Source organism: Juglans microcarpa x Juglans regia, chromosome 3D (assembly GCF_004785595.1).
Source record: "Juglans microcarpa x Juglans regia isolate MS1-56 chromosome 3D, Jm3101_v1.0, whole genome shotgun sequence".
NCBI classification, from domain to species: Eukaryota; Viridiplantae; Streptophyta; class Magnoliopsida; order Fagales; family Juglandaceae; genus Juglans; species Juglans microcarpa x Juglans regia.
The window spans coordinates 39231629-39292576 of NC_054598.1; the positions used below are offsets into that span (position 1 = coordinate 39231629).

The 60948-nt window shown below is 34.9% G+C and overlaps 4 protein-coding genes across 6 annotated transcripts; 2 read left to right on the forward strand and 2 right to left on the reverse strand.

The window, feature by feature from the left end:
• Window positions 1-27391: 27391 nt before the first annotated feature.
• On the reverse strand, window positions 27392-31423 carry LOC121255659 (G-type lectin S-receptor-like serine/threonine-protein kinase At5g24080). The gene is made up of 5 exons (XM_041156100.1): window positions 31136-31423; window positions 29133-30484; window positions 28827-29007; window positions 28078-28531; window positions 27392-27867 (listed from the first exon to the last, which is right to left on the reverse strand). Exons 1-5 carry the CDS (start codon window positions 31381-31383, stop codon window positions 27523-27525), a joined length of 2580 nt encoding a protein of 859 aa, XP_041012034.1. The 5' UTR covers window positions 31384-31423; the 3' UTR covers window positions 27392-27522.
• Window positions 31424-37080: 5657 nt separating this feature from the next.
• On the forward strand, window positions 37081-42658 carry LOC121255661. 2 transcript variants are annotated; one of them, XM_041156102.1, is made up of 4 exons: window positions 37081-37459; window positions 38688-38837; window positions 40778-40843; window positions 41966-42658. In XM_041156102.1, the coding sequence occupies exons 1-4, from the start codon at window positions 37304-37306 to the stop codon at window positions 42632-42634; spliced, it is 1041 nt and encodes a 346-aa protein (XP_041012036.1). In that variant the 5' UTR covers window positions 37081-37303; the 3' UTR covers window positions 42635-42658. The 2 variants fall into 2 exon arrangements, with proteins under 2 accessions (XP_041012036.1, XP_041012035.1); XM_041156101.1 differs by having other exon boundaries at window positions 38696-38837.
• A 2850-nt stretch (window positions 42659-45508) lies between these two features.
• Window positions 45509-46798, forward strand: LOC121255662 (probable membrane-associated kinase regulator 6). The gene is made up of 2 exons (XM_041156103.1): window positions 45509-46303; window positions 46401-46798. Exons 1-2 carry the CDS (start codon window positions 45556-45558, stop codon window positions 46406-46408), a joined length of 756 nt encoding a protein of 251 aa, XP_041012037.1. The 5' UTR covers window positions 45509-45555; the 3' UTR covers window positions 46409-46798.
• An 8065-nt stretch (window positions 46799-54863) lies between these two features.
• Window positions 54864-60446, reverse strand: LOC121256747 (S-type anion channel SLAH2-like). 2 transcript variants are annotated; one of them, XM_041157631.1, is made up of 5 exons: window positions 60166-60446; window positions 57097-57776; window positions 55793-56563; window positions 55656-55687; window positions 54864-55550 (listed from the first exon to the last, which is right to left on the reverse strand). In XM_041157631.1, exons 2-5 carry the CDS (start codon window positions 57760-57762, stop codon window positions 55190-55192), a joined length of 1830 nt encoding a protein of 609 aa, XP_041013565.1. In that variant the 5' UTR covers window positions 57763-57776; window positions 60166-60446; the 3' UTR covers window positions 54864-55189. The 2 variants fall into 2 exon arrangements, with proteins under 2 accessions (XP_041013565.1, XP_041013566.1); XM_041157632.1 differs by lacking the exon at window positions 60166-60446 and adding an exon at window positions 58600-58711.
• Window positions 60447-60948: the final 502 nt, after the last annotated feature.

The following is a 60948-nucleotide window of genomic DNA, read 5'->3' on the forward strand; positions in this document are numbered from 1 at the left end:
ATTTAACGAAGCGACGTACATTATTACATTGACTTGACGTGAATTAATTATAAAATAGTTATGTCCATATCTTATTAAAAGATGAGCCCTTCTACTTACCATCTCTGTATATTGCACATGGATTTTATTTTCTAAAACTAAAAAAATTATTATATTCATCATTTATATACTATATATTTAGTATAAAAAATAAATAAAAATATTATATATAACGTGTGATGTAAAATTAATGAAAAAGATTTTTTCTTAAATGATTGTTAAGATGTTAAAATGCTTAGTTTGGTTAAGCGTATCTACCTGTTTAATTAGCTCATTTGCGAGGAAGGAATCTCATGGCAGATAACTACGTAGAGAAAATATATTTATAGCTATAAATTATCTAATCGTCGTGTAATTATTTTAAAAAAAATAAATAAAATATAAAATTTATATGAAAAAAATTAATATTTTAATAATAAATTTTACTCTTTTTTAAAACGATTACGCTGTGTTTACGCACTTCACAATTATACATAGAATTACACTTTTTGTATAGTGTTGCTTTTAATTATTAGGATTCATTCTCTTTAATTTGAAGAATAAAATCATGTCTAGCTAAAAGATGATATTTGGAAAAAATAAAAAAGAAATATCAGTCTTGAAAATTTTCTTAAATATGATATTAATTTGTTCTCATGTTGATGTTTTAGCCCCGTTTGAATTGAGAAATTATCTTAATTTGACTCATTTTATCATTATAATTTTTTAAAATTTTTAAATAAAATATAATAAACAATTCAAATTTCAATTCAATTTTTTCAAATTTTAAAATAATAATAATATTAAAAATTAATATTCTCATAATATTTTATTCAATTTTTAATTTTCATCTAAAATCATCTCATCTCATCTCATCTTACTATCTAAAAGGGGCTTAAAGTTATTTTCAAACCCAAAATGTATATCTAACCATTTCTTTTTTTTTTTGGAAAATGAATCCTCTATATTCATTCATTGACTATAACCTCATTACAAGATTTCTCCTTACACATGATACTCCTAATACAATTAGGAATTTCTTCAATCCAAACTATTTCAAGATGTAAAAATAAAGCATCTTGAGCTAAAACATGAGCTGCTTCATTTGCTTCCCTATAAACAAAATTAACACTCCAGTTCTCTATAAGTTTTAACAACCTTTTTACAACTTCGACTACTCCCCCATAGGAGGAAAAATCCTCTTCTCCTTTATTGATAGCATTCACTATGACTTGAGCATCACCTTCGAATAAAACTCTGTTGAAATTGAGCTCTCTACACACTTCCATGACTTTCCAAAGTGCAAGACTTTCAGCTGTTGCAGAATCTGTCAAGAAATTCTTTTGTTCTCTTGCAGCAACCAAAATCTCCCCTTCCTCATCTCTAATAACCACCCCGAGCCCCACCTTTCTATCTTTTATGGACACTGCTGCATCCCAATTTGCTTTAACAAATGACTCTCTTGGTCTACTCCACTGAACAGCCCCCCTTTCTGATCTCGGAATTGGGATATGTCTTGCATTTTGTTGGACCAGTTGGAACGTTCTTAACTCATCTCTAGCTGCTTTTATCACTTGGCTTGGACTTTTAAAAACTCCATCAAAGATGAACTTGTTTCTTCTTAGCCAAATGTTCCTCATAACCAGGGCTATCTCCTCTAAAACATCTTTACTTACCTTCTCCACCTATCTGTCCCATAATTCTAATACATCAGTTTCATTTGAACTCCACTTCTGCATAACATTGGTTGATTCTGACCAAACATCTGCTGCTGCTGGACAAGACCAAATTGCATGCATCACTGATTCATCATCATTCTTGCAAATTGGGCATTTTGAGCTTTCTGTTATTTTCCTCAAAAACAAGTTATTTCTAGATGCTAATAACTCCTTTGTAGCTCTCCACATAAAAAGTTTGACCTTCCCTGGAATATTTAATCCCCATATTTCCTTCCAACAAGTATCCCCTTCTCTGCCATTTGAACTTTCACCCTTCATAGTTTCTTTCCTATTTATTTCCATCTGGTATGCACTGCTGACAGAAAATTGTCCCTTCTTGGTACCTCCCCAGATCATTTTATCTTCTGAAGTTAGCTTGCTAATTGGGATACTACAGATCTGCTCCACTTCTTCTTGGTTGAATATCCTTTCTATCAACTGCACATCTCATTTTCCTTCAGAGATCAACTCACTGACTTTTGCTTCTTCATCTAGTATCGAGCAAGGAGATTGCACACAGTAAGATGAGGGTGTTTGAAGCCATTTCTGCCCCCATATCCTTATGCTACTCCCATTCCAAACTCTCCACCTTAAACCTTCTTTTAACAACTTCAAAGCTCCCCATACACTCTTCCATATAAATGAGGGTCTATATCCCAACTTAGCTTCAAGCAAAGAGATTGAATTGAAGTATTTTTCCTTGAAAATCTTGGCTGCCATACTCCTTAGATTCTGTAAGAACCTTCATCCTTGTTTGGCCAACAAAGCCACATTGAACCTCTCAAGATCTCTGAATCCCAAACCTCCCCTCCCTTTTGATTTTCCAAGTTTTTCCCAACTGTACCAGTGAATTATGCTACTGTTAGACTAGTTGCCCCACCAGAAATTTGCCATTAGTGAGTTTAATTCCTTGCACAGATTCTTTGGAAATTTAAACACACTCATAGTATATGTTGGGATAGCTTGTAATACTGCTTTAGTCAAAACCTCCTTGCTTGCTCAAGACAGAAATGAGTTCTTCCAATTACTAATATTTTTCCACACCCTTTCTTTTATACCTCTAAATGTATTGTACTTGGATTTCCCCACTACAGGGGGCAAACCCAAATATTTTTCATAGCTGCCTTTCATAACCGAGCCTCCTAACTCTAAGATCTTCCTTTTTTCTTCAACCCTTGAGTTAGAACTGAAAAAAACTGTTGTTTTCTCCTTGTTAAAAAATAGCCCAGATGCTTTTTCATATTTCAGTAATAATTCTTGGATTTTTACCCACTCACCTACTAAAGCTCTTCCAAACAAAATGCAGTCATCTGTAAAAATTAAATAGTTTACACGAGTTCCACTTCTTGCTACAGTTACTCCTCTTGTGTTACCCTTCATGTCTGACTGATTTAGCACTGCACTGAGTCCTTCAGCACATAAAATAAAAAGGTATGGAGACAATGGATCACCCTGTCTCAAGCCTCTCATAGGATAGAACCTTGACCCAGGGCTTCCATTGATTAAAACAGAATAGCTCACAGTTGAAACACATTTCATAATGAGTTCAATCCATTTTCTGCAAAAACCCAACTTCTCTATACAGCTTCTAGACAACACCATTCAATCCGATCATAAGCTTTAGACATATCTAATTTGATAGCCATATTTCCTACTTTGCCTTTTTTCCTTGCTTTCATAGAATGAAGCACCTCATATGCCACCATTATATTATCAGTAATCAATCTTCCAAGAGCAAAGGCACTTTGGTTGGATGAAATTACTGCATTTAGAAAATTTTTTCAACCTATTTGCCAAGATTTTTGACATGATCTTATAAGCAACATTACAAAGGCTTATAGGCCTATAGTCACTGGCCGTTTTTGGATCTTTAACCTTAGGAATGAGTGCAATAAAAATATAATTCATAGAGGGAATCAGAGCATTACCATTGAGCCATGACAGGACTGCTTTGCACACTTCATCACCTACTACATGCCAATGCTTTCGATAGAAACATGGTCCAAATCCATCTGGACCAGGTGATTTCAATGGAGCCATTTGCTTAAGAGCTTTCTCGACCTCTCCTCTAGTAAAGGTTTTAGTCAGGCAATTGTTCATATCTTCTGTCACACAAGATACCACCTCCTTCAAACAATCTTCAATATCCTCAACACTCGGGTCTGAGGATGTGAAAAGATTCAGAAAATAATTGTTGAAAACCATTTCAACCTTCTCAGGATTGGTCTGCCTCATATTATACTCATAAAAAATCTGCTTAATCATATTCTTTTTCCTCTTTTGGTTTGCACAACTATGAAAGAACTTAGTATTTCGATCCCCATGATTGTACCAATCCATCTTTGCCATTTGCCTCCACTTCAAATCCTCCATCTCAAGATAGGTCCATATCTCCTCTTGAATTTTCTTTATCTCCACCATATTGTGACACCCTTCATCTTCTTGTAATTTTTTAAGCATTTCTGTTTTTTCCTTTAGAGCTCTCCCCTTATCTTGAACAATCTGCCTACTCCATCTTTGAAAAGCTCCTCTACTATCTTCTAGTAGCGTTTGCAATGCCATGTCTGTGTCTCTCCATGTTGTTCTCACTTGCCAAGCTCCTTTTATAACTTCCTCACAATCTTCCTCCAAAGACCATCTGGCCTCATATCTGAACAGCCTCTTCCTCCTCTTCCACACATTGGTATTTTTCTGGTTCATACATAATAAGATGGGTCTATGATCTGAGCACCTAGCTGCAAGAACCTCCATCTACCCTTCCTTAAACATCATTTTCCACCTTAGATTAGCTACTGCTCTATCAAGCCTCTCCTTAGTAAAGGTCTCATCCCCATGCTTATTGCATCAGGTAAATTTATCACCCCTCCAGCCCAAGTCAAACAAACCTCTCCTCTCCAATGCTTCTCTGAAACTGCCCATTTGTTTCTCTTGTCTTGGTTTACCCCCATTTTTTTCATCATGTGTCAGAACTTCATTGAAATCCCCCACCACGCACCAACCAACCTCATCTATTGGTCTTAAAGATACCAACAACTGCCAAGCTTCTGCCCTCAGTCTGGTTTCAGGCTGCCCATAGAAGCCTGTCAACAGCCATCTCTCATTCCCTTCTTCATTTGTAATCCAAGCATTAATGTGTCTATTGGAATAGTTTTGAATTTCCACTTTCGTGGACTGATCCCATAGTAACATTAATCCTCCTTTCCTTCCCTCAGGTTCCACCACAAAGCAGCCCTCACTCCTCACTCTTCTTTTAATTTTATCACATTTCCCACTCCTCAACTTCGTCTCCATGAGGAATATCACATTTGGCCTCTTTCCTTTACCATTTGGTAAAGGTCTTGAATTGACTGAGGGTTGCCAAGCCCTCGACAGTTTCAACTAAGAGTTTTCATAATGATTGGTGGGGCTGTCCACCAGCCTCCACCAATGTTTGTGATTCTTCATGCACCTCACAGCAGGCACTTATTAACCTCTTCCTCCCCCTATCCTCCTTGTTCCCTTCACCAACAGGGCTAAATAGTCTCTTAGAAAGGCTTGACACATTATAGGAAGTAGTTATGCCACCTTGTTTTCTTGCTTTTCTCTTCCAGGTTCCTTTAGAGTTTCCCTCCCCCCTCATCAAAACCTCCTCTCTCAGTAAACTCCTCTTTTCCTTCCCTTCTTCACTTAAAAGTTCTTGACTCTCTTTTATGTTTTCCTTCACTCCCTTATTTGCTGGTGGACAAACCAACAAACTACCCTCCCTTTCAATTTCCCTTGCCTCTTGACATACCTCCCTTCCTACCTCGATTCCTGACTTTAACTCTACCTCTCCCTGAACTTCATTCTACTCTTGCAGTCCCTCATTCACCTTCATTATTACAGCTGGTTCACCTTTCTCATTGCTAACTCCATTTCTAATCGGACTTATTCTACTCTTTCCTTGTTTTGGGAACTTTGCTCTCTCCCCCGCCCTCATCTAGGGACCAAACTGAACCTCCGCCTCACCATTCCCCTTGCAACCTGTCTCCTCGTGGATAATGCACCCACATTTGAAGCAGAAATGTGGAAGTTTCTCGTTTTTAACAGGTATCCAGAGAACCTGCCCTTTTATAGTAATGGTTCTTCCCCTAGCCAATGGTATTTTCAAGTCTATTTCTGTTAGGACTCTTAGATAGGACCCCCAACCACTTCCATCAACCAGAGTCTCCACTTCCAAAACCCTGCCAATAGTCTCTCCCATCACCTCTCCTCTATCCTTATTCATACATGCTAAGGGTAGATCGTGTAGTTGAATCCATATCCTTTCTTTGCTAAAATCCATCTTCTGTGGAGGGATAGACCCATCTAGCTGCATTATAACAAAGATCTGGTTATTAAATAACCAAGGTCTGCCTTGAAGAATACGTTGCTTATCAGCTTGGTTAGCAAAAGTTATAACAAATATATTTGTTCCCACCTCCTGGATCTGAGCTTTTCTACTAATTCTCCACACTTTTGCCATTGTATTTTCTATCACTATCCTGCTGATGCTTCTCTCCACCCAAACTTTTCCTACCAGACTGCAATCTTCCTTATTTTTCAATTCCTCTGGTATCTCATCATCCAAATCGATGCATTTGTTTCCTCCTCCATTAGTTTCAAACTTTCCCACCTCTTCTCTAGCTCATTCATGTTTTACCCTGCCTTCACCACCTTACTGACCACCGTCTCTATCAGGAAACTATGGAAATCCGGCGTCACCTCCTCTAACCACTACCTTTCTACCACCTTCAGTACTCCCACTCAGCCGTAACAAATCCGTTCTGCACGTCCCTAACCTCTCTGCCACCTCCAATTCTATTAGAATATTTTATGGACCCCACTTCACCTCACTCCCCTTGCCGAGAGAAAAAGAGAGAGAGAAGACTTGAAGTTTTGACTTTTGTTAGATTACTGATCTTGGAGAATGGTATCTCTAACCATTTCTTGATCAAGTGGTTTGTTGGAAAAGTTATTACTCAAAATATCTCTCACTCGTAGCATGTGTAAGGAATACTCTCAATGAATTTTTTATCTTATTCTTTAAAATATATCACCAAAATTTACTTTTTTCTATTTTATATACTGACTTTTATAATATACTATATATCAGCTTATTTATTTATATTTCATATCATTTAAATATCATACTTTTTAATATTTTTTATTCATTTCAAATATTTTTTTTAACTACTAATGATATCCTCATATCTTTGGATATTTGCAATATCTTCTCATATATAATGTCATATAATTATGTTCTATTTTAAATTAATCCAAATTTATAAGCTAAACTAAAATATAAATTAATTTAAAAAATAAAAAGAATATATTAAATAATGAAAATATAATCAAAGTATCGAGATTGTAAACTTTTCAAAGAGATTAATCAAGCACTGCGGCTTTGGATGATTCAAAGAACAGAATTATCCAACAACCGGAAGAAAAATTACTTGATTTCAATTGTAAAAACTCAGACAGAACAAGAATCACGTTTCCTGGTAGGTAATACTCAAAGACAATATATCAACAGAAGAAATGGGGAAAATAGCAACAAAGGAGAGAGAAATTAATTTAAAATATTTATAGTCATGAACGATTACCTTCACATGTAGCAGGAGTACTGTAGCAAAATGTAAAATAAAGATAAAATACAAGATTCATTGGAGGGTTCTTTTGACAAATTTCTTTATATTTTAAATAAAACTGTATTTTACAGCATTCATTGGGAGTGCTCTAAGTAAAAATAAGTAAAGGGTTGAGAAATTACCTCCACAACTTGAATAACCTATCTCCATTAATGTGCACTTTAAGAGCATGCATTAGCAATGGTATATGTAAATGTAAATGCAAAATCACATGTTTTGAAGATTGCATTTGTCATTCATAAAAAACTATCGTATTGAATTATGCATTTTTTAGCCAGAATAATAATAAAATATTATTTTCTTATTATTATTAATTTTTTTCTTAAAATAAATTTTAATTATATATTTTGCAATTAGCACCCACTACATAAGATATACAAATATACACTAATTGTGTTGTCTTAAAATTGAACATTAACAAATATACACCAATTTTATCAACAAATATTAACTTGTGCTGCCAACACTCTGTATTATCAACTTAATAAAAATTTCATGTATCAAAATCAACTTAACACAAATTTCAAAAGGTTGATTTTGATACTAATTCATCAACTTAATACAAATTCCAGAAAATTGTCTACAATACAAACTTCATGTATCAAAATCAATGTCATTCCATTGCAGTACATGAGTAGACATGTGATAAAAAAAAAAAAAAAATCGATCGATTGGTCAAAGAGCAAACAACCACCAGCAACCAACTTCGAAGCAGCAACCAATCGGAAACAGTAAAACTCCTCTAGCAACCAACCAACAACCACCAGTCCCACTAGCAACTTCAACAAGTCCAGGACAATAAAAAACAATAAGTGCAGTACAAAAAATAATACCCAGCCAACCCACAAGCTAGTAAAAGACAATTACAAAATCACTCACATTACATGAATGTACTAGCAAGTCCACCACTAATAAAAAAAAAACCAAAATCAAGCATACAACTATGAACGAGATATGGCCTTATTCCTTTGCTCCTCAATGATTTCCATTTGAGAATTATGGAAATACTCTTGCTACACAGAATTCATGGAATCAATATCTAATTTCATAATTTTTATATCAGTTTTCCTTTACTTAAAAGCTATTAAGCCAAATTTATCATTCTCAGCTGTAATTTCCATATCAAGTTTTCTCTTCCTAAGAAGTACTAACTCAGATCTATTATTGTCAGCCTTGATTATTGCTTATTTTTTCTTTATTATATAAGTCTTTCTATCATCACTCATATACCTTAAGGCCTCATTAAACTCACTAACTTGTCTTTACTTACATTTTTTTTATTTCTCTCTTTCTTTTTCAGCCTTCTTACCTAGAGGTTTCTCACCATCTACAAGCACATTTTCCATGTCTTCTCCTAATCATATTGAGTTTGAAGTAATACCTAAACATGACACATTGTCTTTTCTTCTTATGAGTTCCATGTGCGCTTGCCATTTCTATTGGTGCCTCAAAATATTTCAACAGTGTTTCATGTTGAAGTTAGTTTTTTGGGTCTCTCGGTACAAAATTTTCATCTTATCAATTTACAAAATAGTTCCAAAATCAATATGCTCTATCATTACAAATACTTAATAATTACAACACTAAAACATTGCAAAAGCCATTATACCTTGTCTAGCTTGGTTGCACCGCTTGGATGCATTCCTTCAACTTGAGCTATGGAACCACAAAATTTTTTGACACATTTTTTAGTGTTTGACCACCAATTGGTCAAAGAGGGTACAAACCGTTTTGGATTATTAGGTTTTTTATAGGTGTTGTAGTAATCATAAATTTTACTTTACAATTGTGTGGAGGTTTGGTCGGTCCCTCGTATAGAGTCTATGCTAATGTTAAGCCAAGCTAAACGATGAGAGTATCTTCATCTGCAGTAAATAACACACCCCATTGAAATTTTTGTTTAGGTGTTCTTGTTTCTCTCATTGGGGTTGTGTCATTTGGACATCAACATTTGCATTATCCATAGGGGTTGTTATTACCACCTTTACCACTTTCCAATAGTATGGTAAAGAATTGATTCTCATCAATTAAAGTGTTCATACTTCAACAAAAAATTGAAGGACAAAATGTTACTAAACAAATCAGAAATATATGCTGCCTTATTATCAAGATGAAACATATAAAATCATAAAATCACATGCTTACTCATAGTCCCATATTGTTTGTACTATTGCATCATTCATAGTCACATTGCCAATTAAAACAACAAATTATAACAGAGGATTAGTAAAACAAACAACAAATTACAACCAAACAACTTCCAAATAGCAAATGAAAAACCCCAATTCAAAACAGAGGACCAATTAAATCAGAAGATTAAAAATAGCCACACAACTCCAAGCCAATTAAAACAGGCCAAACAGTTTCCTAACAGCAGAGGACCTAAAATCAATGGCACATAGCAAATCCAAGTCTTAGTCCAAGTCCAAACCGATTAAAAACAGACACACATCAAATCCAAGCCAATTAAAACAACTGAGGATCCAAAATCAATGGTACACAGCAAGTCCAAGTCCAAACCAATTAAAAACAGCTACACAACAAGTCCATGCCAATTAAAACAGGCCAAACAGCTTCCTATTGAGGCATGTACACATGACTTCAATTGTTTTATAATGATTATTTTTGTTAGATTAATTCTTCATAAGTCAAATACACCTAATCCAAGCTTTAGATGCATCAAGTCCTAAAGGGATGTTTTAAATTTAACTAACCCTCAAAGCATAAAACATTATAGATAGGAAGTCTAAGTGCACATTATAAGTAATTCAGGACCAATTAAGGAGACAACTAGCTCATTAGAGTACATCAATATTCATATCCCAAGTTGTTAAGAAAAGGCTAAAAAGCAGGTAAGCCACAAGAAGTGATAATGTAATATAATTAAAGTTGGAATACTCAATAACCTATTCGTCCTTGAATTCAAATTTTTTATGGGGTTGTTCCTTATGATTCTATTCCCAATGGTGGAACATGACACCTTTAGAGAGAGATTATACAAATTTCAAGTCTTATCAAAATGTTGTGATATTCAATCAAAGGTGTCAATTAGATCACTTTTAAGTGATATTTGGGTTAGTGACTATAACAAGGGGATATTGAAAAGCAAGACTGAAGTTTATACAACAATAATACATTTAATATGCATATCTCAAGCATCCAACAATTCAAATTATACACCTAACAATGATTGAAGTTTTTATTGATTATTCAATTTAATATACAAACCTAATCTAAAAGGAATAACAAAAAATCGAAACCTAATCTAGATTAAGCAAAAGCAGAGGACAAAGAAATAAAATACCACCCTCTTGCTCCTACATGTTTACAAAAATTAGAGGACCCATTTACAAAAATCAGAAAATCGAAACCCTAAATTCATCCTTAAAATCAATTTAAAAATCAAAACCATAATCTAGATTAATCAAAGCATCCAAACAACAATTACAAAAAGCTGAAATCTATGAAAGAAAAGTCCCTCGGCAAAATAGAGAGAGTTTCATTTACCCTAGCTAGTCGATAGAGAAAACATCAAGCAAGTGTTGCGGCAGTGTTGATGAATAGCAACGTGATCGAGGAAGTGTACCGTCCTCGTGGGAGGCTAAACCCCTGAAAATAATTATATGATCAAGAGTTTTGGGAGGGAGAAATAGGAAACCTTCACTCGGTCATAGAGAGAGAATGAAGAAATAGATAATATAGGGAGAAAATCATACATGAACCGTCGCGAGATTCATCAAGAGCCGGTGTTGTTCCATCGAGAGTCGTTGATAGAGAGAGAGATAGCTATGTGGGTTTTTTTAGAGAGAAAGTGTTATGTTGAGTGTTGAGGGAGAAGAGGAAAAATAATCTCATTGTGGAGAGAGAGAGAGTGGGAGGAGAGATATGAAAAAGTAATAAAATAAAATTTCAAGAGTGAACAGTCTATCTGCAAAGATGTAGTAATACTGTTAATAACAAGGAAAATATTTACATATGCATAATCCAATGTAGTAAATTTAATGGTCTAGCTAGCTAAATATGTGTTTGCATTTGTATGCAGATACATCAATGCCAATGCTCTAAGTTAGCTGATTTTGAGAGAGGAAAAACTTCATTCTAACCCTAACAAGTAAGAAATATTAGAATCTAATAAGCTAACTCTATTATATCTTGGATGAAAGAATGGACTTCCACGTGTTAATATTTTTGGTCCATCCCATTATGAGCCCAAGACCAATAGAGAAAAACTACTTATCATCTTCATACCACACACTAACATGTGATTTGTCATTTTTGTTATTCTATTTAAATAAAATAGAATGACAAAAGTAACAAATCACATGTGAGTGTGTAGTGTAAGGGACGATAAGTAGAATTTTTCTTTTGGTATATCACTTGTCAATGCATTTTTCTTCCTTTACTTGTAAGAAATTATGGTAAGAATTTCTCACCTTGATTGATGAATATGGCCGATGCCATTGGAGATCAAGTGCCGGCAAGGCTAGTAAGAGTAAAGTTAGGGATTAATCCCAAATGCACAAGTCTTGTACAAGTCTTTTATAAAAAAAAATGGACCCTACCAAGAAAAAGTAAGTTTGTCACACATTTTCATAATAGGCTCTATTTTTTTTTTTTTTTTTATAAAAAGCCTGCATGAGGTTGTACATTTGGACCTTGTATATATAATTATTTCTTAAGTTTCCTAGTGTATATTTGTATATATCATTATTCGTTAGGTTTCCTTGTGCATACTGAAACCTATTGACAGACGTTTAAGACCGTGTATGCACATTACTACTTTTGTAGTTGAGAATAGGGTGGTAATTCGTATTTGCGGGTTGTGTTTGTATTGTGTCAAATCAAGGACATTCGACTATATAGGTCAATCTGAATTCGACTTTTAAACTAAATGAACCAGACCTTTAAACTCTAACACGATCTATTTAAATAACGGGTCGTGTCGTGTCGTGCCACCCGTTTTGACCTATTTAATAATAAATTATAAATGGGTTAACATGACATGACTCATTTCAAGCCACAATGTCTAAAAAATGAACAAAAAGACCACTTACTAAAAGAAAATATTAATAGTTTTTAGATTCTAATCTATAATAAAATCAATATTACAATCCAACAATAACAAATATGAGCATAGGTTTATAATTACAATCCCAACAATACAAATATAAGTATATTGAGAAATACTAATATTACAATCTAAAAAACTAAAATTGTAATTTTAAAATAAAATTTAAGCGAGTTATTGTAGGTTGATTTCGGGTTAAGTGGGCTAAGCCATTTATTAATCATCTCTTAACAAGTTAATCCATTTTGACTCGAACCCATTTATATAAAATTCAAACCCGTTAATTTCGTGTCGTGTTCATATTGAGTTCACAGATTTTATTACATATTGTGAGCCCCAGTTGAAAAGTCCTACAACCACAAAGAGATTACATGATAAAAGTAAACTCATAAATTGATATGAATTTATATGATACATTAGATCTACATTATAATTCAAATAGTTTTACAATCTAACGTACTACGTCAAACTATATTATTTTGTGAGTTTACTTTTGCGAAATCTATTTGTAACTAAACCATTTTTTTTTTTTTTTTTTAGATTTCATGTACGTTTAGGATATATAACATTGTAGTTTGAGTGTGAAAATTGGTAAATATATATTAGAAAATCTGGTTTTAATTGCAATGGGTCATACTTTGATGCTATATTTATAATATACTACAAACTTTATCATACGACAAGACAAAGGCTAATAAAGTATGGTGCATTCCCTGTCGATCTAAAATTTGCGTACGTGCCGACAACTCTTCGTAGTAAACACCAATTGATCTGCATCCTGAGAAAAGAGGGGCGCTACGGACCATAATGTTCTAGACCAATGAGCATATATATAAGCACAACGATGCCAAATTAAAGCACAAGCTGCCATCAAGGTGGCAACTGATTACCAACTCGAAGGATACATATTAATCCTCTTCCACTTTGAGGATGCTATTTTGTATGGAATTGACCAAGATATTTGAAAATGCAAAGTACAAGATTTTGGTTAGGACTAGGTGACTAAGATGATAGACATCATCTTGTGTTAAAATTTATATTTTAGATGAATGTAAAATACTTTGAATTTATCTAAAACTTGTTTTGATTTTATCTAGAAATTGTTAATAAGTATTCTAGATAAGTCAAAACAATTGAACTCAAGTTTCAAAAAATTAATCTTATTCAAAGAAGAATTTGAATGTGAAACTACTATTACTGAGAATATAAGTGTTAGGTGTCAGTAAACTGTCAACATAATTTGTTGTAACATAATCATTCCGTTAGTATAATTCTATTGTCTTACAAACTGATTCCAAATAAGATATTGAAGCTATCCTATTAATTTGTATATGGAGTGATCCAACTTTGGAGATATTGGAGAGTATTTTTTGAGTGGTTATGTGTGAGAATCTAATTATTTTTTTTCTCGTTGAGTGTGATTGTGGTCCATGTTAGAGATAGAATGATTGTGTTTCAGCCACTAGAGTTTCAGGAAAAAAAGTAAATTTATGAAGATCAACAGAGGTTCTAGTTGCTACAGCGATAGAGACAAATGGATCGTTTGTCGTGTTAAATAAGAGAATTAACTGACAAAGGTTTTGTAATTAAACTTGTAACAAAATTTCAAATAATAAAATTGACTTTTATGAGTTTGGCTACCCTGTAGAGTTTTACTTTTAAAGAGTTTTTTAAATGGTTTCCCTTCATTACCAATATTGGTATTATTTAATTAATTTATTTTATGTTGGTGTATTCTTATTATCTAATTGCGTGAATATCGATTAACCAATTTATTGAGTGAAATAGTAGATTTTTGTGTTACAATACATAGATATTTAGATAATTTCAATTGGCATCAGAGCATGGTTCACTTATTCAAGTGTGATTTGTATCCTTGTAGATCATGTCGTCCTCGTTATCAGCCCCACCACAATTTGATGAGAAAAAACTATGTTTATTGAAAAGTTCGTATAAGAAATTTTCTCAAGTCTCTAAATGAACGTGTATGGTATGCAATTGAAAAATGATGGACTAAGCTCGAGACAACTCTGGATGCTTAGATTAGAAATGAGATCAACAACTGCAACTATAATAGCAAAGGAATTAATGTTATTTTCTTAATTGTATCTCCCGAAAAATTTAAAAGAATCTCTGTGTGAGATTGCCAAAAAAATTTGGAATATTTTGGCGGTTACGCATGAAGGCATAAGAATTGTAAAACATTTAAACTTATAGATGTTAACCTCAAAATTTAAGGATATTAAAATGCTGGAAGATGAGAATTAATATTTTTATGCTAAACTTAAAGATATTGTGAGTTCTAGGTTTAATCTTGACAATAAGGTAAAAGATTCAAGGGTTGTGAGAACGATTTTAAGGCCCTTATTGGAAAGATTTTGCCCAAAAGTCATCGCCATTAAGGAAAGTAAAGATTTCGATGTTATTAAAGTCGAAGAATTGGTCGACTTTTTGCAAACATATGAGCCCTCGTTTCCTCAAATAAGAAAAGGAAAGTCCATTACATTAAAGGCTATGAAAGAAAATCAAGATGATTTTTTCGATGAAACAAATCTGAACGATGAAGATATAACTCATTACAAGGAAATTCAGAATTTTTTTTTTTTTAACAAGAAAGCTCGTGGAAAACAAAAAGTGAGGTAAGTTTGAAAATAAGTTTGTACCTATTTGTCATCATTGTGGTATTTCTGGCCATATAAGGTTATATTGCTTTAATTTGAGTAAAGGGCAGAAAAATAGAAGTGTAAGAAAATTAAAAAAGAAGGCAAAGACTCTTGAAAATCAAGTTCAAAAGTTTAATCATCAAATAACCTCCATAAGCCTAAAACTAGGTGAACTATCTGAGTTTTATTTTCACAACAAAGAAAAGATCATGCAAAGTGGTGATGATGAAAAGAATTACTCAAAACTTAAAGCAAAATGGATGGTCAAAGAAGATGTATGTTTAGTTGCTCACACAACCCTTAAGTCGATGGACAATTGCCCTTGGTACCAGGACAATGCATGCTCGAGACATATGTTCGGTGACAAGACTTTGTTCAAGAAGATCGAGTTGAGTAATTGAGGCACCGTCACCTTTGGAGACGGTAGCAAGTCCATTGTTGAAGGAAAAGAGAGTGTTCAAATACCTAGACTACCTATTCTTCATAATGTTTTATGTGTTGATAGCCTTAAAGCGAACTTGGTAAGCATTAATCAATTTTGTGATATGTTCTATCTGTGCACTTCTAAAAAGATGAGTCTAACGTTTACAACAAAGCTGGAGAATGGATCTTGAAGGGCACTAGAATATTCGACAATTGCTATGCAGTCTACTTAACATCCCAATTGTGTTGCCATCGAGTTCTATTAGATGAAGCCGAGCTGTGACACCAAAGACTTGATTTCATCAATTTTATAGACTTATAAAAAATCTCAAAAAGGGAAACTGGTTTCCCTAAGTCTCTTAAAGTAAAAAATATTGTTTGTAGACCGTGCCAGGAGGGAAAACAAACAAGAGCATAAAACAAGAAAGTTTTAGATATTCTTACCTCTCGGCCACTTGAGCTACTTCACATGGATTTGATGGGTCCAACACAAACTGAAAGCTTGGGTGGAAAGAAATATATTATGGTCGTTGTGGATGATTTTTTCAGATTTACTTGGACCATCTTCTTAAGAGAAAAATCTAAAGCATTCGACTGTGCCAAAATTTTTTTCAAGAGATTTCAAATAAATAAGGATTTTTCTATCTCTAGAATTTATAGTGATCATGATAAGGAATTTGAGAATACTAATTTTTCCTCTTTTTGTGATGAACATGGCATTCTCCAAGAATTTTTCACTCCAATCACTCCTCAACAAAATGGGTGGCAGAAATGAAAAATAGGCTATTCAAGAGATGGCATGAACCAAGTTGAGCAGCGCAAGAAAATGACTTTGTATTTTTTGGGAGAAGCTGTAAATATGACCAGTCACATCATAAATAAAGTTGTTCTAAGGCCTGGCACCAAACATACTCCTTATGGCTCATGGAACAATAAAAAACCCACTGTCAAGTATTTTAAAGTCTTCAGTAGCAAATGCTACATCTTGCGAAATTATGAAAACTCACATAAGTTTGATAGGAAGAGTGATGAAGGGGTATTCCTTGGATATTCATCTAATAGCAAGGCTTATAGAGTCTATAACCTATGAACAAAAACAATCATAAAATCTGTTAATGTAGTTGTAGATGATGAATAAGTTAAGACTACTAAAAAGGAACTTGAAAACTTAATTAAAAGAGATAGGCAGAGCAGCTGAAGAGTGTGCACAAGAGCAAAGTGATGAATACCATATGTGAAACTCCTCAAAATGCTCCTCCTCCATAGGACAAAGAACCCTCCTCAAGAGTTACACACAATCATCCAAAAGAAAACATTCTTGGTGAGCTGAATGAATATATGAGACTTAAAAAAAAAGTGTTAAATCAAGTTTCTTTTGTGTGTTATTTGTCGCAGGTTGAACCCAAGAAAGTAGAGGAAACCTTGGATAAAGAAAGTTAGGTCAATGCCATGCATAAAGATCTTTATCAATTCCCAAGAAATGATGTTTGAGAGTTGGTACCTAGAACTTCATCAATTGACTTTGATGAAACCTTTGCCTTGGTTGCTTGTTTAGAATCATTCTGCATACTTCTTGCCATTACTTTTCCTAAATTTCAAGTTATATCAAATGGATGTCAAAAGTGTATTTTTAAATAACCTTCTACAAAAAGAGGTATATGTTGAACAACTTAAAAGTTTCATTAATCATCTTTGTTCTGACCATGTTTACAGGTCGAAGAAAGCTCTCTATGTGCTGAAACGAGGGTATGAAAAACTGACAACTTATTTACTTGAACATGGTTTCACTAGAGAACAAGCTGATAAGACTCTCTTTATTAGAAAATTTGGTACACAACTACTCATTGGTCAAATTTATGTTAATGATATTGTGTTTGGAGCTACACTTGATTCATTCTCATATGATTTTGCTACTGAAATGAAGTTTGAGTTTGAGATGAGTATGATTAGTGAGTTAAAATTCTTTTTGGGTATTTAAGTAAAACAAACTGAAGAAGAAATTTTTATCTCACAATCCAAGTATGCTAGAGAGCTTGTTAAGAAGTTTGGGATGGAGGGCAAGAGTCATGCTCGTACTCCCCTGAGCATATCTGTAAAAATCACCATTGATTCTACAAGTAAAAATGTTGACCTTACTCTTTATAGAAGCATGATAAGAAGTCTTCTCTACATTACAGCTGGTAGACCCAATATAGCCTTTAGTGTTGGTGTGTGTGCTAGGTTTCAAGCTAATCCTAAAGAATCTCACATCACAACAATGAAAGGAATAAGTAAATATCTTAGTGCAACTATTGACTATGTGATTTGGTATTCTAAGGATACTAACTTGGAACTAGTAAGCTATTCAGATGTGGATTGGGCTGGAAATGGTGATGGTAGAAAGAGTACTTTCAAGGGGTATTTTTATGTAGGTGGAAATCTTGTAGCTTGGATGAGCAAAAAGTAAAATTTAATTTTTTTGTCTATAGCTGAAGTTGAGTATATAACAGCTGGAAGTTGTAGCACTCAACTGCTTTTGATGAAAAAGATGTTTCAAGATTATGAGTTCTCTCAAAATACTATGATTATTTATTGTGATAACTCAAGTACAATTAGTATCTCCAAAAATCTTGTTTAGCACTCTAAGACCAAGCATATAGACCTTAGACACCATTTCATTAGAGAATTGGTCGAGTCTAAGATAGTGTCCTTGGATTATGTGTTTACTGAGCATCAATTGACTGGCTTGTTTACTAAACCATTAGATGCTTTAAGGTGGTTTAAGGTTCAAGTTTTTAAGAAAAGCCATGGGTATGTGTGACATTAAGTGATAGTACACTTACATTTTCTTTTATTTTGTGCAAATCATTAGTTTAGGATATGCATTTTACATATTTTTGTTTTTCTTCATTTTTACATCATTTTACATGTTAATGGTTTGTTTCTTAGTTTGATTTTTGTTCAGATGAGCAAAGTTCATGCTTGGTGTGCCAAGTCTTGAGTACTCAAGTCTTTACACATCCTATACTTGAAGCTAAAATATCTTTCTATTTTTGTATAATCTACAATGTGAGTGTATGGCCCATTGTTCATTTTGCCAAAGTCAAACTCAAGTGCATTGTGAGGAACTTATTTTCCATATTTTATTTCATTATGTATGTTCCATAAAGTTGCATAGATGTTGTTCAAAGGGAGAGTCTATACCTTAAATTGACTAATATTAGTTTAACAAAAATTAAGAGGTCTCTTCTTGTCGGACATAATGGTTTGATCCATTTAGAAAAATTTGGTGTTTCTTCATTGCGGAAAAAGGCAAACACCCTACACGGATCTGTCCCTTAAGTTTTTATAAACAAAATCATTACTCTATTCATTGTGGAAAAAAAAAAAAAAGCAATAAAATAGACATGTCAAGGGTTGAGCAACCTTATGTTTGGAAGAGATACTCTTTCAAAATATATAGACCCTAGCATAAAGTTTGACTTTTAAAGTGAGAGATAAACCATTTGAGAGTATCTATGCAAAATAAAATATAAAAAAAAAAAAGGAAAAGGAAGTATATAAAAAATATAAAAATATAAATATAAAATATTTTTTTATGGGAGTAAGTAGCCTCACTCATACACCCACATGGACTTTGGTCATGATGAACATATGGAGAGTTAACATTCATTTTGCTTTGCTGCAAATGAGAGTGTATTTTTTATGTTGGTTGTGTGATTATGCTTGGACATGTGATGCACTTAGGCAAGTGCTTTGACTTAATTGAATTTTATTTTTTAATTTTTTTTCACTCAATCTTAATTTTTTTATTATTTTTGAGACTTTTTTGTTTTGGTTTTGGTTTATTATTCTTTTGGTATTTTTTTACATGGATACTTTTCTGCAATTTTTTTTGTTCATGTATATGGGTCTGGAAGTCATATTACTAAGGTCATTTTAAGTCCCAATGGGACTTTGAGCCGTAGGCTCATGTGCATGGCACATTCACTTACTAGGTCTAAGACTTAGTTGCCTAACACCATTGCCCCCAATAGTCACTCAGCCACTCTCCCACGTCTCTCTCACTTTGTGTGCCCTGGATGAATACAAGTTCCTACCTTCACTCGTGTTTTAGACCACTTCGTTACTTAGAAATCGCACAGACATCATCCTTTACACAATTCTCAGTCACAGTAAGTTTTCTTTTCTCCTCTTCCACCTTTGTCTAGGGTTTGGTTTTCATCCATTTTGATTTGGTTTCGGGTTCACATGGGCATCTAGTGTATCATTCTGAATCTCTTGGTTTGGAGTTGTGAGTTGCTTTACATGATGATTGGGCTCTGAGTTTCTTTTAAACTTTATGTATTAAGGATGGATTTTGGTGGGTTATGGCATTATGCCTTTCAGATTTGGTGAGTTGCCCAGTAGGTGTTTTTATCTTTTGTCTTAACTAAAAGTTTTAGGCATTTTGGGAAAATCTCACACATTTCTCACCTACACTGTGTTTGAGATAGTTAGAGAGTTTTTGTTGGCCCTCAAGGCCCAAAGTGGAACCCCCATAAACTCACAATCAATGTCATGCTTCCTCGATTCAGACTTTCAGCCAAAATTGTTTTGTCAAATCTTTAGCCTATTAGTCATCAGACTGAGCTCCCTCTAGGGCATGCCTATTTTATGTATGCCTTGGCTACCGGTGTCTCCATAGATTTTCCTAGGCATGTCATCGATATTATTCACCACTCGCATGTGGATAAGGAACTGAATTTTCCATTTGGAGGCTTAATCACTAAGGTTGCTATCAAGGCTAAGGTCCATTTTAAGGCAATGAGCCAACTATGAAGATGGCTGGTTCTATTTCTGCCATCACAGCGGTTAAGTCTGAAGCTATGCTATCCAAGAAGAGACCCCATACCACAGAGTCTACTTCCTCTCCACCTGAGTCATCGATTCCCACTTTTCAAGTGATGGAACAACTAACTCTCCTATCACAGAAGATTGATGCAATTGTTGCAAAATTGGAGGCCAACCAATCTAAGATGGAGCAAGATATTGATGTTGTTTACTCTGACTGTGCGCAAACAAATGATAGGCTAGTTCAACTATCTATAGATATGCAACAGGTTATGAAGAGTGTTATTGACTTCGATGCTTAATAAGCTATCCTTTGTCAGCTTGTTGATAAAAAAAGGGAGTAGTGATATATTGAGGGGGAGCAGCAAAGCAGCAGCAACTAACTGAGTAGCATATTTTTTTGATTAATTATCATGAATTTTAATTTGGTCTATAGTTAGAACATGTTTTTTTTTTTTGTTTTTTTGTGTATGACTTAATGTTGTGTTTGCTGAACATATTTTGATGGTGGACAAGAACATACTTAGATCAATATTTTTAAACTTGTGGATGTTGATGGCACTAATCTTAGTCAATGTTGATGGCACTAATCTTAGTCATTGTTCTATATCATCATTTTTTATTTGTGATTGTTTCCTTGGAATTTCTACTTGGTTTCTTTGGTTGTGTTTTGACAGGGTCAAGTTACATTCATCAACGATTGATTTTGTCACCAATCCACCAAAGAGGAGATTGAAAATGCAAAGTGCAAGAGTTTGGTTAGGACTAGGTGACTAAGATGATAGACATCATCTTGTATTGGAATTTGTATTTTGGATGAATGTAAAATGTAAAATACTTTGAGCTTATCTAAAGCTTGTTTTGATTTTATCTAGATGTTGTTAGTAAGTGTTTTAAATAAGTCAAAACAGTTGAAGTCGAGTTCTAAGAGATTGATCTTATCCAGAGAAGAGTTTGAATATGAAACTGCCACTATCGAGAAGATAAGTGCCAGATGTCAGTAAACCGTCAGCAAAATCCATCGTAACAGAATCATTCCGTCAGCATAATTCCACTATCTTAAAAATTGCTTCCAGATAAGATAATGAAGCTATCTTATTAAATAGGATCTGGAGTTATTCGACCTTGGAGATATTGGAGTGTATTTTCTGAGTGCTTAGGATCTTGAGAATTTTCTAGTTGTTTTCTCTTGTTCAGTGTGATTGTGCTCGATGTTGGATATAGAGTGATAGTGTTTCAGTCACTGGAGTTCCAAGAGAAAATTCAATATTTGAAGATTATCAGAGGTTTTAATTGCTACTACAGTAGGGTCATTTGTCGTGTCAAGTAAAAGAGTCAATTCACAAAGGTTTTGTAATTGAAACTTACTTATAACAGATTTTCAAATAATAAAATTGATTTTTCTGAATTCAAAAACTCTATAGGAAACCGGCGTGGGGAACCGTGGGGAAACTGAGTCCCACGTGGCAAAATGAATACGACGCCGTTTCCCTCCTTCATTAGTCTTGCCCTTTTCATTTTCGTCTTAAGAGTTTTCCCCCATCTTTTTCATTTTCCCTCCTTCTTTCCCTTTCCCCCATTTCCAGGCCTCCCTTCCATCTTCAAGCATTCATCTTCCACTCGAAATCTACTACCATCTCCACTCAAAGACTGACGACGAAGGACCTTCTTTAGCCGATTTTTCTCTTCCCACGAAACCGAGATACTCCGAGCTTCCCTTCGATCTTCTGCCTCCCCCTTCGAAGCCGAAGACACTGAAGCTCTCCTCCCCCTTTGCAACTGAAAGACACTGAAGCTCTACCTCCACCTTCGATGCCGAAAGACACTGAAGCTCTGCCTCCCCCTTCAATGCCGAAAGAAACCCTAACCAAGCTCTGCATTTCTCCCTCCCTTTCCTTCTTTTTCATTGAGATTTTCCTTGGTGCAGGATATGTCGGATGCTCAATGGAGGAACTTTGGTGGTCAATAAGTCGACAACTTATTTTGGTTTAAGAGAGAGGGGGATGTCCATTGTTTGGCTTGGTATGTGCTTTTCATTATAACTCAACTCAATTCTTGAACAATATTTTTAACACTTTGTGATCCATGGCGTTTCTCTAATCTTCATAGATTTTTAATTCCTTCTTTATTTTTGTTTGCCTTGCTTATTTTCTACTCTGCAACATCCTGTTCATCCTATTGAGCAGACTCGAGTAATTATCTTCTAGTAAATGTTCGTTTCATGCAAGTTTGCGTACATCTTGTAGCAATAGTGCAATTAATAAGGAAATTATTCTACTCATAGGAAATTATTCTTCTTTCTGTACATGGTTAATTAATTACACTGAGATTTAATATTGAAAACCTAGTAAAATTCCAAGATTAAAATTATTTTTATTTCTACTCTTTATCTGCAGATACTTGAGAAGGTAAAACTAGCATATGACATTCCTATAGTGATTGATGTCTACGAAGCTATCCAGGTAAGCTTTTGTTATTTAGTGGTAGCCTTGTTCCTTCTGTTTTATTTCTACCTAGATATCTCTTCACATATGGTGGCAGTCATATTTGTTGACTAGATGTATACTCTTATTCAATCAATATTGGATAATAATTTGGCATAATATCCAAATTCATCCTAATTATTTGCTGCTTTCACGATTAGGTGTTTATATGTATTTCATGATCTTTTCTAAGCAAATGATAATAGCCATCATATGACTGTTTGGGGATGATAAGAGTGAATTGCATGTTTCTTTACTGGATTAGTTGTGTACCTCAGGAGCATTTGTGCTTGTATACTTGTATAACTAAGTCTATGCATCTATTTGTGTAAAATGAGGAAAAAAAAATAGCTGTGACCAATTTTGTATTGTACTTCAATAGTAGGAAATCTTGATTTTGGACTTTTGCAATATCCACCATTAGAAATTCTAAGAAAAACATCAAAATTGGATCAGATGTGGTACTAGTAGTACTACTGTTGTTTAATTCTGACTTATTATGTAATTCAAAATGTCCCTAAATCTGCATGCAGTACTGTGAATGTTCCAATGATTAAGGATCAAGTTCAGATAGATTGAACAATCCAAAAGAGAAAAGACACGATATTATAGGAAATATCATAATTTATCTTGCTTATAACAATGAAGACATGCATGGTATCTTTAAGACAGCCATGCCCATGCATATATATATATATATAGACATGGTTTTGTCCTGGAGATTTGACTCGAGAAAGAGATGGGCCAGCAGGGAGAGATCATGATCACTTGCTACCTTATCAATATTAATATCAAATTTCAAACGTGTAGAGTTATATGATTGCTACATGCCCTATGTTTTACATTATTAACTATACATTATTTGATATTTTTTTTTTTTTTTTTTTTTTGCTTTACAATTAGTCTATTCTGCAGATAGTAATCAAGAGAATGAGCACCAACTTCTAGAAAGAAATAATAACCTGTTACGAAAGGAGAAAGAGTTCGAGAAAAAACTTGACCATATCGAGAAGAGGGAGATTGAACTCTATAAGAGAGCGGCTGAGATCGAGAAGAGAGAGTTGGTGCTTTTGGAGCAACAACTTGAAATAAGGTGTTCACGCACACTACTCCGGCTATATTAGGCTTTTGTAGTTGTTGTGTCATGTTACTTAGTAGTATCTAAGTAATTTTGGAACTTGGTATATGTTATTTGGTATTTGACAATATTTGACAGTATCTAAGTTATTAATAGATCGGAACTTAAGTCTGTATTTATGACAAATGTATAACTTAAGTTTGTTTATTGGTTTGTAAATCCATGTTGGAAACTCTTTCCCTTTTCTTTTTTCTTTTTTTTTTTTTTTATGTTCTTGTCAAGAGTTTCCTTTAGTACTTAATCATGAAATAATAGGTGGTGATCTTATTGTTCCAAAACCACACAAACAGGAACCTATGCACAAATCAATGTGACTCATGTTGAAAATTGCTTTGGTGAATTCTCTGATTAATTGGGAACTTCTGCAGAAATTTGATTATGTTGGAATCATGGATGCTTGAATCAAATAAAAGAGAAAAATCTTTACCATCGTCTAAAACATTCAAGGTATTGAGATAAAACACCTGGAATCAACATCATATTGCAACATATAAAAAGTCTAATACCATCCAAAAATAACTACAAATAAAAAGCTATCCATCCAAAAATACAAATAATTATCCAATATAATATAGCCATTGGTTCCAATACACATTACACATTTCCAATATACAAAAATGGTGCACTGTCATGTATCCATGAATTACATTCAATGCATAAACCACTTCATTTTCCCGCCGGTTGTGATCCATCCAAATCAAGTTGCACTGGTTGTGATCCATCCAACCCAAATTGTATCTGTAACAAATAATATTCAAATATTAATATGATATCAATATTACTATTTAAATATTTTAAATTTTTATGAATTTACACTTTCTTGACTCGCAATCACTGTTTTGATTTATGTCACATTACTTAAGTCTTTTATTTATTTTATTTTTGGGAGAATATTGAAAAGCCAAGAAAGCCTTTTATTATTGAGCTAGCTTTAACATATCTAGTGCAATCAATGCCTCCAAACAGCATTTCCAACACCCAAACCAGATAATGAAATAGGGAGGTTCAATTCAGTGCAGTAAAATGAACACAAAATGAAACAAAATACAAAATGAAACCATTCACTTCATTGTGAAAAATTCAAGCATCCCATATAGTCATGTTGATGTATTTTCTAATTAAGTTTACTAGTTCTATGTCTTATAACAAAACCAATATAATAAAGGAGATACAATTGGTACTTAAATATAAGATATTCTGAAATAGAATACAATTGGCAAACCATCAAACAGAAGATTTAATCAATAACATTTAAAATGAATAGGAAGATTTCTTGCTTCTAGGTCTCTCCCAAGTCTTGCTTTTAGATCTCTCCATCCCAAAGCTCCGAAAGAGACTTTTTTTTTTTTGCTCCAGCCACTAATATTCAAATTCAAGTGGCTATTTTCATCAACAGTTTTGAGTAATGTAGCAAAGATAAGCTGTAATTATTCCTTAAACAGAAAGGGTTCAGTAAGATTCGCCTGGGACCTACATCCACATTATCAAATTGCAACTGCATGCCTTAATGCACCCACCTGCTCTGTTGTCCCCACAGGTTCCAACATTTCATTTTCTTTTAACTTTTCCAAAGCCAAAATTCTTCTATCAAGTGAGCTAGAGATTATTTTGACATGTTCGGAAATGGTCTCCTGTAATCCCTGTGAAGAATGTAAAGCTCCAGAAATGAAGCCGCTCCAGCCCCCATTAAGAACGACGCCAATCTCCTTCGAAAGAGACTTGTAAGGGCCTTCATCAGAGATTAATTCACTTGCAATACCTCCTCTGCGTTATGGAATTCCACTTTATCTTCTGCAACTCATCCAGGCTCCGTTTCTAGTCAAATATGCCTAAGTTTTCTTTCATCCTCTCTTTGTTGAAACTTTTCACAACAACACTAACCCCTTGCTCATATACCCATCTTAATAAAATCTTCACACAACAAATCAAAAACTAAATTACCATCATGCTTCAAACTAGATAGTCATTTTCAAAGTCCTAAAACCAAAAATACCGAAAAAAAAGAAAAAATAAAGTTCCATGATTTTTCTAAATTTTTGTCCTGTTTTGATGGGATGCACTATGCAAACAAAACCAACAAAAAAAAGTGAGAAGGAACCATAAAGAAACCAGACCCGAGATCGAGATCGAGTTTTTCTTCCCAAACCCAGTGGAGCATTATTTCCAGAAAAAAATGGCAGCTTTGAAGTAAAGAACACCATAAATGCTTTGTTCTTAGACCTGAAGCCCCTTTAGCAGATGCAAGCAAACTAGAAATAAAAAACTGGGTTGATATTTGACCATCCATCACTTCCTGAAGACGATAAACCTCCCCTTCAAATACCCAAATACAACCAAGCCAAAATATAACCTCAACAGCTAAATCCACATGGAAATCTCCCATTCAAATGCCCAAATACAACCAAAATATAAACTCAATAGCAAACAAAAAATGAGGGGTTGATAATTTGGATATTACCTGAAGCTAGCCACGGAGACAACACGAAGCTACAAAAACGACAAGATCGATCTACCTTCTTCTCCGTCAAACTGGTTGAATAGAGATGGACCACCAAAAAAAAAAAAAAAAGGTGCGTAAAACTGGCCAAACTGGTATCCTATGATTCACACACGAAGACGACGTAGTAAGGAAGGAAACGAAGCTATGATTCACATATGGGAGACCCAAAGACGACGACGACGTAGTGAGGAAACAGAGCTTCACATTTTCTATTATTGTATTGAAATGAATTATTTCCTCCCGTTTCTCGTATACTTTTCTCCCCCTCCCTTTTTTTAAAAAAATATATCGACTGACATGAATAATGCCACGTCAGCCGGTTACCTAAAGATTGCATGAGCCGGTGGCTAATCCGTATAGTTTTACTTTTATAGAGTTTTTTAAATAATTTCCTTTCGTTATTAATATTGGTGTTATGCTATTAATTTATTTTATATTGGTGTATTCTTATTATATAATTGCATGAATGTTGACTAACTAATTTATTGAATGAATTGATAGTTATTTATGTTACAATGCAGTGATATTTGATTAATTTCAATATTATTGATTATCGACTAATTAGCGGCAAGGAGTACTCGGGTGTACTTGACTGCTGCTCCACATTGACCTTTCCCCTCAAGCTTACTGGAGGACTTTGACCATTTTGGCGTTCAATTTTACAGCCACGGCCAGGTCCATAATGAAAGTACGGCCCAAGAAGAAATTCGGCTAACCTTGAAGAAGTGGACTTCAGCTATATATTCCTGCACCATGCAAGATTTTTTCTTTTTAATTAGGAGTACTGCTGCCTGCTGCACCTCATGCACGCTGCAAGTGGCTTTTAATTCGTGCAGCTAACCGCACCTCAATACGTTGTTCTTTCAATTAATAATCTGGCTATATATATATATATATATATATATATATATATATATATATATTTATTTATTTATATATGGAGGATGGAGGTGTCATGCTTGGGTACTCATCAAAGTATTTATACATGATATGATGGTGTACTTACTGGCTACACCTCCTCCATCAAAAAATGTGTACTGATATACATTCGTTATCTGGGTGACATTGTGGAATAACTACATGTAGCCCGAGACGATGAGGGATGACTATTGATTGTGAAGGAGCTAAAGTGATTAAACTGATCTCTCTTCATTGCTTTGTATACATGATCCAGACCTTCCTCGACCAGCTCCAGAACCGTCTGTGGCATTGGCGGCATGTTTATGTTCATAGATCCTTCCAACATCTTCACCACTTCCCCCATTGAAGGTCTCGTGATGACCTCATCCTGAATGCACCATAATGCCACTTTCAGAGCTCTCACCAGCTCTTCTTCTTCCACTGCTCCTTCTAGTCGCCTATCTGCAACTTTAATTGGTGTCCCACTTGTCATCTCCTAAATATGATTTGACAATATTGTAATGGTCAATAATTATCAGCACACAACAATCATCTTGCGCGTTAGATGCAATAACAAGCAAAATTGCCACTTCAAGAAACTCTTCAATCAAAACATGATAAAACCTTAATCTAAAAAGTGGTTTTATCTGAAAAATCTTAAAGCACTGTATTTATCTAATAAGTTGAGTAGGATATTAGAAAATACCTTGAAAGCCCAGCCGGGGTAGAAGAAGTCCTCAGCATCGAAGGACATGTCAAGATTTCTCCTCCCCCCAACAATCTCCAAGAGAAGCATTCCATAACTATAAACATCAGCCTTTACAGTTATAGGGCGGTTACTAACCCACTCTGGAGCCAAGTATCCTCTTGTTCCTCTAACCATAGTGACAACCTGTGAGTGCTCTCTTCCCATTAACTTAGCTAGTCCAAAATCAGACACTTTGGGACAGAAATTCTCATCCAGCAATATATTTTCTGGCTTGATGTCACAGTGTATTATTCGATTTCTACACTGCTCATGAAAATATGCAATCCCTTGCGCTGTAGAAACAGCTATATGGAAGCGAGTTGACCAATCCAATAGCCTGTCTCTGTAATGATGTGAAGGGAATATCCATTTGTCCAATGACCCATTTTTCATGAACTCATAAACTAGAAGCCTGCCAAAGACCACAGTGTCAAACCAAAGTAATCACAACAGCTTCAACTTCAAATAACTTAGATCTTAAAATGTCAGGTGATCAAAATGTAAAATCTCAAAAATATACACTAAAGCTCTAAACCATGCTATTTATACTGCTCAAAAAATTGGTATGTATGTACTAGCAAGTGGACAATTTTAGATGCTATATACATCAAAATGTAACGAAAAGAATTAATCCTTGTGCCAGGCCGGGGGCTTGTATCTAGCATGGCTGTAACGACAAATGATTGGCAGAGAAGAATAGTACTCACCGGTGTGATCCCTCAGAGCAGTACCCACAGAGCCGAACCAAGTTCATGTGATGCATGGAGCCAATAGTGTTCACTTCGGTTATAAACTCCTTCTCTCCATGAGGCAACACCCTATCTAATTTCTTAACTGCAACCAGAGTCCCGTCTGCTAGGCTTCCTTTATATACACTTCCAAATCCTCCTGTAAAAGAAATGTTACATTGGTATTAGTATAAACAATGAACTTTATAGTTAGTGCGGATCCTCTAATTTCATTAATTTCCTCTGCTCATAAACATTTGCATAGTATTCTATTCCTATGCTTACCTGTTCCAAGCAACTGGCTAAAATTCCATGTCCGGATTTGTAAATTACGGTAGCTAAAATTCAATGGAGCACCTTCAAAGATCAAGGAATTATCCATGGCTCTCTTTAAAGCTCTTCTTCTATTAATATTATAGTACAATAACAAAGAAAGTAGCCCAATGAGTAATGTCATGCTAAGAACAATAGGAATAACCAAAACCTTCTCTCTCACATTCCCAGATCCATCGGAGGAACCTGCAGAATTGCTTTCTGGTGTGTTCGAACCATTGGAACTAACTTTCACGAACAGTGTCGAGCCGGGGTCCTCAAACCCGCCAAAGTCCAAGCTCCTCAATACCCAACAGTAAGGCTTCTCGTCATCAAGACCATACAGGGAAGCAACGCACTCACAATCTGATAAACACGCATCCCCACACTTTGACACCGTTGGAACATCACTATAATTTGCTATCACTGAGAAATCAGAATAATAATAATTGGTTTGCTGCACCATTGAAATCTTGAACTGGGAAGTCAGATTTTCACGCCGGGAACCACATTTTCCGATCAAGGACGAGTTCTCCGTGCACTGAATACCACCATCTACCTTAGAAGTACCCGGTAAACACGTACAAGAAGCATTAGTCTTGCTCCTATCCAAATTACATATTCCGTTGCCACAAATCCCAGAAATATCACAAGGGTTCGAAACTGCAGCCCATTCTGGCACCCATTGACGCGAGCCATTTACGTCATCATCCCATCTATACAAACGTATGTTTCCATTAGTCTCGAGAGTCAATCTTCGAAGAACCGCCAACCTGGTGGATTGGTTTGAGGCTGCCGACAATCCTCCATAATCACCATCATTCTTGTGCACATACACAGAACCAACCGATGAGTCCCCGTAAACAATCCCAAAACTTCCGGCTTCATTTAAAACTGCAACAACGTCCCCTGTCACATTTGATATGTCGGGTCCTTGCCAATAGGAATAGTTGCTGTAAGATTCTGGCAGGTTGTCAAAACTTTCCGGCAAATTGTAGGTCAGAGCAAGGCTTAGTGAAGTGGGTTGTTGAAGCATTTTGAGGGTGTAATAGCCACCATGTGAGGCTGACTTAGACGTTGTTAGCTCTAGTGAAACTGTAAACGGTTGGTTTGGAAGGAGAGTATCAGATGGGTGTGAAAAACTCTGCCATACAATGCGGTTGTCTGTGCCGAATATGATGAAGTTGCCGGACTCTGACATGACTGCATATTCTATGCGGGCACCAGAGGTGTTGGACATCCAGACGGTGGTGTCCCCATCAACGAGGACAAGGTTTCCGGTGGTGTCGAACTCCAGGATTGCTTTGTTGGTGACCGGAGAATTTCTATATTGGATTGAGATCAGAAAATGAAATTTGTTGCTTAACTACTGATGGGATCATATTACCTGCAAAAGCCTTAGTAAAGACTAGTGATGGAGAATTGGATTGTGAACTTTTCTTTTCACGTTACATAGCGCCAGTAAGTAATTACCATGTCCACTACACTGTATGATACATATTCATAGAGTGTGCAACACAACAGTGTCGTAGGATACTTGCTTTCTTAGTTAATGTAAGGCAAAAGCCAGTGATCAAATAGATCATATCCGGCCCAGCTTTATAAGACTAATTAATTTATTACGTTAAAGTCTGCTGATAAGTCTTTTTATAGACTTTATTTTAGTGGAAAAAGGGATTGAGAGCTTTTAATATAGTGAGCAATGGTACTAAATTACTTTGGCCGGCCATACGGCTATTGGTAATTTGATCATCATGTGCAACATCATACTGTTTATAATAGACATTTATTTCTTCTAGTACTACTGCATGCATTAGAATAAAAATATAGTATAATAGGTGAGCATTGCGGTTTTAGGACGAAAGTGGGATCGATATAATTAAGATCATTAACTAAGCCAATACTAGGCTAATTACGTACATGCACAAAGGAAAAAAAACAGTACCCGAGCGTGGTGTTTGAACTAAGTTACGTACCTAGCTGACCAAACTAATGTTCGATCTCCCGGAAGCTCCGCAAACCAAATACCAACTTGAAGCCGATCATCACGTCCATCGGCCGGAGTAAACCCAAAAACGAAAGTGCCATTATCGGAAACCCACGCTTGATTCTGACTAGCCAGCAGCCTTGAACCCAAACCAATCTGGCTAGCCATGCAAGCACCAAAACTAGCTAGAACCAAGTAGAACATGATCAAAGAAGAAGAAAAAGAAGCCATGGTCATGATATCTAAAAGCCAAAGGTACGTACTTGCCCGCAGTGGTATCGATATCTATATAGCTATATATGTCATTCGTATGGGCAAAAGATAATGAAATAAGAGGAGCAAGAGTTGGTGCGGGCCGGAAAGAACTAAGAAGTATGGATACTGAATTATAACACGTGTACAGAGGTGGGTGAGCTAAACTTTGAAAAAAGTGGCATCTAAGTATTGGTCGGCTGAGAGAGATAATTGGAATTTCTTTGTTGTGGCACGTGTTTATTGATCTGTGGTCTTCAAATTAATGGACTATGGAGTATGGGTAAGTGAGGAGCCGAAAGGCCAGATGACGTTCTCTGCTAAATTATTTGCATGATCGATATTCAGATATTCACACTTTCGTATGGTGGGGACTCACGACTTTGTACAAACAGGCATCACTCTATGGCCGGAGATGGAATATATACCAAGTACTTGAGCTTACAGATCATATCTTATGTTTATATATACGCACATACCTATATATATATATATATATATCAATCAACATGACATGACTTGGATTGCTTAATCTGAAACCGTTATTTAGCTGATGAGAGGGTAAAGTCTAATTGGTGTCATGATCGATTCATGCTCACGGCAGTTATAGAATGTGCAAGTGTCTTACAATTACTTTGAAAAAGAGTGAAGTCTAATATTAAAAAATTAATTTTTTTTATGTGAGTCTCATATTTATTCACTTTTTTCAAAATGATTGCGTGATGCTTGCGCACTCACGACTACAACTATCATTTCTCTAATGTTAACTAGACTACTAGTTATAAATTAAGGATTGTTTTTGTGTCATGAATTGGAGAGGGGAAGAGGTTAGCCAACTTTCGGACTTTTAAGCGTAAATGAACTTCTTGATCAGATGATTCCATTACAAAATAAATAAAAAATAAAACTTCTTGATCACTAGATGATGATGCATCATGTTCTTGCGTGTATTGGCTGCATGCCAGCACCACATATATCAGAGCAGGCCTCATCTTCAGTACTTTGACATTAACAACGAAAATGCTCATCAAATTAAGTTGACAAAATACAATGATCGAAGTCGAAAGCTGCCGAGTTCACATGCATCTATGAATTACTATTTTCAACATTTATATAAGAGTAGCAGAGTAGCCCCTCGGTTTGACTGCATAATAATTTTTGAGTTTTTATTTTATTTTTTATTTTTATATTTTTTAATATATTTAAATATTTTAAAAAAATAAAAAAATACACTAATATATTTAAAATCATTTTCTTAATTACTAAATTAAAAAAAATAAAATTTCTCATACAGTACACTTGAGCGATAATATGAAAGTGACACAATAGACTATCTCTTTATATAAATATCCATTTGGTACTTCTCTAAGTGAGTGGACCAGCGGGTAAAATCACCTGTTGAATTTCAGGCACTTGCAATGTATATATGATTACGATCGAGCCGGGACCATAAACTTAAAGCATATTAATTCGAATTTGACTTTTAGATCATTCGGGTTCTACAATACATTTGCTTTGCATTTCAAGGGGCATCATTCAATTTCAAGCAGAAAATCCTAGCTAGCTAGCCCATGATCATATTCAAGTTGAACATGACCATGCAGAAGTACTACAAGATCGACGAAGCTTTAAGTTGCGAAGAAAAAAAAAAGCATCAAAATGGTTGTCAAAAATAAACCACACGCGTCCCATCAATATGAAATTATTTTCATCGCTATATATAAATTTATATATATATATATATAATAAGTACATACGTATATAAATCTATCGCTTTCCCGATCAAATCGGAAATGAGTTAAAGAAGAGGCAGGTCTGAGGGATGGGATGAGATACAAAATTCTCATCTCATCATTACATATTTTTTAAATCTCCATACAAAATATAATAAACAATTCAACTTTTTCAAATCTCAATTCACCTTTTTCAAATCCCAATACAATAATAATATTAAAACATAATATTTTAAATTCTCAAACAAAATACAAAATTCTCATCTCACCCCCAAACATTAGTATTGGATCCCAATTTCATCATTTAACAGATTATTGTTAATGATTACAAGGTGAAGGCGCCTCCTCCCCCTCCTTCCTCCATTCACACATTTTGTTTATTAAGATTTTTTTTTTACTTAATTTTTTTTTTATTTTTTTCAAAGTCGAAAAAGATATATCTATAGTCTTCCGACAACTCCCGAGAGATGCGCTGCATAAACAGATTCAAAGGTTAAAAATTGTTCGGAAGAAAGTTGTGGTCTTACGAAAATCATTGCGCTTGGTTCTCATGAGCCGCCCACATCTGTGCGTGGTTCTTATGAGCCACCCATTTCGGCAGCTCTTCTCGACATACGCGTCAGATCACCGGACTCGCCACCACCAGACCTTTCAGATCTTACCTTTATGGTTGAAAAGAGACAAGTGTATTGCCTTCATGGCCCGTCACAGATTCTGAAATCTATCGAAGTTGGTCCAGACTGTAATTCATCATTTTTTACATAGATCTTACTGTTTTCATTTTTGATTTCCTTATTGTTAATTAAAAAAAAAGTTCATCTCTTGAACTTTAGCCTGTAGAGATTGAGTCATCTCTTTCTATAAAGAGTGAGGTTGAGTCTCTGTTTAGGCATAGAGTGTTGTCTCAAACGTTTGTCTGTAGAGAGTATTAGTAATAATAAAGATCAGACCTGTCATAAAAAGAAATAGTATATTGGTAGAATTTTAAATGCATTTAGAACTCCAAATGCATTATGATATCATATTTGATATGGGGACATTTTAGAATGTATCCGGTCATGGATGTAAGTTTCTCTTATAAATGAATGATAACAGTTTCTCTTAAAAAAATATTATTATTAATGAGATTCAATTCTTTTTGGTGCTTTTGGCAAGTGATTTAACTACCAATATATATCTTTATATGTTATGCGGTGTGGAAATTACGTACCATATATCATGGTTTGGTGTGTGTGTATATATATACATACACAAGAATAATATTAATATGTCCCATTATTTTGACTATTCGTGTATTAATTTTTAATTTTTTTTATTTATTAATTAAAGAAATAACTATTAGTCTATTGATTAGGTTTCTAGGCATTTTCTTTTTATAGATTAGGTTTTTGGGTGTACATGGGCTTTCATGGATTTTGAAAGAATTTTCATATCATGATTTTTCTCCTTTTTTTTTCTCTCATAGACAAAGGAAAAGTGCTCGAAGAGTTAACGAGCTTTTGTTTTTAACGAATTTGACTCTCATCTGAAGGAGCTAGGCGTCAACCACGATGTAAATGACAGCGTGATCTAAAAAGAGAGAGATGTGAGAGATCTGGGCTGAAATGGGATTCCATCGCCCTCCGCTTCTTCTCTCTCTTCCTTATTGTTATTTTTTGTCCCACCAAGACAGCCGTGTTCGCGAATTCGTCCGCGAATTCACCTGTACCATTGGTACGAGGAGTCTAATCATTTTTGTATTGTTTTGTACGTTTTATTGGTGTGATTTAACAAAATAACTATTTTATATTAAAAATACGACCCTACCAATCATATTAATGGAATGTATAAGAAGTATGTAAAAATTACTTTTATAGAGTTTTTAAAAAATTACTTTTATAGAGTTTTTGATTATAAATATTGTCAATAATTTTTTAACTTTTGTTAAAATACACATTTTGTTTTTTAATTAACACAGGTTTTGTAATGTACTGATGTGCACTCTAAACTATAAAATTGATACATTGTGTAAGGAGATTTCCTCTTCACTCATAAACTCACTAGGCGTTCGGCTAAGAGTAATGAGTTTTGCCTCGATACACAGTCCCAGGGCCTAAACTTGCCCACAAAACAACTCGTTTGCAAGGGAAAGTAAACAATACTGGCTGATAGGATGGACAGGCCTGATGTCGCTAGGCCGCATCCCGCTCATGGGGTCTCGTACAGGGCAGAATGGAAAAGACGGAAAACTTTTGATCTTCTGATAAAAGAACATCGACAACGGCCAGTAGGGCCTGCATAATAAAATAATCAGGAAGTCACGTCGCATTAATGATGCCGTCACAGAGGCACGCCGCATTTAAAGGATCCCGACAAAAGGAACAATAAAAAAGACATGGGCTCCACGGGAGCGGGCACGATCTGTCCTCCCAGACTCTCGGTATAAATAGTAATTTTCAAGTATGAAAAAGCTCTAGACTCTAGACTCTCACATTATTTAAAAACTTCAAAAATACTCTACTGGATTTAGCATCAGAGACTCCCCTCCCCAAGACTACCTTCTCTTAGTTTCTTTTTTCTTCATTTTCGTAGGCTCAATTTTGAAGACCCAAGTCGTTGGAATCTGACCCAAAGCATACGAAACACAACGTTAACACATTGTTTCATTCAATTATTTCCCCCTATCAAATTGCATTCTCATCTAACACTAGCTATTAAAATAATTAAAAATAGTTGATGTGCCATAATATTTGACAATTAAATCCACAAATAGTGCTCATTATAATTTTTTAATATTTTGAAGAATACAATATGTTTTTTTAACTAATATGTCAATTCTATTTCTACCACATTAAAATTACTAAATAATTTTTTGGGAATTTTTAGTACATTTCTTCTACACAGAGTAATGCTATCCCATATATTCCATAATATGACTGTATTGATTAGAGACTATTTTTTTTTTATATATATATTTTACTCATTCTATTAAGTGATGTGTAATGTTACTTTTATGTTGTATGCGATATAATTATAAATTGTGTAAGTAACGTGCATTCATTTTAAAAAAGAGTGGGATTTATTATTAAAAAAATTAATTTTTTTATGTGAATTTTATATTAACTTATTTTTTTCAAAAGAAATGCGTGACACTTGTACTCTCTATTCTTGTCAAGGTAATGATACCCTTACACATTTTTTACTACTACATGCTTTACTATCTAGCTATCTTTTTGTTATTTGAATCTCGATTAATTAAAAATCTTGTAACATGATCTTCTTGTATAATTTAAAAGAAAATAAATTCAATCATTTAACATAATCATGTAATTTAATTAAAAATAAATCTAATTTTATAAAAATTGATATTCTTTTGCTCTTTGAGTAAATTTATATAAAATTGAATTTATTTTTAATTAATTTACATGATTATGTTGGTTGATTAAATTTATTTCTTATAGATTATGCAATAAATTCATATTCTAAAATTTTTAATCTAGATTCAAATAATTAAAAGAAAAAAAAAGTTGGATATTTAAACAATAATAAATGAGGTGCAAGAGTATCATTACCGCAAATATCATTTAAAAAATACCTCAAGTCCATTAGCGATGTTATGTTAGGGTTTTGATGTATCGTGAGTTGATATGAGATAAGATGAGATGAAATGAAAATAAAAAGTTGAATAAAATATTATTTTATTATGAGATTTAAAATGTTAAATTATTTATTCTATGTGTGAGAGTTTAAAAAAATTATAATAATGAGATGAGATGAGTTAGAGTTTCTTTCAAGGAAAAATTTAATTGCAAGTGATTTTGCGTACTAATACGTGCACCCATTCAATATGATTGGTTAAAAAGTAAATTTTATTGAAAATTGTGCTAATTTGAATTTAAAATACGAAGGTAACAACATTAGTACGCAGATTGGTACGCAAAGTTGCTTGTATATAGCAAAACTCTTCTTTCAATCCTAAACGACATCGCAGAGTTCGCCGTCTTCGTTGAACCTTCAACGCTCAACAATTCATCTGGGGTGGTCCTGTAGCGTTCATGCTTGTTCTTCTTCCGCCAAATGGCCCAAATTCAATCCCATCAAATAATAGAAAAGTAGTATTTGGCGTTTAATTCTATACTGATGCTAAATCGGAGCCCCCATTTGGACCCTCGGATTCCTACCAATCCGGCACGATGTCAACCGGGCCCTGTTGCCAGTCTTTCTCCCTTCACCACCCCCCTCTCCTTTATAGGGTTCGCGTTAAGGCTTTACAGCCTCCAAGGCCAACCGATGTCTCTCTCCATCGAAGCCTACGCTTCATTGGCTCTCTCTCTTGCTATCCAACAACTGTGAGCTCTCTCTCTCTCTCTCTCTCTTTCTCAGCATCCTCACTTACAAAGACCACTTTTTTTCCACTCGTTACCCTTGGCTCTACAAGCTGTGACGTTAAGTCCTTTTCTCTTTGCCTATCTTGGAACATGTTTCTCCATGTCAAAGGCTCTGCAAATAAGTCTTTCTCCAATCATATCCACTGCTCTGTGGGTATAATTACCTAAATTTCCATGACAATGTCATCCGTATACACGCCAATTGGAGCCTTCAGCAACACGCTTCTTTCTCGTCCAATGAAATCCTCTCGTTGATACGTTCAGTCTTCCCTAGCTTACTTGGGGGGAAACAAACCCTGGTTTTTGAAGCTGAATTTTCTGATGTCTTACATGTGACTACGAAGATGTAAAAAACTCTATTTTTGTTTTCTTTGATGCTGTGTTTGGAAGAGAGATTTGAAGGTGAAATTTTAATTCAACATTGGAAGTTTTGAACTGGTAATGTTGGTTTCCCTAAAAAAAATATCCTATCAAAATGTCGGTTTCCCTCGTATGGGTTAAAAAGGGAGCTGTTTTGGAGATTCTGTGAAATTTTAAACTTCAGATTTTAAGCATTTTTAAATCTTTAATGCAAATTGTATCAATATTATCATTCTCATACCACCATAATTACTTAACACTAATCACCGTGGTTGTTGCCACCTTGGACACCATCGCCACTGCCACTATCATTATCATTACAGTTACTTCTGCCGCCACCACCATCACCACTACCAATACCATGACAATATACTGCCACCACCATCAATACCACGACATTATACCACCACCCCCACCACTTGAGGTGATGGATTCTGAAAAAAAGGTGATGGATTCTCAATCAGAATGAAAACTTAAGAATTTTTTTTTTTTTCAAAATTTCATCGAAACAGAAACTAAATTTTCTGGGAAAGTAACCCAAATGTTTGTTTTCTAAGAATAAACCTCCACATAGCTTGCCTTGGCACTACCATTTTCCTCTGTTGGGGGTGAGACTTTTATATAAAACACTTGAGAATTCAAATGTTCCAGCGCTGTAATTTTCATGAAATTTCTCAGCAGCCAAGTTGGTTACATTGTCGCTGGACTTGGAATGAATTGATTTGTCAGGCTGTGTTGCGTATTTGTATAGTTTTATTCAATTTTAAGTTGAATTGTTAGTCTGTTTTTCTTGGTCATTATTCTCAGCTAAATCATTATTGTTTCATAGAAAAGCAGACTTTCGTGTTTTAGGCATGAAGAATCTTCATCTGCAATACCCGAGTCCGAGCTTGTAGAAGATAAATTATCAGAACTTGTGAAGCCTGAACTCAATCAAAAAGATTATCTGAGGAAAGATTGGCTTTGGAGACTTAAAAAGGTTAAATCTTCAGTTTTATTTCTTTTTCTATATAGGTGAGCATGATTGTTCACTTGTCATGTCATTATTATTATTATTATTTTTTTTTTTTCCCTCTATAAACAAAATTTTATTGATAATAAGGATAGGCAATAGCCCGAGTACACGGGACATATACAAGTGCATCACCTACTCTTGATGATTTAGGGCATGCTTGGACACTATGAGAATTCTCAAAATTCTCAAAACTTCTCATAATTTCATTCCCAAACATCAATCAAATACAAAACACTTTTCAATTTCAAATTTTTCGACTTTTTCATCTAATCATTACCTAATCATTATTCAAACACAAAAATCAATACAATTTTTACAAACTTCAAAACAAGAAAAATATTAAATATTATATTCAAACAATTTTTTGACTTTACAATATTTTTATTCAACTTTTTCTCTCTCTTTTCCCAAAACCCAACAAACTTATTCACTCAAACCATTTCACTACTATTCACAAAATTTTGAGATACTTCAAGTGTCCAAACATGCCCTTAGTGGTACAAGAAATTCATGTAAGTTCATACCACTAAAATCTATTACAAAAGTCCAATGGAATAAAGTATTAAAAAAGAAATTTCTAAGCTCATCTATTGACCGCACACAATCTTTAAAGTCTATCATTCCTCTCCCTCCAAATGCACCGCCGTAGGCATATTAGAACCATCTTTCATATTGTTGCGATCCATGAATTGCCCCCAATGCCTTTCCAAGAAGCTAGAAGATTGATCACTCTTCTCGGCATCACCCAAGCTAGTCCTATTCTGGCAAAGATTTCATTCCATAGGGTCATGGCAATCTCACAATGAAGTAGTAGATTATCAATAGACTTCCCACTCTTTTTGCACATACAACGCCAATCCATGACAATTATTCAACGTTTCTGTAAGTTATCTTAGGTGAGGATCTTCCCTATGAAACATATTGTCTTTAGAGGATCCTTAGGGCTCGTTTGGATACTAAGAATATCTATGAATAGTAGTAAATTAGTTTGTGAATAGTAGTGAAATAGTCTTAGAATATCTAAGAACAGTTGTGTTCCCAAACGGGCCGTAGTCTTCCATATACTCTTCCATGGAAATGGACTTGCATTATGGATAGTAAGGAATTGGTAAAATGAGCGAATGGTGTACTTCCCTTTCTTAGTAGGATGCTAAGAAATCTTATCTTCAATTTCCCCTCTCATTCGAATAGAATGCACAAGATTGTAGAACTCCAAGAAGGTGTCAACTTTCCAATCTTGAGCATATCTAGAGAATGTAATATTCCATTGGAGAACACCGTTGGATAGAGGCTCCTTGCATTCTTGTTAAACCAAATATTTTTGGGTAAACTTCTTTCAGCACCCTGTCACCACACCAAATGTCATGCTAGAATTTAATTCTTGATCCATCACCCACCTCAAAATGGGTATAATCTAAAATATGTATCCCAACCTCTTCTTATAAACTTCCAAAGGCCCACCCCATGTAACCCAATGACCTCATTCGAACACCATCCTCCCCACGCTCCGCCATATTTTGATTCTAGTGGATTTGATTTTTTAATTCCTTGTAAGTGGTAATGTTTGGTGCTTGCCTACTTATCAAAAAAATGTTTGGTGCCTACTTACCTTTATACCTTCTAGTTATGGTTTCTGAACACTGTTTCATTGAAATAATCTAACCAAACTGTATGTACTTTGTCAGTGCATGATTATTGGACCTATAGGCCATAGCCCCATATTGAATTAGATGTGATCTTTTCTCAGTTGTGAACTATCACAAGTCATTCTAATGCGAACTTGAATTAAATGCTTGTTAATTTAATTTAAAGAGGATGCAAAAGATGTTTTGCACGTACATATGTTTATTACCATCTGTTTTGCACAATTTCAGGATGGCTGAATAATTTTTTTTATATTTCAGGTTATAGCTGCACTTTTTGATGCAGAACCTTGGATAGTGCCATGGACGGCAAAGACCATAGTTCAGGTGAAGCAGTTTCCTTTTATATTACTTGGAGGTTATGTGATGCAATACAACAGTTATCTTTTAGTTTCATGTTTTTTTATTAGTTAGTGTAGACATTCCTTTGTAAATTGTTACTTTTGAAGCCAATCCACTGACAACTCATGCTTGAATTTCATAGTTTCCACCAAGTCGATAAATCTTTGCTGCTTTCCTTCCCCCACTCTCTCCACCAACACCTCATGCTCAAATTACATAGATCCCACCAAGACTATAAAATCCCCACTTTCTCCACTGACAACTCATGTTTGAATTTCATAATTCCCAACAAGACTATAAAATCTTTGCTCTTTTCCTTCCCCCCATTCTCTCTGTTTTCTCTTCCCTTTAATAATTAGAGGGGCATCCATTAGATATGGTATACACTTATAGTTTTCTATTTGACTATTCCAGCCCTCCGTTGTTGTCAGGGTGTTAGAATCTACTTTATAATCATCTTCAGTCATGTTTAAGATTAAGAGATATACTGATAAACTTCTTTCATGCTAAAGATATTTGTGAAAGTCAGTTACATTTAACAAATACTTGGATATGACCGATTTTACAAGCACTATGTTTGAATCATACAAAACTTAGCGTGAGATGACTTAAAATTAATTGACATAAACCTAGATTGGTTTCAGTGAATTAAAATTCGGAGTAGAATTTTTATATTTAACGAATTTTTATAACTTTTCTAAGTGCATGAAAGATTTTGGATATAATTTACTGTTCAGTGCTCCCAGACAGTGATGGTTTCATTATGTAGGTGGTAGTGTGGTCTGAGAAAGTGTGTATCTTTTAAATAACTCTTCTACCCAATGTATTTTATAAAGAACAATGAGTATGTTGGAGTGGGGATACCTTTTTTGAACTTTTGAACATTTTCGATCCCTTTTTTTGCTGATCAAATTTAGGATTACATCTCATCAATCATATATGTTATTGATGAATAAAGGCTTTAACAATTTTAATAATGTTGGATTGTTGACTTTAAAACTTAAATTTCTTGAGAGTATAAATGAACAATCACTTTGCTGTAGCTACATCCATATGAATGGAAAATGATTATAGGAAATAAGAAAGTGAGACTTTTTGGTGCTGCAGGTTATGCTTCTCTGGATTGCCTCATTCTGGTTTGTAGGATCTTGGATAGTTCCAATTGTAGCCCACATAGCAGGGTTTAGAAAGGAATCCTTGACATACAGAGGGCAGGCCCTTTATAGCCTCTTGACCGATCTGGCTGAAGGTCTTGCTGGGATAGCAATGCTACGTCGCTGCCTCTCAAGGTTTCATCCCCTTCCATCCGACTGGTTCAAGTTTAGCCTTGAAGGAAAGTGGCAATTTGATGTTGGTTTGGGCTGCCTTATGTTTCCCCTTATCAACCGACTCTCCCAGATCAACCTAAATTTGTTGCCTGTTCTTCCCCCTACACCTGTTGCCATCTCTAGTGTTGAGCAATCCATTTTATCTCGAGACCCGGTGGCAATGGTCCTTTATGCAGTGGTAGTTTCAGTTTGTGCCCCCATCTGGGAAGAAATTGTTTTCCGCGGGTTTCTTCTTCCTTCCTTGTCCAAGTACATGCCCATATGGTGCTCAATTTTAGTGAGTTCAATAGCTTTTGCCTTGGCACATTTTAATATACAAAGGATGCTGCCACTTGTGTTTCTTGGGGTGGTAATTGGTGCTGTCTTTGCACGGTCAAGGAACCTGTTACCATCGATGTTGTTGCATAGTTTGTGGAATGCTTTTGTGTTTTTAGATCTCATGAAGTAAAATTATTCTGTACTTTATTTGTCTTTTAATCAGTCTTCAATTGCCGTTGCTTCCTCTCTTTTTGGTTTAAAATTTTACTTCTAACAACTATTATATAACTGCAGCTGTTTGCAACAAACTTGAACAGTGCATGCAACACAAATGCACGGGTTTCGGCCAATGTGCTAATTGCAGCTCCTTTTCATTCGCTGCAACTGAAATCATTTTACACGTGGCTGTGCAAACTACCATCATTCTCCTCCTTGATTAGATTCATTGCGATTTAATTTTTGAAGGACAACTTTTTTGGGTTATGATGGTAACAATCTTCTATGGTATATTATTTGGGTCCATTTCTCTTTTCACAGAAGAAGGAAGTGTTGTTATGCTTTTGAAGAATCCCGGCATGCACTAACCTTTCATTGAGCAAATAGAGACTCATGCATCTATGTATTTGTTCATGAATAAGTTGCACATATGATTGATGAGAAGAGTAGATTAGTAAGTTTGATCATTATGCACAATCCTATTCCTCCATGGCAACTCCTAATTCCTAGGACCAATCTGCTAGATATTGATAATGGTGATCCTGAAAAAAATCCTCGGAATAATGTTAGCCATGTGTACAGAACAGTATTATCTTTCTACTCTGATGTATCTCAAGAGAAGTCATAGACTGCATTATGCAAACTATAAGTTTTTTATTATATTAAACCGCATTTATGATAGTTTGGATTATGGTACAAGTGCTTATTGTCCTGATGGGGCACATGAGGGGGGACCAATTGATTTCAAGTCACCTCTAGTTCTGTTTTTTGTCCCAAAAGCCTTGGTCAGTGTTCATTGCTTTCTGCGACAACCCCGGGACCATTGTCTCTTGTATTTCTTTTTTTGTTAACTGTTTGTAAATGCTATAATTAGTTCGATTGTGAATGAAAATGACATAACTTTATCTAACATTGAAGCTAGAGGAGATTCGAACTGAACACCACCAACTGTTAGTGGATGGAAAAGCCTGAAATTTCCTTACCAATAACTTTGTGATTTTTTCATTTCTTATTCTTCAGATTTTAGATATACCTCTTTATCTGATTCAAGGAGTACAATGTAGCTACGTATAACAATTGGTATCACTTGTCTTCTTGTATATTTTCTTCTGGAGGTTGTCAAGTAATGAAGGGAAGGACTTGGAGCATTGTTCTTTTCTTTTATTTATTTATTTATTTTTTTGAATTTACCTTTTGCTGATCTGACAAATATTAGGGGCATAATTATATTCAAGCCTTTTCTTTTCTGCTTCTTTACTTTTTTTTGAACTCTCTTTAGGCAGGCATGGAGTATCTTTACATTTTTTTTTTCCCTCTCATATTCATTATGTTGGTTTGTCGTGTATTGTGCTCGAACATGACTAAAGTACTTTTGGATATGGTATCAATGGTGGAAAAGTTGCTCTATGCACAAGGCAGCTTTGATTAGTCAGTTGATAATGGCCGTTATTAGCCGTTAATACATAGATATCAATTATTACTGGTTGTTACATGGGCGTATATCATCATTACTTGTCAATATGGAACAGTGGTGGTAATCGACTAATTGCAAATGTAAGTTGTAGAAGTGGTTTATAAAGATGATCTTCCTGTTTTTTTTTTTTTTTTTTTCCTTCCAATTTTAAATTGTGAAAGTATTGTAACATATATTTTATTCTTTGAAAAAATTGCACTATTATTTTATCCAGAGCAGGCTGAGCAGCACTTGATTCCTGGACAATAATATTAGACCATTTAGGTTGAGGCTTGTCCTGCAGTGGTTAGGATGTAAGCATCAGAATGATGAAATCATCCTGTAAAACTGGTTATGCCCACTCAAAGTTTGACACAAAAGTAGCATTAAAAAAATAATAACAAAACAGAGCAAGCTCAGCTAGCATCATCAACATTGTCCAGGATGTATAGAATATAGAATTGCTAGAGATTATTAATAAATTATTAACACTTATTGTAGTCTCTTTATTCTTGTTTTTAGATCAGCTATAGATAAATTAATGTAACAATGTAGCATGTTGTTGTGCTACGTGGGGCAATATGATGAATAGTACGGAAAAGAGAAAACAAGAAAATACAGAATTTCACGTGGTTCAGCGGTGTGCCTACATCCATAGGAGGGGCTGAATTTTTACTATGTATGAAATTAGGGTTACATCATATGTATTTAGACTAAACTTAGTTGTACAAGAGGTATAGAAAATTTCAATAATTACATCATATGTATTTAGACTAAACCTTAGTCGTTCTGCTCCACTAGGTATGCTATGCTCCCCTCACTCTGCTCCACTTCACTCCCGACATCAGCCAACTTTTTCTATATATGTGTTCCACTCAATATGAGCCACATACTACAACACATGCAATGAACCTGCTCCAAATAAACACTGATTTCCTTCTCATTACTTTCCTCTTGTGAAGTTTGGGTTTATAAGAATGCAAAAAACATGACATTCAATCGAGTATTCTCTTCTTACTTTAATATCTAACGACCGCTTGGAATTCAAAAGGAAAAAATGGAGTATGCATGAACCTGAGCCATTTCCTTGTTTAGTTGCTTCTAATTGACTGTGAAATAAAATATATTTGTGAAAGAGAAACCATCATCTTTGTGAAGTTACAGAGGAAAAACAATGATTGAAAGGAGAAAAAAAAGTGGGGTAAACTAGTGATAGGAACAGTACATTATGGGTCTTGATGGGGCTCACATTTCTGTTTCTTCTCTCTTTCTCTTTTTCAATTATTAAAATTCGTTGTCTCCAAGGCAGACAACCACACAAGCAATTCCTTGGAGAATTGGATATTAAAATGTGTTTGTGTGTGTATATATATATATGTAATTTATATATATATATATGTGTGTGCATCAAATACTATGTACAGTAGTAGGAGGGCCTTTGCATGCTATTAACCTTGTGCATTTCCTCTTGTAGTGTATATATTTATTCTTCTTCTGTCTCCTATACCCTACATAGAGTGACATTCATGGAAGCTTCACAGCCTCTTTCGATTGAAAGCTTTTCATACAGTTGGTTAGTAAACCTAAAACCATCCTTGGAAAGCTTAGACAACTCCTTCAGAGCCTCACTCGACGCATCCGATGAAGCTTCCTTCATCGAGATGGACCCAACAATGCCACCCTCCAAGAGATTTTTCAGAAACTCTCAGGACTTCAAGTTTGATTTCCCTATTTCACAGTCTCCTCTCACTCTTCTTCATGCAGACGAGCTTTTCTCCAATGGCTATCTTACTCCTCTCTTTGTCGACCCGGTGAAGATGGATACATATTATGAGGCCTCGGACTCCACTCCAGCTCTGCCATCCTCTGCACATGCACCAAAAGTCCTTGTTCCAGCTGAAAACAATCCTTATTGCACGTCCTATAGAAGGTGTCGAAGACTATCAAAGCACATCTTTCAGAAGTACTTGGATTTTCTGAAGCCTTTCTTTCGAAAACTGAGAGGAAACAAGTCAAATTCTAAGCCTGAATTTGTTGATAAAGGAGTTCATAAGGCCATGAAGAACTGGGTATACTCGTCCCAAACATCTCCAAGAATAAGTGTAGCTTATTCAGCCGATGATTGGCGCAGATCTTGTGACTCTGAGAGCTCAATTTATGAGGCAGTTCTCCATTGCAAAAGATCCATAGGTACGCCTTTCTTAATATGTTATTGCTATTATGTTAGTTATCATCCTGCAAACATTTTGGGCACCAATTAACATCTTTTTATATTCTGTAATTTCAGAAAAATGAACAGAGGGTGTTGTACAAACAAAGATCTGCTGAAGACAAGAAAAGGAAAGAAAGGAAGAGGAAGAAGTGGAAAATTTTAAAGGAGAAATTTAAGATACGCATGGAAACAGAGGAAATGTAAGGTGACCAGAAGATCATCAGCCACTTGTTCTTTGTCCCTTTGCATTATATTTCTGGACTGATAGTGTAAAGTGGAAGCTGCGTGAATGGTCGGCAATGGGAATTAAAGGACTTAGATAGAGGGGAAAATTGACACATTACAATTTGTATGTATTTTTTCATCATGGGAGGAAAACTTCCTACTGCAAAGAATCTGCCTCCATTATTATTACTGTGCAGTTTTTACATCATGTTAAAAAAAAGATCTACCAAATACTATATTTCTACTTATGCTTAGGTAATCGGTCAATAGCTAGCACGGAATTTACTGGGATGAACGTATGAACAAGAGATTTACATTTTTATTTCTTTATTTTGCAAGTGTTGTCTGCAAATGACCATGTCCAGATTAGCTTTTACTGCTTAGAGGCCTTATTTTTCTTTCTTATATGATGAATATGTTCATTCAAATGCGACTTCATCCAAAAATGCTAAAGGTTTTGAGAGTGAGATAAGATTCAATTATTCATCTTCAAAGTCTGATGCGTGAAGTAAGGTTGCGTAAAACGTAGGGAGATTCAAGTCCATACACCTTAGATCTACAACTAATTGAAGTGACTAGAAGAAAACTACGCTTGTTTGTGTCACTAGCTCTGAATATATAGCAGCCACTCGAACCAAATGCTACTCTTTCGTACCCACAAGATGAGGAGGATCAATTGATCTCTAAATAATTTTCACAACTTTGTTTTTTTTTTTTTTTTTTTTTTTTTTTTTTTTTTCCAGAAATGCAGCAATTCTATAAAATAATATATATTTAACTTTTTCTGTAAATTGTATTAATTCCATCAATACTTTATACATTAATAAACTTCACCAGCTTGCTCAAAATCATTATTATTGTTGATTTATGTGTTTTCGTATTTTTACCCATCATTAAAAAACAATAAAGCTAGATTGACTTTTTAAGTAAAATTAGTTTGTAAAAATTATATTCGCAAGTCGTTGTGAAGGATGTACCCTCTACATTAGTGACATAGCAAGATTTAATTTGTAAGCTAATTAAATTCTAAATTTTTTTAATAAATCGTATCTTGTCACGTGATCAACAACAACGTGATAGAATGACTCATTTTATTATTAATATTCTTATAAATGGAATATAGTCATATTGACTAGAGTTGTCAACCTTTTATTCTTCACATCTATTTCAATTATCCATGTAATTTTGGAGGTATATAGTTATGACTTCTATGATTTCCAAAGTAAAAGGAAGACCCTCAAGCGAGAGTAACTTATTTTATCTTTTGAAGATCCATATAAGGGTCTTCTTTTTTACATCTAATGGCAAAACAAATAAGTGAATAAGACTATTGATGCACAAGGATTCAGGTCTGATGATGCTGAGATAATAGGAAAATGTGAAGATTTCTTAAATTTGGGAGATATTGTACACGTATCAGTATTTTGACCATAACTTTGGCTACGGTATCAAAATTGTGCACATGACCCAATTCAAAAAGCTCTTTTCGGTGTGCATGTTGTGGTCATCAAACTATGCCTAGTGATCTCGTTTTGACCCTGAAATCAGTTATTTTCTCCTCTGAATCATAGACAGGTTAGCCAAGTTGGACTCTAATGGTCAAGAGGCAATCTTTGAGAATAATAATAGCCTTCCGAAAGACATTGTGGGAGCTATTCGATTAGATCAAGTTGGCTTACACGTAATTCAACATAGATAAAAGGTTTTATGCAGGTTACATATTTAGATTTAGTTGAATTATTAAGGTATGTATTATGTTTTGCTTTTGATTTATATGCTTATTTTAGTATATTGTATTGTATTTGAGTTATTCTATATTTTATTTTGATGCTTGAGTTTGGATTTTATGATTATATGTAACCCCTAGGTGTCTGGTTCTAACCACGGTAATCATCCGTCATAAGTGAGGGCTATCAATAAAATTGGGGTATCAAACCTCTTCCTACAAAAAGAAAATTATTTTTTCTTTTATAGTAATGTTTCGTTGTCACTTTTAGGGATAATTCTTATTCCGGTTTAGGCAAGATTTTTGGCGAGATAGTGAAGTTATTACGTATGTTATTTTTATGCAATAATTTGAGTTTCACATTTTCAGGCAAAATTCTCCGAACCTCAAGTTTCTTTAGCTATTTAAACCCGACTTGTAGGCAACCAATTTTCAACTTTTACTAATAAACCCCATTCTCAGAGTTTTTTCTCTGTGTTTCATTATTTTTTTAGTATGATCAATTTCTAGTTTCTGTTGATTAATTAGTCCATTTAGCACGACCTCAACTATATTACTATTTAAACATTATGTCGTTCGGCTAACATGACAGCTTTTTATAACCATTAGATCAATTGCTAATAAAATTTATGAAAATTTAAGAGTAATTAAGTACTCTCATGTCAATAGAGTTGAATAATGGTGGGTAATAATGTAATATCCAACCTTGCTGTACAAACTTCCAAAATAGACTGCTTACTTTCATTTTGAACTAAAATCTAACAATCGTTCGGAGGGCTGTAAATGAATCAGTCTGTTCGATAGTCCACTCGGTTAAACTCGAATCGAAATCGACTCATGAAAAAAAAACTCGTTCGTGAAAGCAGATACCCACTTGATTTGTAAATGACACATACATAACAAAACTCGACTTGACTCGACTAAGCCTCTTTAAGGAACGTTCGTTTATGCTCGAGTCAACTCGTTAGCTCGACTCGATTAAAAGTCATTCATACATTGATAAATATATACATACACTTATATATATATTAGCTAATAATATAAGCATACAACTTTTATAATTAAATATATAATATGTAATCTAGTTATTTATATCTATATAGTGAATATACTTCATAGGTATATTTTATAATTTGTATAATAATTAGTCGATAAAATTTAATAATTTTATATACTAGTATATATGTGAGAACTATATATAAAATAGATATATGCTATCATATATTAAATGTATGTATTAATAATATATGTAGGTATATAATATATATATATTGTTATTTTGGATAAATATCAACTAGTTAGATATTAATTATTTATAATTGTTTTAAAATTTTATAATTCAATAGAGGTTTTACTTGTTAATTTTATAAATTCAATATTAAATCTTTTATTTTTTTTATTTAATATATTAATTATTAAATCTTATTCAAAAAATAAAAAAATAAACAATTCGAGCTTGAGCTCGAGCTCGGCTTGACTCGACTCCAACTCGTTTGTGGGATAAGCTCAAGCTCGAGTTCGAGTTAAGAGTTTGGTTTATCGAGTCGAGTTCAAACAAAAAATAAAAAAAATCTCAAGTTCGGGCTCGAACTCGAATTTGAGTATTTTAAATAGAGCCAAACTGGGCAAATAAAAAATCGGCTCGACTCGGCTCGATTACAGGTTTAGAGGACTGTAGCAAAGGACTGTAGAGAAAAAGTACATAAATATTGTGCTTGGAACAATCTTTGATTCCATCGATCGAGCTAGCTAGCTGTATATACTTTCTGCCGTGCGAGCGACGGCCAGCGTGTATATTCGCGTCAACATAATCATCGCTCAAACCAAACTTCAATCTGATCTTCGCACCGGAATCATTAATGTTATGGGTTCTAGTTTTGCCCATATCCATACAGCAATACTGTAGTACCTACACATGATGTCTGTTCATTAAGTATTCTTCACTCATTCTGCAGGCAAATAAATTATTAAACTAATGCCTTTGATGCTTAGATCCAACATTATTTGATGTTAAAGTTGTCATACCCAAAATGAAAGGCAAGGCAAGCCGCATCATTCCACAGCATCCCAAATGTAGATCGATCTTTCTATAATTCTAGTGCAGACCTAAACGCCCCAGAATTTTACTGCATTGTACTTTACGGAGTCTGTCATAATCTGCCATGTACTAGATCTTTCTAAATGCCATTTAAAACTGATGTGGTCAGTAGATAATTTTTTTTTTTTTTTTTTAAAAAAACAGAACTACTTCGAGTACCATTTTGTTTTGATCAGACCCAACAACCATGTTTACTTGTGAAATTAGGTCTTTATTTTGTCCAAAAATTCAAAGTGGACAATAAAATTATGGTACTATCCTCTTACAAATAAAGTAGAAAAAAAAAAAGAGCCATGGAGGTTTCAAGTTCCCGAAGCCATGCATGTGGTCCAGTATGTACGTGACAGGACTTTGTCTTCCAAATTATGTGCATATATATTCTTCTAATGATCTTTGTTGATGTCGTATTTTGCACCCCAAACAACTCCGCGAGGGATTGACTTGTTCCTGCAAATATGGGTAAAAGAGGGCTCAGGATGGTGAGAGACACCTCCGATGCCTAAGTCAGCATGGGTTATGAGTTTGTGATTTAAAAGAACTTAAATGAAAGTGCATAAAGAGTTTTTAGCCCCAGCGAGGTGGGGTGGGGGGGGGGGGGGGATATATATACCCGGCTGGAGTGGTCCCTTGGCAAGCCGATCATGACGATGTCGCTCCGTACTCAAATCGTGTCTTCTTCCACGTTCTACCATGCGACAGACCGTCCATGCCTGATCGTGACAACCATTGACAATCTAGGGTGCACGTCGTGACATGCTTGTCTCTAACTTTCATTAAATGTAGCGTGGTCTCGGCCTGACTTGCTCACCTCCCAAGTCTGTCCAGTCGTTAGTGTCCAGGGACCAGGGTTGTCCCTGACATTGTGTATGGAGATTGTCAGCCAGTAGTGGTGTCAGACCTTCTGACTCAAGGATTCTCATTCCATTCATCTGACTCCGCTGCTCCTCTCTGGGCTTCTTGGGCCGACCTTGCCATCCTATTCTTTTATACCGATTTCCTACTGTCGGGCTACCCTTAGACCCATCGATGCCTCGTGGGCTGGGCTCTTGCAGTTCAGCCCAACCTTGGGAACAACCTCCTTCACAATCTTGAATCTTGATCGATGCATTGCAAGTCATGGCCATGGAACCTGATTAATTTGAGTTTAGCGCTCTAGGCCAATTTTAGCTAGTGGAACTGGGAAAGAGAAAGGGCTAAGGGTAAGAAGTTTGTCACATGAGAAGAAGCAGGATAGAGAGACATGGACAAAATGTGCTATAAGATATGCCAAAGCTTGATAGTTGATAACACTGCTTTTGCATTTCTTTCTACTTCTTTTTTGTCTTCCCTGTTGGATCTTCCGCTTCACATCGGAGGAAGCAGCTAAACCAAGAGCTGAGAGTAGCTTTATTTTATAGAATTTTGTGTTTTCACTTGTTGCTGTAACTAAAATATATACCCTCAATTAGGTTGTGGGTGGGGGACCATAATACCTCATATATACATGCTAGCTACTTGTCGCTGCTATTGATCCTTCAGTCATTGTAGCTTGTAACAAGACTACCCAAGTGATAACGTCTCTGTGCTTGTCACCATTACACAATATTGCATAAAATTGCATTTGGAGGATAAGTTTTTGGAATGTACGTTGACAGGGGAATTGTGGGAAATGAATGAACCAAATTAATAAGAGTAGTTATAAACTGCTATTTATATATATATATATATATATATATATATATATATTAAGGCGCGTAGCTGTGTTGCTTTTCTTGAAATAGTATTTGGCCCCGGCAATCAACTTTGATCAAATATTTGAGTGCACCGAGTCAAGACAAATTAGGGCTAGTTTGGATTTAAAGATGAGATGAGATGATTTTAGATGAAAGTTAAAAAAATATTGTTAGAATATTATTTTTTAATATTATTATTGTTTTCAGATTTGAAAAAGTTGAATTGTTTATTATATTTTGTGTGAGAATTTAGAAAAGTTATAATGATAAGATGAGATGAAACACTTTTTAAATCCAAATGGAGCCTTAGTCCCTAGATAATAGTACTTAACGAAACCAAACCATAACACCTAGCTAACTAAAGCTCGATTATTTAGTACGAGATATTTGAGTCTATGCATCACTATGTTACAGTGCACGTTCTATTGCTACACGCAATAGAAATGGGATCAACAATCTTGGATTTTATAGATCCAACCAACTTCTTGTCACAAGCAATGGCCCGTGATCCCTATGCATTCGCCCTCGCAACCATATATTGATTGTCGTCTGCCAACGAATCAAACTATCTACCGGATGCTATTTTTCTATGTTACTAATTTTCCTAACCAAATATTATGAGAAAGAGGAAGTGGAAGCTTCTATCAACCAAGCCGAGCTAGCAAAGTGCAGCATAACACAAGCTATTACGACTTTTAGTCATAGTGTCATAGTTTGATTTTTAGACTGCAAAAAATCTGCTTCAAGTACCTTCCCCTCGTAGAAAATGGATGGGAGCCAAGTCACTAACTCCAGATTTTGTTTTTTCTTGTGTTATAATAGCTATTTTAAGATGATTGTTGGAACCTTCCATCCTTTTAACCCTTGTATCCTATAACTGTTTATAATATATATACACACACAATGCTTGCTTAGGAGAAAAAAACCAACTGGTCCCAAAAAGAGGAAAATGAAATTAAAACAGAAAAATACAAACAGACAAAGCTTGTCATTCATAATGAATTGACTCAAGTGCCCAAAAAAATGAAGAATCTAATTTGGTTCTCTTATTAATATATATGGCGGGGAAGCATGACACCGTTACTATAAGAAAAATGAGTATTTATCACAAGTTATTTGCGATGAAAATAACTATTTGTGATGATCAAAATAAACTCTTTTTGACAGCAAATAAACAATTTTCTTGTAGTGCGTACAGAGAGAACCACAGACAATTATGATATAGGATAACATCAATTTAAGGCACAAAAATAAATAAAAGAATTATAACTATGTGCTATAAATGTATCAATTAAGGATCTCAGTCACCATCAACTCGTCATGATGCTATGTCCTTAATTTTGTGTAGGCAAATCTAATATTTGCAATTCACACATGATAGATTAGTTTCGGAAGAAAAATACATTAATGAACTGATTATGATGAAGATGGTGATCCGTTAAGTTTCGTATCGAGAGACAAATTATATATTGTGCATTGAGAAGGGCTTCTTACAACTTGTAGACATGACATTGACCCAAAGAGACCAGCTAGCTAGGGGGCCAAAACCTTGCTACATTCCGCATGTCGGAAGCATGCATGCATTCTGGGTACGTATGGCCGTTCTATCCAGTACTTCAACGACAATATATATTATTGAATTGAATGGTACATACAACTTCTTTAATTCCGTTCATGCCTATTAATTGTTGCACCTATATTATATTATTCATTGCACTACGTACGACAGGCCAGCCGGGTAGAACTCCATATCGAAATTGCTTGGCTTTTGCTAGTTTTGAGGATAAAGAAATTAAGCATGCATATGGCTAGCTAGACATGGATTACAAACTCGTACTGAGAAGTTGCCCTTTTTGTGGACCGATCAGGAGCAATTTCCCCAAAGCACGTTGGCTTTCGGAACTGATACTTAATTTTGATTTAGGTACTGCTCTTCTACAACCAAGACAAATCTAATTTTGTAGTAAATATATTTATTTGCTAATTTCTGATGAAGAGGAATTAGTGTTTGACGATGCTAAGCTGGAAACTTCCATATTGACGGTGTTGGACTATTTCAAGAAGGCAGATGATCAGTATTATAAATATGGCAGGTAAAGATGAAGATTGCGCGAATTGGGGAAATATTATGCATGTATCAGTATTTTGGTTATAATTTTAGTTGCAGGTATTAGAATCTCACATATAACCCTAATTCAAAAAGCTTTTTTCTGCACGCAGCTATGCTTGGTGGTCCTCGTTTCGATCCCAAAATTAGCCATTTCACCCGTTGATTTAACTCTTTTTTTCTTTTATGATAATGTTACATCGTCGCTTTTAGAGACGAGTCTTATTATAATTTGGGCCTATTTTAGGCAAGATACTAATTTCGTTCCTTATTTTATTTTGACGCAATAATTGGAATTTTGGGTTTTGGGACAAAATTCTCAAAATCTCGGATTTCCTTAACTATTTTATTACATCTTTAAGTCCTAGTTTCTGTTGATCAACTAACCACCAGAATAATCCTTATTCTACTTGGCGTCAATTTCAGTTACGCGTACATTGACATATTAGCTAGCTAGAAAGTTTCATTTAGTGGCAATCTTATATTAATTAAAAGGCTTAATAACTAGACAATGTGGAATCCACCCATGAAACCATTGTAGAATGAAGTGTGTACTGCATGGCCCTAAACGACCAAAATCTTTCTAAACAGGAATCACATATATATTGGCCCTGTTAGTTCCAACTCCAGCAGGGTTTAGAGTGAAGTGTGTGACCAATATGTGACGATATTCAAAGCCATGGTTTTTTTCTCTTAGCTATACATTACTTAAACGTTTTAGAAGAAAATACAAAAATAATATTAGTTTTTACCCAATACCCATCTCTTACAATTTACAATAACTCAAGCTACTGTTTTTCATCACTCGGCTTAGTACTAGATCGTCCATTCACTCTGTACACATGTTCATTGGAACTGTCAAAACCCTAAATTTTGTTCCTCCCGTGTGTGTGAGTCGCGAAAGACATTGAACGATGTCACCATGCAAACTCTCAAGGCCACAGAAACATGGGCCTAATTATAATAGAAGCTAAAGCCTTAGGCCTATCTGCAAAATTAAGAGCTTGGAATATTTTGAGAGGCTTCTAAATCGTTGCCAACTGAGCCTGCAAATTTTAAGAAATTTTCTATATCTCTGGAATCGGAGCTGCCATGTCTTAAATGGAACCACTTCCCCAACGGTTTTGGTTTCTTGTCACTGATGGCAATAGCAATGTCATTAGGGAAAAGGTCTCGGAGAACAAAGGCATGCAAGATGGTTGTTATAAGCAGACCCATAACTGTAAGGGTAGCAGCGGCAGATAGTATGACAGACAGAACTTGGGTTACTACACATGGTACTTCATTCGAGTACCTGATAGTTGCAATGGCGGCACCAGTCATTGGGAAAGTGTAGGCCCACCATGCCAGTGAGAACCTATACATGGAATCAAATGAAAAAGGAATGTCAGAAAATCTAATCAAAGCTACAAATGGATTAACAATATATACTTTCTCAAGGGAGAAATATAAGTCGTCATACTTGAACCCTCGGAAAAAATTAAGCCGAACTCCCTGCACAAGGGCAGAAAAATCATTTAGTGTCTATGCATGCTTTCTAAGCGGGGACTTGAAGTAAAGATTTATGTTCATTTGCGTTAGTGGGGGAGCGATACCAACCAGTGACAAATATAGGAATAGGGCGATGAAGTAAGTAATCCGTGAACCATAATCAAAGGTGCCTTGAATCTTTGCCCATGCCATTGAAGCAACGCTTGGTACTGCTACAAACAGAAAGAACACTGGATGGAGGTCTTTTGGGAGAGTATCATTTGTTGGAAGTCTCTGGTAGAGAGTTACAAATAGGACCAAGTAGTGAGCCAAACCAACAGAAAAGAAGAATATAGGCCCTTCTTTTAGCCCCATTGATGCACCCAGTAATGCCCCCACAAAATTTCCGACTACAGAGAGATGGTTTGAAGGATTGGCCACCTTTGATAGCCTCCTGTGGCCTCCTGACATCCACTGTCCATAGATCTTGACCTCAAGACAGAAAATTGGTATCATGAGAAAATACCAAAGAGCTGGGGGCAGGTTGTTAGCAACTGAAGGTGGCACTCCCAGAGCTAAGAACAGGAGGGCTATCCAAGGGGCAAAGAAGAAGTTGATTCGGATAGGGTGGTAGTACTCACGGCGAACTGCTTCAAAGTAGAGAATCACTTTCAGAAGGTAGATGGAAGCAACTGTGGCAGTAAGAGCAATTGAAATGCACCATAAAAAGAGATTAACTGCGGGGCTTATGTGAAGAAATTTTGTGGAGGCAGAAGTGGCCAGGGCTTTCCACATAATTGCTTGGCTGCTAACTCCAAGACAGATACCAAATGAAGAGATGGGATAACGTAGAAGAAATGGCCATGTCTTATCATTCGGAAGCACTACTTCCTCTGAAGCCTGTAAAAAAGACTGCACAATGATGAAGAAGCACAAAGCACAACAAGTTTGAAAGAAAATCTAAAATCAATATACAAATCTGACAGTGAAACATATAGGTTGCAAGGTAACCACAATTATAGTAGCATCTAAGATTTACTAAATTACTCTTTATGTAGAAAAACAGTCCATTAATCAGAAAGAAGCACGATCAATATATAAAGGTAAATACCAGTCTAACCAAGTTTCCTCATAATCATTTTTACTTTCAGACTTGCACTAGCAATGTCCCAAGGCAACAGAGAATGAACTGAACACTAGCAAAAGCTAGCAATAGCAGTACGTGATTGCTTTGTCAGAATAGAGAATTTATTTTCATGACATGTATATATGGAAGTTAAGGTTGCAGGCCTTAATCATATAAACCGAAGCCTGCAATCTCCAAGCTAGAAACAAACATCTTGCTCACTTCAAAACCAAAATTCATTAGAGGATAGCCCGACTTTATGAACTGTGTAAAATGCTCCGAAAGGTTGGGAAAGGAAAGCATATACCTTAAGGGTCTCCAGCTCTGGCCCTTCCAAGGCATCGAAGTACCGATCCACAGGTAAATTTATTTCGACTTCTCTACTCCGCCCTGTGTCCTCCTCGGGTCCGGCTTCCGGTGTTGGCTTTCCACGCAGCAATGTGATCTGCCTCTCAAGTTTCCCAGACCATGTTTTGAAAGAATCAAATCTCTTGTCCTTCAACCTTTTAATACTTTGGTGGTAGGCAAATTGTCCGTCCTTATCATATGCAGCATTTGTTGGCATTGGCTGAGAATGATGTTTTAGCTGTTTTGGTGGATCACTGCCAGCAGTCTTGGATACAAAAGAAGAATCTGCAATCCCATCCTTAAAAATGGTTTCACCACTGAACAGAACTCTTCTGGTTTTCTGTAAGTGGACTCCAACTGGAGATGGAGGCATGCTGATAGAAATAGAACGCCCCCTTTGATGATGGTAGATGGGTTCAGTTTCATCGCCCTGTTTTTCAGAGACGCTTACAGTAGTTGATGGACTGAGAGATTGAGATTCGCTTGGCTGACAATGATCAATGATGAAGTTAGCCAACTTAATGTCATCAAAGCCGGCCACTTCATTTGATGATATATACCTGATGAGAGATGGAACTTCAGGGGAATCCTGCTGAGCAATACCAAGATGTATCTCGTTTTCCATTGATACAAAAGCACCTGAAAGAATCCACAATTAATGGGGTTTAAAATCAGTGCAGTTGTTTGAGGCTCTCAGAATGAGTGAATACTTTGAATAAAATCATTTCCAAGTAAGAAACTAGGTACATATAATCAGGGATAATTGCATAATCAGTCATGAGTAACTTTTAACCTTTCAAAACAAATCCATGTTTTTTCACTTTTCATACATTAAAATTTAAGATTTGAAGAAACTCGTAATTTAGTACATTCTGCCTGGTTATTATTAGTTTTCCTAATGAGAAATTGCCTAGTGACCTAAATTCCATGTGTCAATTAATTCAAAGGTGATGGCATGAACCTTTTCGACATGTCAGTCACTCCATTGAAAAATGACAAAAAACCATATTAATCTTCTTATTTAATAATGAATTAAAAGGACTAAAAAAAATAAAAAATAAAAAAAAGAAGAAGAAGAAGGAGGAGGAGAAGAAAAGAGAAAGACAGTAACAGAAAATAGAAATAAAAAGATAACAGGAGAATATGTTAAAAGAGTGAAAAAACAAATAATAAATGCAACCTAGGTGATAGCCATCAAACTACCCATGCCTGATGATAGTCAAATTCAATCAAATATAAATGATTTTATTATATATGGCCACTTTTACATTTTTCTTTTTTATATTTTATTAATGTAATTGATCAAAATAATTATTTTATATTAAAAAAATTTACACAATCAATCATATTAATAATGTGCATAAAGAGTATATAAAAGTACCTATAAATTGAATTTTTGAATATAAATAAAAATAATACTTTTAGGTAAATAATAATAAATGTATTAATTAATTGATTCTACCTGATCATGAATACCGTCGTGGCCCAATGAGCACCACGAACTGGTGTCATCCAACGAGATTACTGCGTACCAGAGTGGTTCTACTTTCTCTCGGGAAACTTCCTATTACTTGTCCTTTATTTTTGGGGGCGGCTACTACGCCGCCCCATTTTGACCGCATACCGTCTAATTTTTTTTTTTATATTTTTTTAATATATTTAAATATATTTAAAAAATAAAAAAAATATACTAATATATTTAAAATTACTTTCTTAACCACTAAATAAAATAAAATAAAATAAAAAAATAAATTTTGACTAGAAGTCAAATAGAGATGTCAAATTAAAGAGATAAAGTAGACTTTATCTTTATTTTTAAAGAAACGCTTCTGACCGGCACTTGGTGGTTTCACCCCATTAACAGCAACCAATAAAAAGATGACATCTCAGTATTATATAAACACTTAATTTTGTTTGTATACATATACCTTTACCCTTTTTTTGCTTCTTTAATTGATATTTATATTTATCTTTTTCTTTGCTATAATTTTTCATGTTTATTGAATTTTGGTTTTACAACCCTTTTTTTAAATTTTATATAGTTTTTACTTTTCAACATTGGGTAGGTAACCTATTCATAAAGACGTAGACGCATGTGAGCTTTTTCCACTGGCCACGTACTGTCGCAATTGCAAAGAAATTTTTGTTGCTCTCTCTTCCCCTCTTTTGCTATTATATATTTATATATATAGAAAGTGATATATACCTCATGCTCATTATATTATTATCCTATGGTATCATATCATTTAATAGTTGATGGATATGTCACGGTAGCATGCATTATGAGATAAATAATTAAATATGTAGTATAAAGCATGACTCGGTATCATTACAAAAATAATTATTTATTTGTTACCAATTATTTTATATTAAAATAATTATTTTTTATCAAAATTGGTCTATTATTATTGCAAATAGTTATTTTTATTATAACTAATTTATCATAAATATTTATTTTTCTTGTAGTTTGTGCACGAACACGTGTGTATATATATATATATATATATATATTTAAATAAAAGTTGCTCAGTAAAGGAATTAGAATAACAGAAAGAGGGAAAAGAGAGAGACTAGCCATATATGCCAATAGGAATTATGATAACGAGAGTTGCTCCACACATGAGTTCATCGCAAAAATATCCATCTAACATGTTAGATGGATATTTTTAATCACTCTAAATATGAAATGCAGCACTGATCTTGTTCTGACTTAATTAAATCATAACAAAAGATGGAAAGGTTTTGGGGGTTGTGACTACTGCATTAATATCAGATTTGCGTAAATGCAAGCATTACTGTTATAATCTCTTTTCATCTTGAACATCTTTTGAAGTGGATCATGAGTATTAATCAACTGCTAATTAAGTCACTTGAGTGCCCTTACTGTTAGAATTTTGAATAACAAGAATTATGCCATATACAAAGCCAAGCATGCACAAGTTATAACCAATATCTAAACTGGAATACCGAGAAAAAAAAAAAAAAAAAAAGAAGGACGTTGCTGTAATCAAAGATTGAGAATTCGAACCTCAAAGCTTCGGCTATCTGAAAACTGATTTCTTGGGCAAGCTAGCAGTACTACTTGTTGCAGCTCAGGCTGCAGAAACTCCGATCGAATTGTATTCAAGCGGAACCAAAGAGACAAGTCTGATCCGTTTGTCTTCTCCAGCAGCTAGCAGATCCGTTTGGTTAAAAACTTGTAAAAAGAAGTATGGGACTCGGAAAAAGAAAAATAAGCGCAACCGGCCGCACCCAGATCGATCTCCCAACCATGAGAAGCGCGCAGCATATAATACATATAGAACAGTCTAACGCAGGGACCATGTGCACGTCAAAAGCATTTCATGATGTTTGGTGACTCTGGCTAGTTGTTTGGGGCCGGATTGAGACGTTGGTGCAAAAGACAAACTATCTAGCAAAATTTAAATCTAATATTCCAGCTGCATGAATGCTTTAGGTGAGAATATGGTATGGTAGGTGAACAGGAAATTAAGCAAAGACAGGCTTGCATGATTTGTCATGATTCCATTACCCTTAAATTCATGAGTCCTATCCTTTGATATCAAGATATATAATAGGTTGAATAGATTAGCAGCAACAAGGGGTGCCTTCGGCTGCACCATTTTTATACATAAATTAACCTAAAATAGTTGTATATCTGGGGATAGTAATACTGCGGCCAATAGGTAGCTGCATGCGCATGCATGCTGTAGCAGGCATTGAATGTGAAAGGAAACGACACACTGTATAATTGAAAATTAGAAAAGCAGCATATCTCAGTTACTAGAAGCTGTCTCTAAACGAACCGAGC

Coding starts and splice junctions, on each gene's coding strand:
- LOC121255659 (XM_041156100.1), bottom strand. CDS start 31,383: ATGACCATGGCTTCTTTTTCTTCTTCTTTGATCATGTTCTACTTGGTT. Junction 29,008..29,132: donor TAGCCAGTTGCTTGGAACAG/GTAAGCATAGGA, acceptor TTTCTTTTACAG/GAGGATTTGGAAGTGTATAT. Junction 28,532..28,826: donor TGCTCTGAGGGATCACACCG/GTGAGTACTATT, acceptor GGTCTTTGGCAG/GCTTCTAGTTTATGAGTTCA.
- LOC121255661 (XM_041156101.1), top strand. CDS start 37,251: ATGCTAAATCGGAGCCCCCATTTGGACCCTCGGATTCCTACCAATCCG. Junction 37,460..38,695: donor TCTCTTGCTATCCAACAACT/GTGAGCTCTCTC, acceptor ATAGAAAAGCAG/ACTTTCGTGTTTTAGGCATG. Junction 38,838..40,777: donor GGCTTTGGAGACTTAAAAAG/GTTAAATCTTCA, acceptor TTTATATTTCAG/GTTATAGCTGCACTTTTTGA.
- LOC121255662 (XM_041156103.1), top strand. CDS start 45,556: ATGCTATTAACCTTGTGCATTTCCTCTTGTAGTGTATATATTTATTCT.
- LOC121256747 (XM_041157631.1), bottom strand. CDS start 57,762: ATGGAAAACGAGATACATCTTGGTATTGCTCAGCAGGATTCCCCTGAA. Junction 56,564..57,096: donor CAGAGCTGGAGACCCTTAAG/GTATATGCTTTC, acceptor TCTTTTTTACAG/GCTTCAGAGGAAGTAGTGCT. Junction 55,551..55,655: donor AATTTTTTCCGAGGGTTCAA/GTATGACGACTT, acceptor TTCCATGTATAG/GTTCTCACTGGCATGGTGGG.